At 39.7% G+C, this 60948-nt stretch overlaps 2 protein-coding genes across 2 annotated transcripts in view; both read left to right on the top strand.

Moving 5' to 3' along the window:
• Nucleotides 1-2869: 2869 nt before the first annotated feature.
• iffo1b (intermediate filament family orphan 1b) lies at nt 2870-33416 on the top strand. The gene is made up of 9 exons (XM_061948136.1): nt 2870-4104; nt 16653-16713; nt 28073-28168; nt 28250-28390; nt 28461-28663; nt 28738-28864; nt 30182-30271; nt 32532-32662; nt 32729-33416. Exons 1-9 carry the CDS (start codon nt 3182-3184, stop codon nt 32829-32831), a joined length of 1875 nt encoding a protein of 624 aa, XP_061804120.1. The 5' UTR covers nt 2870-3181; the 3' UTR covers nt 32832-33416.
• An 18403-nt stretch (nt 33417-51819) lies between these two features.
• The window catches only part of LOC133591954 (uncharacterized), a 19542-nt gene continuing 10413 nt past the window's right edge, over nt 51820-60948 (top strand). Inside the window, exons 1-4 of the mRNA XM_061944502.1 lie at nt 51820-52376; nt 52443-52515; nt 52684-52729; nt 58689-58799. Of these exons, the coding sequence (XP_061800486.1) occupies nt 52357-52376; nt 52443-52515; nt 52684-52729; nt 58689-58799 (250 nt within the window). The 5' untranslated portion in view covers nt 51820-52356. The remainder of the gene's footprint in view (nt 52377-52442; nt 52516-52683; nt 52730-58688; nt 58800-60948) is intronic.

The following is a 60948-nucleotide window of genomic DNA, read 5'->3' as shown; positions in this document are numbered from 1 at the left end:
CAGGAAGTCCCAAGTTAAAAGTGTTAATTTTTTTTTTTTTTTTTTAATTTTATCTTTCCTTTCTAATCCATTTTATACTGCTTGTTACTCGGTGTCTCCTAGCCGCTCAGGCAAATCATATTGTCTAAAAATGAATTTTCCCATCGATAACGTGACAATGTTAAATGTTGATGAACATCAATGTTAATTGATGTTAAATGACAAAACGGATTAACTCGCTGGAATATAAAGACTATATATATACACAGGTAAAAGCCAGTAAATTAGAATATTTTGAAAAACTTGATTTATTTCAGTAATTGCATTCAAAAGGTGTAACTTGTACATTATATTTATTCATTGCACACAGACTGATGCATTCAAATGTTTATTTCATTTAATTTTGATGATTTGAAGTGGCAACAAATGAAAATCCAAAATTCCGTGTGTCACAAAATTAGAATATTACTTAAGGCTAATACAAAAAAGGGATTTTTAGAAATGTTGGCCAACTGAAAAGTATGAAAATGAAAAATATGAGCATGTACAATACTCAATACTTGGTTGGAGCTCCTTTTGCCTCAATTACTGCGTTAATGCGGCGTGGCATGGAGTCGATGAGTTTCTGGCACTGCTCAGGTGTTATGAGAGCCCAGGTTGCTCTGATAGTGGCCTTCAACTCTTCTGCGTTTTTGGGTCTGGCATTCTGCATCTTCCTTTTCACAATACCCCACAGATTTTCTATGGGGCTAAGGTCAGGGGAGTTGGCGGGCCAATTTAGAACAGAAATACCATGGTCCGTAAACCAGGCACGGGTAGATTTTGCGCTGTGTGCAGGCGCCAAGTCCTGTTGGAACTTGAAATCTCCATCTCCATAGAGCAGGTCAGCAGCAGGAAGCATGAAGTGCTCTAAAACTTGCTGGTAGACGGCTGCGTTGACCCTGGATCTCAGGAAACAGAGTGGACCGACACCAGCAGATGACATGGCACCCCAAACCATCACCCAACCATGCAAATTTTGCATTTCCTTTGGAAATCGAGGTCCCAGAGTCTGGAGGAAGACAGGAGAGGCACAGGATCCACGTTGCCTGAAGTCTAGTGTAAAGTTTCCACCATCAGTGATGGTGGATATATATATATACAGCCCGGCCCCCGGACACATTTTTTTAACCCAATGAGGCCCCCGAGTCAAAAAGTTTGGGGACCCCTGCTCTAAATGATTTATTATAAAAATACAATCAACTTGTGAAAATAAAGCTTTTCATGAAATCCACTCCTTTCAGACACCTTTTCGGAAATATTTAACTTTCAGTTTTTATTAAATTTACTCTTTAATTTTTATATAAAGGCAGATTTTCATTTTAAAGTCAAATGTCCATTTAGCCAAACCTTTTTTGGTTTTAGAGATTTGTTAGCGACGTTCCAAAAATACCTGTATGATCAGTGCCAGAGCTTGGTCCGCATTGCCGGTAGTAAGTCAGACACGTTTCCAGTGAGGGTTGGACTCCGCCAAGGCTGCCCTTTGTCACCGATTCTGTTCATAACTTTTATGGACAGAATTTCTAGGCGCAGTCATGGCGTTGAGGGGATCTGGCTTGGTGGCTGCAGGATTAGGTCTCTGCTTTTTGCAGATGATGTGGTCCTGATGGCTTCATCTGGCCAGGATCTTCAGCTCTCACTGGATCGGTTCGCAGCTGAGTGTGAAGCGACTGGGATGAGAATCAGCACCTCCAAGTCCGAGTCCATGGTTCTCGCCCGGAAAAGGGTGGAGTGCCATCTCCGGGTTGGGGAGGAGATCTTGCCCCAAGTGGAGGAGTTCAAGTACCTCGGAGTCTTGTTCACGAGTGAGGGAAGAGTGGATCGTGAGATCGACAGGCGGATCGGTGCGGCGTCTTCAGTAATGCGGACGCTGTATCGATCCGTTGTGGTGAAGAAGGAGCTGAGCCGGAAGGCAAAGCTCTCAATTTACCGGTCGATCTACGTTCCCATCCTCACCTATGGTCATGAGCTTTGGGTTATGACCGAAAGGACAAGATCACGGGTACAAGCGGCAGAAATGAGTTTCCTCCGCCGGGTGGCGGGGCTCTCCCTTAGAGATAGGGTGAGAAGCTCTGCCATCCGGGGGGAGCTCAAAGTAAAGCCGCTGCTCCTCCACATCGAGAGGAGCCAGATGAGGTGGTTCGGGCATCTGGTCAGGATGCCACCCGAACGCCTCCCTAGGGAGGTGTTTAGGGCACGTCCGACCGGTAGGAGGCCGCGGGGAAGACCAAGGACACGTTGGGAAGACTATGTCTCCCGGCTGGCCTGGGAACGCCTCGGGGTCCCACAGGAAGAGCTGGACGAAGTGGCTGGGGAGAGGGAAGTCTGGGCTTCCCTGCTTAGGCTGCTGCCCCCGCGACCCGACCTCGGATAAGCGGAAGAAGATGGATGGATGGATGGACGTTCCAAAAATCCAATCATTGCAGCAAAAGTTGCATTGCAGTATTATGGTTAAATAAAAAATTTAATTTTGTTGCTGTATTTTTTGTATTAGTATCTATGTAGGAATGATGGCATTAGCGTCCTTGCAATATACTTTGAAGTCATTTCCGTTACCAAACAACCGCTAGAGGGCGTAGTTGCATAATATGTGGATATTGCCGTATTTGTTGATGCATTACCTTAATACCTGTTATAATTGTTCTCAGAATTAATTCCTTTGTCCTTTTTCCTCTTTGGTATCATTTAACAGTATTAAAATACATTATTTTTGTATTTAAAACGTCTAAAGAATATGTGATTTCCACTTGCTCTTCGTACTGTGCGTTAATCAAATAGTTAAACCACGGCTGCTCTTCTGCTGGCGTTATTACGGTAAACCTGGCAGCACTTGTTCTGCGGTCACCGTCTTGTTGCCAGCCCCAACTTCAGAGACGAGGAGACATGCAGTTGATCCTCCATTCATCTGCTTTCCTCCGCTTTGTTTGCCTGAAGCCTCCACCCAAACGCGGATGAAGCGTCGCTGCGTTCCGTCTCCGTCTCTCGGGGCTCTTTTCGTGGAATCATTTCGCTGCTCTTTTCTGTGGACCGTCATCACCTCCCGGGCTCATCCGGCAGCTAAGACCTTAACACTTTAAGTCCTCCCGCAGCTAGAGGTTACATAAGAAGGTGCACTTTTCATTCTTTTATTCTGCCTTAGAGAGACGTCCTAGAGTCCGGGTTCATGCCAGATCTGCAGCGATTTAGTTTTCCATACCATAGCATGAATCCATTGTTGGGGGCCAGCACGCATCTCCAACAACACCCGCAGCCCAGCCAAGCACCAGGACACCCCCTCGAGTCCCCGCCTGGCCTCTTCTCGGACGCCGTTTTCGGTGCTTCGGATCCGGCGTCTTTCCTGCTGGCTAACCTCCCGGGGCCAGGAGGGCCTGAGCACCCAGGGCCTGAGTTCCCCTCGCAGACCTCCCCTTACCTCCACCACTATCCCCACCATCATCAATACCACCACACGGTGCACCATCCTCCTGCAGCCATGGCTCTCAGAAACGACCTGGGCTCCAACATCAGCGTCCTCAAGACCCTGAACCTGAGATTTAGGTGCTTTTTGGCTAAAGTGCATGAGCTGGAGCGCAGGAATAAGCTTTTGGAGAAGCAGCTGCAGCAGGCGCTGGAGGCCAACAAAGGATGCGGCGAAGGCAGGCCTCACACCCAAGATGCTGGCGTGCAGACCGGTTTTGTCGGGGCCATCCCGCTCCGACCCGGATCCCTGCCTTTCCACAACACCAACAACTCAGCCAGGAGGCCCACCTCTTTATTCCCATCCTCCCTCCAAGCTCCGGACAACTCCACCCAAACAAACACCTCTAGTAACCCGACCATCACCATCAGCCAGGACCCAACCTCCCCTGGATCCAGAACCTCCGGACCAGGCCGCTCCACCACTGCCGCGCCACGCTTCCTCCCAGGCACCATCTGGTCCTGCAACCCCACCCGCAGGTACGGAGCGGAGCGCCCCACCAGCCCAGGGGTGTCTTGGGTCCACCCGGACGGAGTCGGGGTCCAGATTGACACCATCACCCCCGAGATCAGAGCGCTCTACAACGTCCTAGCCAAAGTGAAGCGAGAGCGTGACGAGTACAAACGCAGGTAAATGGAATCGTTACTCTTTGTTTCCGAGCTGAGTCAGCACAAATACCACCCAGCCTGACCCGGTCTTTAGCCGCAGAGGCAGGTGCTGCTGCTACAAATACACCCGCTAGATAAACGGCCTTCTAAATATATGAAGAAGAATGAAGGTCAATCATGTGGAGATTAGTCACGTTGGGTCATTGGGCCTGTTGGGTGGGTTCTACAGGAAATATCGGGGTTCCATAGTGAGATTTAGTGATGGGTTGATGAGGCGTCATGAAGCGTTTCGACACATTGCAAAACTGTATTGATACTGTGTTGACACTGTGTCACTAAATACTGACATCTGCTGGACATTAAAAATCCTTACAGGCAACCTATGAACCGACTCAACTGACACTGATTTTATGACGTAGTACAGTGGTTCTCAAATGGGGGTACGCGTACCCTTGGGGGTACTTGAAGGTATGCCATGGGGTACGTGAGATTTTTTTAAACTATTCTAAAAATAGCAACAATTCAAAAATCCTTTATAAATATATTTATTGAATAATACTTCAACAAAATATGAATGTAAGTTCATAAACTGAACATCAAATCAAGTAGGCTATTTCATTTATTACAATGCAACAATGCAACAATGCAATATTCAGTGTTGACAGCGAGATTTTTTGTGGACATGTTCCATAAATATTGATGTTAAAGATTTATTTTTTTGTGAAGAAATGTTTAGAATTAAGTTGATGAATCCAGATGGATCTCTATTACAATCCCCAAAGAGGGCACTTTAAGTTGATGATTACTTCTATGTGTAGAAATCTTTATTTATAATTGAATCGCTTGTTTATTTTTCAACAAGTTTTTAATTATTTTTATATATTTTTTTCCAAATAGTTCAAGAAAGACCACTACAAATGAGCAATATTTTGCACTGTTATACAATTTATTAAATCAGAAACTGATGACAAAGTGCTGTATTTTACTTCTTTATCTCTTTTTTTCAACCAAAAATGCTTTGCTCTGATAAGGGGGTACTTGAATTAAAAACATTTTCACAGGGGGTACATCACGGAAAAAAAGGTTGAGAACCACTGACCTAGTATATACAATAATATAAACCAAGTCATTGTATTTCATTTAGGATTTTTTCATATCTTCATTTAAATAAAAATATATTTTTATCTTTTTTAGATACAGTCAATAAATAATGTGAACATGTATCATAACATGGAAATCTAAGAGAAAAGTGTTGTGAATGAGGATGCTTGTGGACTGGGAATTTTTTTTACACATTTTTATTTAAAAATAACAGTTTTTCCAACGTATTAAATTTTAGACGATTTCTCTTCTTAGTTATTATTTCTCCGGCTGTAGAAAAGACCTGCTCACAGGGCACAGAGGAGGCGTCAGTGCGACACAGTTCGCGTATCGGTCACGTGACCAAAACAGCTCATAATCGGTCACGTGACTTTCTAAAAGCGGTACGCGCACCGACACAGGGTTTTGCTCTATGAGCTCGACGCATGCGCCGATGCATCGGTGTTGCCGGACCCATCACTAGTGAGATTATTTGTACATGAATTAAAAAAATGCTCACACAGGAACGTTTGTCAGCTCGCTTTACACCGACTTTGTAAACAAAGCAAAACAAAAACATTTAGTTACATCTAACCAACAGAAACTTCTTGTCATTAGGCTCTGTTGTTCAATTCTGATAAATCTGATGTCATTGTTTACACAAACTTGCAGTTTTATGTCATCCAAAACCCCGCCCCTGATTCGCCTCTGTCTTCCACATGGATGCTGATTGGTTATGTGCAACATTGCTGAAAACTAGCGCGTCCAAGTTTTCGAAACTCCCGACTCCGAAAAGTGCAATTGAACGCCCCAAATGATATCCACCCTAATTTCCTACCAATGTAATAGTGCAGTGCTTCTCAAATTTTTGTCACCAAGTAGCATCTCAGATAACACTTGGCTCTCCAAGTACCACCATAATGACCAACATTAGAAGACAGTAGCGTAGTAGGCCTAATTATTAATCAATAACAAGGCAGATGTTTTATTTAACAAGTGTGTTTAATCGTTTTGGCCACTGTAACTTAACACACAGTTTGAATAGTAACACGGTATTTGAGTTTGAGTTTGAGTTTGAGTTTATTTCGAACATGCAAGTATACAACATGATACATCACAATCTCCAGTTTCTCTTTTCAACATGTTCGAAAAGGAGTAGGAAGAAGCAGAGCTTATTTAATCCTACCCCTTTTCTTTTACATAACAGTTGCTAAAACTTTTATTCACTTCCTGTTCTCAATTTATTCACAATATACTCCATAAGTAATCACAATAAAATAAGTAAATAAATGATAATTGGTGAAGTAAGTTACATTTCATATGTTGAGATAAGTAAGATTATTTTGTGAGTGAAAGAATGAAAGAATGGATGAGTTAAATAAATTCAGAATGTTTATCATGGTTCTTCTTCTTTGTACTTTGTAAACACTTTAAGTTTGAAGAGTTTCTTGAAGTGGATCATATTAGTACATTGTTTGATTGCTTTGCTTAATCCATTCCATAATTTAATTCCACATACTGATATACTGAAGGTCTTAAGTGTTGTACGTGCATACAAATGTTTTCAATTACATTTCTCCCTAAGATTATATTTCTCCTCTTTTTTTGAGAAGAATTGTTGTATATTATTGGGTAGCAGGTTATAGTTTGCTTTGTGTATAATTTTAGCTGTTTGCAAATTCACTATGTCGTAGAATTTCAGAATCTTTGATTCAATAAATAAAGGATTTGTGTGTTCTCTATATCCAACATTATGTATTATTCTAACTGATCTTTTTTGTAACACCGTTAATGAATGAAGTGTACTTTTGTAATTATTTCCCCATATTTCTACACATTTAAATATAGGTGAAAAAACACGGTACCTTCATCATTTCTTCGGCGTACCACTAGATTGAGCCCGCTTGCTTGGATGACAACATATGTTGCTCCAAAGCCTGCTTTAATGGTGCCTTCACAGATGTGTAAGTTACCTGAGCCTTGGGCACGATTACACCCCCATATCGTCACAGATGCTGGCTTTTGAAATTTGCACTTATAACAATCCGGGTGGTTCTTTTCCTATTTGGTCCGGAGGACACGACGTCCACAGTTTCCAAAAACAATGTGGACTCGTCAGACCACAGAACACTTTTCCACTTTGAATCAGTCCATCTAAGATGAGGTCGGGCCTAGTTTCTGGGTGTTGTCGATAAATGGCTTTCACTTTGCGTAGTAGAGTTTTAACTTGCATTTACAGATGTAGCGACGGACTGTAGTTACTGACAGTGGTTTTCTGAAGTGTTCCTGGGCCCATCTGGTGATATCCTTTACACACCGATGTCACTTTTTGATGCCTGAGGGATCGAAGGTCACGGGCATTCAATGTTGTGTTTGAATATAGGGGAAAAAACACTGTACTTTAATCAAGCGATTCTTTGGCGTACCACTAGATTGAGCCCGCTTACAACCATAGTTTGAGAATCACTGCAGTAATGTGACTTTACTCAACGACCACGAGACCATTTAGTTTGCACACTTCCCCACTAAACTGGTCGATGTTTATACTTAGTTCCTCCAGGCTCACGTTTTGACACTTATTTGCTGTCCCAAACCCATTATGATGATGGCAGTATTTATTCTCTTTTTTTGAACTGTGAATTGCAACCACTAGTTAGTCCCTCCACTTCTGCTACCAAGCCAAAATGCCGATGATTGAGAGTGCTGCATTTTGCCGAGCTGGGAATTTAGAAATATCCCAGGTCCCACCTCAAAGTGTTCCAATCAAACACAAAAACATGGCTGACCACTGCTACAAGCTAGCAATTGTTTCCCGCCCCAAAAAAATCCTTTTTTGGTATCTTAGATATTTTCAAAGAATTTTTGTCATTTTTCCACACATGCAAGACATATTGCATTCAAGTTGACTTTAACAACATTTCGAAGCACTCTGAGGTAAAAAATAATAATAAAAAAAATAAAAAATAAATAAAATCTAAATAGCCTTTTTTCCATGATGTCTTCTTAATACATAATCGACTGTGGTCGTCGGCCATGTTTTTTGTTTACGTTTTTGTTTGCTGTCTCAGCGTTCCCGACAGCTTGATTTTTCTTATCAAATCCACACCCAGTAAATTTGTGGACATTTGTTCCATCCATCCATCCATCCATCCATCCATCTTCTTCCGCTTATCCGAGGTCGGGTCGCGGGGGCAGCAGCTTAAGCAGGGAAGCCCAGACTTCCCTCTCCCCAGCCACTTCGTCCAGCTCCTCCCGGGGGATCCCGAGGCGTTCCCAGGCCAGCCGGGAGAGATAGTCTTCCCAGCGTGTCCTGGGTCTTCCCCGTGGCCTCCTACCGGTCGGACGTGCCCGAAACACCTTCCTAGGGAGGCGTTCGGGTGGCATCCTGACCAGATGCCCGAACCACCTCATCTGGCTCCTCTCGATGTGGAGGAGCAGCGGCTTTACTTTGAGCTCCCCCCGAATGACAGAGCTTCTCACCCTATCTCTAAGGGAGAGCCCCGCCACTCGGCGGAGGAAACTCATTTCGGCCGCTTGTACCCGTGATCTTGTCCTTTCGGTCATGACCCAAAGCTCATGACCATAGGTGAGGATGGGAACGTAGATCGACCGGTAAATCGAGAGCTTTGCCTTCCGGCTCAGCTCCTTCTTCACCACAACGGATCGATACAGCGTCCGCATTACTGAAGATGCCGCACCGATCCGCCTGTCGATCTCACGATCCACTCTTCCCCCACTCGTGAACAAGACTCCGAGGTACTTGAACTCCTCCACTTGGGGCAAGATCTCCTCCCCAACCCGGAGATGGCACTCCACCCTTTTCCGGGAGAGAACCATGGACTCGGACTTGGAGGTGCTGATTCCCATCCCAGTCGCTTCACACTCGGCTGCGAACCGATCCAGCGAGAGCTGAAGATCTTGGCCAGAGGAAGCCATCAGGACCACATCATCTGCAAATAGCAGAGACCTAATCCTGCAGCCACCAAACCAGATCCCCTCAACGCCCTGACTGCGTCTAGAAATTCTGTCCATAAAGGTTATGAACAGAATCGATTTATCCAGACATTTGTTCCTGTCTGGATAAATGTCACAGGAAAAGTGTTTGTTGCAACTTGAGGGTTCCAGGTTCGATCCCCGCTCCTGCCATCCTAGGCACTGCTGTGGTGTCCTTGGGCAAGGCATTTGACCACCTGCTCCCAGTGCCACCCACACTGGTTTAAACGTGGCTTAAAGATGTAGATAATGGGTTTCCCCTATGTAAAGCGCTTTGAGTCACTAGAGAAATATAAATATAGTTCACTTAAAGTTAAAGTTAAAGTACCAATGATTGTCAAACACACACTAGGTGTGGCGAAATTATTCTCTGCATTTGACCCATCACCCTTGATCACCCCCTGGGAGGTGAGGGGAGCAGTGAGCAGCATAGGTGGCCGTGCCCGGGAATCATTTTTGGTGATTTAACCCCCAATTCCAACCCTTGGTGCTGAGTGCCAAGCAGGGAGGTAATGGGTCCCATTTTTATAGTCTTTGGTATGACTCGGCAGGGGTTTGAATACGCAACCTACCAATCTCAGGGCGGACACTCTAACCACTAGGCCACTGAGTAGGTCTAACTTCACATCACCTTCATGTGCTTTTTTTTCCTGGCAACACTTTAAACCAGTTATGACCTTTTTAAGGGTTGTGGGGTGGTATAGCTCTTTTGGTGAGTGGCCGTGCCAGCCACTTGAGGGTTCCGGGTTCAATCCCCACTTCCGCCATCCTAGTCACTGCCGTTGTGTCCTTGGGCAAGACACTTTACCCACCTGCCCCCAGTGCCACCCACACTGGCTTAAATGTAACTTAGAAATTGGATTTCACTATGTAAAAGAGCTATATAAATATACTTCACTTCACTTTCCCCATTAACACTTTTAGCTTATTTGACTATACACACAGTGAACACACTTTCCCCTCACCCTCCTCCTTCCCCACGTCACTCCTCTCCATATCTGCAATGCACCATGTACTGCTAGCTGTTTCAGTGTGTGTGTGTGTGTGTGTGTGTGTGGCTGAAGGTTGCAAAACTCCTCTGCATTCTGCAAGCGTTACAGCTCCCGTTTTCTGGACTGATTGAGATGCTCTTCCAGATCTTACTTAATGTGTCGCAGTATTTAAAAAAAAAAAAAAGTGCATCTTTAATGAGATGATGCAGCAGGCCTGCAGTGGGTGTGTGAATTACACTTTACAGAGGCAGAGGACGTCGGGGCTTTTAAATGTATTAAAAGTCCAGATTTATGGCATCGACACTGGTGCACTTTTTAGTCCAACAATTTATGAGCCTGGCTCCAACTCCTCAATCTGAATTTTGGGATTTTAGCAAGACTTTTTGGAGAATTTTAGGCTTCCAACTAGCTGGGAACAGATTGGGGAAGGCCTTATTTTGTCCGCACTGGAAAGAGATTTTATAATATCTATAAAGGCATGCTTGGGTATAGGCCTGGTCCGATTAATCAATGAGTAAATCAAGTTATTGAACGATAAATGAAAATGAGCTCGATTACGTTACCGGCATTGATAAATTGCCATGTCCATACGTGTTTTGTTTTCTTCGTCTCTGATTTTTAAACTGTATGGAAGAGAGTTCACTCTGTGCATTGCTCTCACGTTTATTCAATAGCAGAAATAAGTGAATGGAATGAACTAGGGGTGCACAAAAAAATCTATTGACATCTAAATTGCGATTATTTTTCATTCCGATTCTAAATTTTTTATAAGATTACAATTTTAAAAATAGGTTTTTAGGCCATGAAACCAGAATAAGCTTTTCTAACCTAGGCTGTTTTGAAAAAGTTTCTTTACAATTATTATACCAAATAATCTACTACTCAGTGGCCTAGTGGTTAGAGTGTCCGCCCTGAGATTGGTAGGTTGTGAGTTCAAATCCCGGCCGGGTCATACCAAAGACTATAAAAATGGGACCCATTACCTCCCTGCTTGGCACTCAGCATCAAGGGTTGGAATTGGGCGTTAAATCACCAAAAATGATTCCCGGGCGCGGCCACCGCTGCTGCTCACTGCTCCCCTCACCTCCCAGGGGGTGATCAAGGGTGATGGGTCAAATCAGAATCAGAATCAGAATCAGCTTTATTGTCATTACGCAAGGTAACGAGATTGAGGCCATTCCATACAGTGCGATGTGTGCATGCTAGAAAAACAATGTGCAAATATATAAAAATTTAAAAAATGTAGAAGTGCAATGAATATGGTGTGAAATGAATATATACATGAAAAAACAAAACAAAAACAGGGTGGTTGGTGGAATGGGTTATTGCACCGAAGAGAAGGCAGTTATGAGGGACAATGGGGCAGTCCGTTCAGGATGGTTATGGCCCTGGGGAAGAAGCTGTTCTTTAGCCTGTTTGTTTTGGTTTTAATGCACCTGTAGCGCTTCCCAGAGGGCAGCAGGTGGAACAGGTCAGAGCCAGGGTGGGTGCTGTCTTTGATGATGGCACTGGCTCTGTTGAGGCAGCGGGAGGTGTAGATGTCCGTCAGAGAGGGGAGAGGGCGGCCGATGATCTTCTGAGCCGTCTTGACCACTCTTTGCAGCCTCTCCCTGTCTGCTGCAGTGCAGCTGCCGTACCATACCGTAATACAGTAGGTCAGCAGGCTCTCGATGGACGAGCGGTAGAAGGTCAGCAGCAGGTCAGGCTTCAGGTTGTACTTCCCGAGGACTCTAAGGAAGTGTAGCCGCTGCTGAGCCTTCTTGATGATTGATGTGGTGTTGACTGTCCAGGAGAAGTCATTAGAGATGTGGACTCCAAGGTACCTGAAGGTGTGGACCCTCTCTACACGCTCGCCGTTGATGTAGAGAATAATTTCACCACACCTAGTGTGTTGTGACAATCATTGGTACTTTAACTTTAACTTTAACTTTAATACATTCCGAGAATCGGTTTGAATTGAGATTGGTGTTAAATCGAGAATTGATTCTGAATTGAATCGTCAACCAAAGATTCACACCCCTAGAGTGAACCTTGCTGTCTTTAATCCACAATCTTTGTCTCTGTGTGCTCGTTGCAACTCGCTAGTGAGGAGCACCGCAAAGTAACAAAAATTGAACCAAATGAGAAAAGTGAGCCCATCAAAGTGGACGAATGTGCCAGTCTGCCTAATTTGTTGAAAAATGATGGCAAAAAGAAGACTACATTACAAAACACCCAACACAAATTTTCTAACCGGGGAAAACAGCTCTTCCAGATGTTCAGTATTTATTGAAGGTAAATTATTCATTACTAATTCTATTTTTTGTATTTTTTTAAGATAGTTTAAAGTTCTTGACTTTCTAATTACAATGGTAAAAAATACTAATGAGAAATAAAAGTATTGCGTTTGAAATGTTTCCTTGCATTGTTAGTATTTCATTAGATTATGATTACATTAGTGCTTTATTTGGTCTCAAAATAATGCTGACAATATTATTGTTTATCTGCAATAATGTCCAGCAAAATGTGTTATTGGCCTAGGCCGGGGGTCAGCAACCCACGGCTCTGGAGCCTGGGAGAAAAATATTTTTTTAGTTTTAGTATGTTTTTTGTTTGAGGACAAACATGACACAAACCTTCCCAATTGTTAGAAAGCCCACTGAGTAATGTGTTTGTGTGTATGCTTCTCTGATGAGAGTATTTGGTGAACATCGTTTTGTCCTACTAATTTTGGCGGTTCTTGAACTCACCACCGTTTGTTTACATGTGAAATCGTCCACTCCTTCTTTGTCTCATTTTGTCCACCAAACATTTTATGCTGTGCGTGAACACACAAAGGTGCGCTTTGTTGATGTTATTGACTTGTTGGAGTGCTAATCAGGCATATTTGGTCAGTGCATGACTGCAAGCTAATCAATGCTAACATGATATTTAGGCAAATATGTACATAATGATGTGCATATTGCATCGTTATGCCTCATTTGTAGGTATATTTGAGCTTATTTAATATCCTTTACTTTTATGCTCTTTGTATATAATTTAGTTTTGCATGTCTCATGACACATTATCTGTATGTAATATTGGCTGCATTTCAGATAGTTGTGTGTGTGCCATGTTGTTCCAGACCACAGCAAACATTACCTAGCTTGGCAAAGATTGTAATACATCTATTAAAAGAAGACAGCCCGTTGTTAGCCTGTTGCATACCTGCCAACTACTCCGGTTTTCCCGTAATTAGTACGGTTTTCATCAACCTATTCCGGGTTACGGTTGCAGTGATAAACAATACGGTTTTTCATTAATTAATTTTTTAAAAATTTTTTTTAAGTTTTATTCACGAAATCGCGTAACAACAATGACAATCGACACTGCTTCCAGTAACTTCCTATCGAGCCATTCCGAATGCCATGCGCGAGGCTATTTATAGCACCGCTACCAAGCACAAGGCACCAGTTGCCATTGTTTCCAAACGAGCGAACGATCATGGAATCAGCCGGAGAAAAATCGCAAACGAGTCTTAAACCGAAAAGAATACTGCAGTCATTCCGTGAAGAATATTCAAAAGCCTATCCGGGAATAATTATCCGTTCCAAAAAGGGTGAAAACTACACGAATTGCACCTTGTGCAGACAAGATTTTTCGATCGGACACGGAGGAATTAGCGATGTAAAAGACCACGTTGGGACAAAAAAACACAAGTCTAATGCCGTTGCTAGCGATACAAGTGGAAAACTTTCAACGTTTTTCGTCGCCCAAACAGATTCTTTGGATGTGATAAATGCCGAAGTTTTATTTACGGAGGCAATACATTTTAATGAAGTAAACTTATAAAGTTACCATATCATTTTTGCAGTATGATCAATCTGATAGAATAAATTTGGATTTTAGCCACAAAAAGGTAATGACACCAATGTTATCTATTGGAATTGTTTAGTACTGTTATACTGTTAAAAGTGTTTATACTATTTATGCTTTCAAGTCCAAGTTGAAGAAATCTTGTTAAATGTTGACAGCATAACTACCAAAATACAGAAGTATGTCCTTAATATTTTTGCAGTGCTATTTCTGTTGAAAAGTTAAAATGATTACATTAGAGATGTGATGTGCCACTTTTCAAGTGTCTGATGGCTTAAATTAATTTTCATTAATTTTTCATATTTTGAATTCTTTTGAAAGGCTTACAAAAAAACTACATTTGAATTGTAATTCCATGCTATTGACAGGACTATTAATTTTAATGAAGTTAGCTTACCATGTTTACAGTATGATAATTGTGATAGAAATGTGAATTTTAGGCACAGAATATTTTTTACAATTGAACAAGGCAGTAGATTATACAAGCTTGGACAGAAAGTTAATAATGACACCAATTTTTTTTTTAATGGAATTGTTTAGTACTGTTTTACCATTTGTTTACTGTAAAAAGTGTTTATACTGTTTATACTTTCAATTAACAAATTGAAGTCTTGTGAAAGGTTGACAGGATAACCGGCATTAACTGTCAAAATAATTTCAAACTATTGAAGTTAGCTTACAGAATAAACATGTCAATCAACCCATATGATTTTTGCTGTAATATTTTTGTTTTGAAAAGTCACTGTGACTGATAGAAAAGTGATGGTTTCAGCAACATTTTAACCTGTCTGAATGCTAATAATCATTTTGCGTCGGGGGGCTTCGCCCGCCTGAACCCCCCACCAGGACTTTGTCCTGGACCTACCGGGGCCTGCGGCCCCTGGACCCTGGCTACTAGGTTTTTCTGATTTCAAAAGTTGGCAGGTATGCTGTTGTACACACACATGGCCTTTGGTCATTAAAAGCCAGTCATTTCCAGGAGTTATCTCACCTTCTGAGTAGACTCTGATTTAAAAATGGTTTCTAATGTTGTCAACATGTGTAGACTATGTGTCAGCCTGCGACACATTTTGATAGTAGGCTATTATAGCAAATATAGACACTTTTGTCATGTGTTGCCTTCATTATAAGACTTCTATACGGCTTTTCATTTTTTCCGACTCCAGACATATTTGTTTTTTGTATTTCTGGTCCAATATGACTCTTTCAACGTTTTGGGTTGCTGACCCCTGGCCTATGCCTATGCCAGGGTCTGTCTGGTGCGGAAGAAGTCCATTACACCTTTGCAGAGGTGGGTAGAGTAGCCAGAAATTGTACTCAAGTAAGAGTACTGTTACTTTAGAGATTTATTACTCAAGTAAAAGTAAGGAGTAGTCACCCAAATATTTACTTGAGTAAAAGTAAAAAGTATGTTGTGGAAAAACTACTCAAGTACTGAGTAACTGATGAGTAACATACACACTCATATCATATATATATATATATATATATATATATATATATATATATATATATATATATATATACACATACATATACATTGATATATACAGTATATAATTTATATGTATTTATTTTGCTGTTTTTGTTTACATGTTAAAGGTGTTTTAATGAATATACATGCATGTTTAACATATAGATTCCTTTCTTTCATGAAGACTAGAATATAAGTTGGTGTATTACCTGATTCTGATGACTTGCGTTGATTGTAATCAGACAGTCGTGATGATAACATCCACGTTTTCAAATGGAGGAGAAGAAAAGTTCCTCCTTTCTGTCTAATACCACATGAAAGTGGTGAGTTTTTGGCATCTTAGTTGTCCAGCTTCCATATTCGTTTTTATACACTTTACAAGAAATATATTGGCGTCAAACTCCGTAGCTTGCTAGCTTGTTTGCGCTGGCTTTCGGAGACTCTTATTTTGAAAGCGCAGGCGCGATGGAGTGGCACTTTTATTGTGAAGACAGGAACGTCCTCATGTGCGGTCAGTTTTTAGGCTTTTGACGGGATGTATGGTTGGAATGAAAATATCTTTTTTCCTTCACACTTTTGATTCATTGATTGGAACTTTTATTATTAGATTGCACAGTACAGTACACATTCCGTACAATTGACCACTAAATGGTAACACCCGAATAAGTTTTTCAACTTGTTTAAGTCAGGTCATGTGACCATCTGGCTCTGTTTGATTGGTCCAACGTCACCAGTGACTGCATCTGATTGGTGGAACGAAGTGAAACGTCACCAGTAAGGCAGGCACTTTGAAGGTCTGTCTGACAGACCAAAACAAACAAAGCGTGCATTAACAGATCGATAAAAATTAGTAGCGAGTAGCGAGCTGAATGTAGATAAAAGTAGCGGAGTAAAAGTAGCGTTCCTTCTCTATAAATATACTTAAGTAAAAGTAAAAGTATGTTGCATTAAAACTACTCTTAGAAGTACAATTTATCCCAAAAGTTACTCAAGTAGATGTAACGGAGTAAATGTAGCGCGTTACTACCCACCTCTGCACCTTTGGTCCAACATTTGACATTTAGAGAAACCACTTTTTATTCCACATCCTGCACTACAATCATAATAATCCAAGTAATTTTGCCATTTATCATTTGACACATGCTTATGTAAAGCCTTCCAGCCTCATTTTACCTTTGAATCTGTTTGACTCCTAGATGGGAAGAAGAATACACAATGAGATCGGACCTGCAGCAGAAGATTGCCGACTTGCAGGAGGTAACAATAACATCATTCTGTACTGGACGTATGTTTGTGTTCTCCACATATTCATTTGACATTTTGACCGACACTTTTTATCATTTTTTGGGGGAGAGATTTGATGTTCCCCCATACTTGCCAACCCTCCCGGATTTTCCGGGAGACTCCCGAAATTCAGCGCCTCTCCCGAAAACCTCCCGGGACAAATTTTCTCCCGAAAATCTCCCGAAATTCAGGCGGAGCTGGAAGCCACGCCCCCTCCAGCTCCATGCGGACCTGAGTGACGTGTCGACAGCCTGTATTCACGTCCGCTTTCCCACAATATAAACAGCATGCCTGCCCAAACACGTTATAACTGTAGAATAATCGAGGGCGAGTTCTTGGTTTCTTATGTGGGTTTATTGTTAGGCAGTTTCATTAACGTCCTCCCAGCGTGGCAACAACACACAACAACAGCAGTCATGTTTTATTCTACCGTAAAGCAGTTCGTCTGCCGTAAACAGCAATATTGTTGTAATATATTGAGTTGGAGGCAATAACCAGGCGAGGTGATGAAGTACGTCTCTTTACTGTAGACTTCGGAACAGACTCACACACTTGACGTCAGGTGCGCAACACCACGTAAATCGTTGGCCAACCAAAAAGTAACCCCAGTACGCTATAGCCAACATTCACCAGGAGATGGCAACAGACAAACATAGATCACTCTATTACATTACTCCCCTTTTAGAAATGTAGAAGTTACTGAAAATAAATAAACAACCCAACCAAAAAATGCAGCAGCTCAATTAAAAAACTGTACTTAAGCCACATTCTTTTTTTTTTTTTTTAGTACTGAACTCTTAACGCTCATTTGTAAACAATAACATACTTATTATACAAACGGTATTTGTACACCTTTAAGACAGATTTTTATACTGTCTTCAGAGATTCCGTTTTTTTGGTGGTACTCGAAACCTTTCTGGGTACCTGCAAAAGGGTGTTCAGCATGGTTAGAAAAATAGTGACAGAGAATAGAACAAGGATGGACAATTCAACCCTTAACTCAACAATGAGTAGATGAGTGTTATGTGTGTGTATATGTGTAAATAAATGAACACTGAAATTCAAGTATTTATTTTATATATATATATATATATATATATATATATATATATATATATATATATATATATATATATAATACAATAAATATATATATATATATATATATATATACATAGCTATAATTCACTGAAAGTCAAGTATTTCTTATATATATATATATATATATATATATATATATATATATATATATATATATATATATATGAAATACTTGACTTGGTGAATTCTAGCTGTAAATATACTCCTCCCCTCTTAGCCACGCCCCTAACCACGCCCCACCCCCCACCTCCCGAACTCGGAGGTCTCAAGGTTGGCAAGTATGTGTTCCCCCTTTCTCCCAAACACAGTATAATTAGACTCTGTGTAGTTTGTCGTTCCAACTCCGTACAGTAGATGGCATTGTAGCTGCTTCATAACACACCTCATACCACTGCTGACTCCAATCTCACCTGTTTCTCAATATAGGGACACATCAGACGTATTATGAGGTGTACATTATCTTAATAATGATAGCCTAGGAAACCTCACAAATGTTTTTTGTGGTGAATAAGGGTTAAAAATAGAAGATAATGTTGCACAGTGTTTAGTTGTTGTCCTCCCACAATCTAATGCCACATTTACATTGCAGTCCTGTGGGAGACACTGTATGTATGATGACGTGTGTGAGTGTGTGTGAGTGTGTGTGAGTGTGTGTGTGTGTGTGTGTGTGTGTGCAGCATGATATAATATTATGGTAGGATATCTTAGCTTTTCTCACACACAAGGGAATGCAATGCATACTTGGTCAACAGCCATACAGGTCACACTGAGGGTGGCCGTATAAACAACTTTAACACTGTTACAAATATGCGCCACACTGTGAACCCACACCAAACAAGAATGACAAACACATTTCGGGAGAACATCCGCACCGTAACACAACATAAACACAACAGAACAAATACCCAGAACCCCTTGCAGCACTAACTCTTTTGGGACGCTACATTATAGACCCTCCGATACCCCCTAACACCCCCCCCCCCCCCCCCCCACACACACACCTCAACCTCCTCATGCTCTCTCAGGGAGAGCATGTCCCAAATTCCAAGCTGCTGTTTTGAGGCATGTTAAAAAAAATAATGCACTTTGTGACTTCAATAATAAATATGGCAGTGCCATGTTGGCATTTTTTTTCCATAACTAGAGTTGATTTATTTTGGAAAACCTTGTTACATTGTTTAATGCATCCAGCGGGCCATCACAACAAAATTAGGCATAATAATGTGTTAATTCCATCCATCCATCCATCCATTTTCTACCGCTTATCCCTTTTGGGGTCGCGGGGGACGCTGGAGCCTATCTCAGTTACAATCGGGCGGAAGGCGGGGTACACCCTGGACAAGTCGCCGCCTCATCGCAGGGCCAACTCAGATAGACAGACAACATTCACACTCACATTCACACGCTAGGGCCAATTCCACGACTGTATATATCGGCATACCTGCCAACTACTCCGGTTTTCCCGTAATTAGTACGGTTTTCATCAACCTATTCCGGGTTACGGTTGCAGTGATAAAAAATACGGTTTTTCATTAATTAAAAAAAATAATTTTAAAAAAAGTTTTATTCACGAAATCGCGTAACAACAATGACAATCGACACTGCTTCCCGTAATTTCCTATCGAGCCATTCCGAATGCCATGCGCGAGGCTATTTATAGCACCGCTGCCAAGCACGAGGCTATTTATAGCACCGCTGCCAAGCACGAGGCCATTGTTTCCAAACGAGCGAACGATCATGGAATCAGCCGGAGAAAAATCGCAAACGAGTCTTAAACCGAAAAGAAAACTGCAGTCATTCCGTGAAGAATATTCAAAAGCCTATCCGGGAATAATTATCCGTTCCAAAAAGGGTGAAAACTACGCGAATTGCACCTTGTGCAGACAAGATTTTTCGATCGGACACGGAGGAATTAGCGATGTAAAAGACCATGTTGGGACAAAAAAACACAAGTCTAATGTCGTTGCTAAATTTGGATTTTAGCCACAAAAAGGTAATGACACCAATGTTATCTATTGGAATTGTTTAGTACTGTTATACTGTTAAAAGTGTTTATACTATTTATGCTTTCAAGTCCAAGTTGAAGAAATCTTGTTAAATGTTGACAGCATAACTACCAAAATACAGAAGTATGTCCTTAATATTTTTGCAGTGCTATTTCTGTTGAAAAGTTCAAATGATTACATTAGAGATGTGATGTGCCACTTTTCAAGTGTCTGATGGCTTAAATTAATTTTCATTATTTTTTCATATTTTGAATTCTTTTGAAAGGCTTACAAAAAAACTACATTTGAATTGTAATTCCATGCTATTGACAGGACTATTAATTTTAATGAAGTTAGCTTACCATGTTTACAGTATGATAATTGTGATAGAAATGTGAATTTTAGGCACAGAATATTTTTTACAATTGAACAAGGCAGTAGATTATACAAGCTTGGACAGAAAGTTAATAATGACACCAATTTTTTTTTAAATGGAATTGTTTAGTACTGTTTTACCATTTGTTTACTGTAAAAAGTGTTTATACTGTTTATACTTTCAATTAACAAATTGAAGTCTTTTGAAAGGTTGACAGGATAACTGGCATTAACTGTCAAAATAATTTCAAACTATTGAAGTTAGCTTACAGAATAAACATGTCAATCAACCCATATGATTTTTGCTGTAATATTTTTGTTTTGAAAAGTCACTGTGACTGATAGAAAAGTGATGGTTTTAGCAACATTTTAACCTGTCTGAATGCAATCAATCATTTTACGTCGGGGGGCGAAAGCTGAACCCCCCACCAGGACTTTGTCCTAAACCTACCGGGGCCTGCGGCCCCTGGACCCTGGCTACTAGGTTTTTCTGATTTCAAAAGTTGGCAGGTATGTATCGGTATCGATTGATATCGTAATCGGTAATTAAGAGTTGGACAATCTCGGAATATCGGATATCGGCAAAAAAGCCATTATCGGACATCTCTAACCACAATGATCAACATTAAAATACAGTCGCATAGTAGGCCTAAGTATTAATTAAAAACAAGGCAGATGTTTTATTTGACAAGTATATGTTTGTCCACTGTAACATTAAACACAGTTTGAACAGTAACACTGTTTGAATATGCACTACTCAAGTGACTCTTTGGCATACCACGAGATGGAGCCTGTGTACCACGAGTGGTACACTCATAGTTTGAGAATCACTGTTATAAAACATACAACAATGTAAGTTGAATACAATCCAATTTCCCATAGGAAACAATGTTAATATAAATAATCTATTCCAAGGTCAAACGGTGGCCATTATAAAAACTTTATTATGAACTGTACAGGTAATTGTTCGAGTAATGTCTCAATGTACCTAAATGCCATACAAGTGTAAAAACAAGTTACCTGCGGTTAAAGGCCTACTGAAATGCAATTTTCTTATTTAAACGGGGATAGCAGGTCCATTCTATGTGTCATACTTGATCATTTCGCGATATTGCCATATTTTTGCTGAAAGGATTTAGTAGAGAACATCGACGATAAAGTCCGCAACTTTTGGTCGCTGATAAAAAAGCCTTGCCTGTACCGGAAGTAGCAGACGATATGCGCATGATGTCACAGGTTATGGAGCTCCTTACATCTTCACATTGTTTACAATCATGGCCACCAGCAGCGAGAGCGATTCGGACCGAGAAAGCGACGATTTCCCCATTAATTTGAGCGAGGATGAAAGATTTGTGGATGAGGAAAGTGAGAGTGAAGGACTAGAGGGCAGTGGGAGCCATTCAGATAGGGAAGATGCTGTGAGAGGCGGGTGGGACCTGATATTCAGCTGGGAAAGACTAAAACAGTAAATAAACACAAGACATATATATACTCTATTAGCCACAACACAACCAGGCTTATATTTAATATTCCACAAATTAATCCCGCATAACAAACACCTCCCCCCTCCTGTCCATATAACCCGCCAATACAACTCAAACACCTGCACAACACACTCAATCCCACAGCCCAAAGTACCGTTCACCTCCCCAAAGTTCATACAACACATATATTTCCCCAAAGTCCCCAAAGTTAGGTACGTGACATGCACATAGCGGCACGCACGTACGGGCAAGCGATCAAATGTTTGGAAGCCGCAGCTGCATGCGTACTCACGGTACCGCGTCTGCGCATCCAACTCAAAGTCCTCCTGGTAAGAGTCTCTGTTGTCCCAGTTCTCCGCAGGCCAATGGTAAAGCTTGACTGTCATCTTCCGGGAATGTAAACAATGAAACACCGGCTGTGTTTGTGTTGCTGCAGTCGGCCGCAATACACCGCTTCCCACCCACAGCTTTCTTCTTTGCTGTCTCCATTGTTCATTGAACAAATTGCAAAAGATTCACCAACACAGATGTCCAGAATACTGTGGAATTTTGCGATGAAAACAGACGACTTAATAGCTGGCCACCATGCTGTCCCAAAATGTCCTCTACAATCCGTGACGTCACGCGCAGGCGTCATCATACCGAGACGTTTTCAGCAGGATATTTCGCGCGAAATTTAAAATTGCACTTTAGTAAGCTAACCCGGCCGTATTGGCATGTGTTGCAATGTTAAGATTTCATCATTGATATATAAACTATCAGACTGCGTGGTCGGTAGTAGTGGGTTTCAGTAGGCCTTTAATAATAATACACAAGATGTCCGACACGGCACTGTGCTCTCGAGTAGTTGTTGTGTTTTTCTTTGTTTCTTGCATTGAACATAGGGAGCACCGTCTACCGAGTTAAATGTTTTGTGTGTTAAACACACTTGGCCATTAAAGCTATTTCTAATTCTGTAAAAAAAAAAAATCCTCTTTGGTTAAGGCAGCGTTTCTCAAAGTGTGGGGCGCGCCCCACTGGTGGGGAATAGAGACATGACAGGTGGGGCGCGAGGAACGGGAGGAAGGTGGCACTTTTATTGTATTTATTATTGAACTTGATGCAAGTTATTTGATTTATTATTGAACTTGATGCAAGTTATAACACTTTTGTTTTATTTATTATTGAACTTGATGCAAGTTATAACACTTTTTTTTTATTATTATTGAACTTGATGCGAGTTATAACACTTTTGTTTTATTTATTATTGAACTTGATGCAAGTTATAACACTTTTATTTATTTATTATTGAACGTGATGCAAGTTATAACACTTTTTGATTTATTATTGAACGTGATGCAAGTTATAACACTTTTTGATTTATTATTGAACTTGATGCAAGTTATAACACTTTTTTGATTTATTATTGAACTTGATGCAAGTTATAACACTTTTTTGATTTATTATTGAACTTGATGCAAGTTATAACACTTTTATTTGATTTATTATTGAACTTGATGCAAGTTATAACACTTTTTTTGATTTATTATTGAACGTGATGCAAGTTATAACACTTTTTTTTATTTATTATTGAACTTGATGCAAGTTATAACAGTTTTTTTGATTTATTATTGAACGTGATGCAAGTTATAACACTTTTTTTAATTTATTATTGAACTTGATGGAAGTTATTTTATTTATTATTGAACTTGATGCAAGTTATACCACAGCTGCACAGTTATTTTATTTATTATTGAACTTAATGTTATTTTATGTTATTGAGTTCGAATGTATACAACTTGATGTTCAATAAATTTGAAAATGTTAAAGCTTGGCATTAGCGCTCTGTTGGGGCGATGGGGGCAGGTGGGGCTTGAAAACTCCCCCTTGTCCAAAGTGGGGGATGACAAAAAAAGTTTGAGAACCACTGGGTTAAGGGTTGATTTCACATTTTATAAAGTGGTTGTCACATTTTTGGGTGTAATAATAGATGATAAAATGAACTGGAAACATCATGTAAAAAATATACAACATGAAGTAGCAAGAAACACGTCATTAATGAATAAAGCAAAACATGTTCTAGATCAAAAATCACTCCATATATTCTACTGCTCACTAGAGGCTGAAAATGTGTGAAGTGACTCGTGCTGGTTAAAGCAACCAACAACAGAGCAGTTTTGGTCTTCGTGTCGTACCATGGGCATTGTGTCATTTGGACTACAAATGCTCAAACATTAGATAAAATGGCGGACTCACACAAAGACCTTTGGGTAAGCCTTGACCATATATAGAGATATCCGCAGACGTTACAGGTCTAAAAAACGTCACGGGACTGACACATTCCAAACAGACCGTTTGTAGGAAGTAGAAAGGAAGGCAAGAGGGTTTTATAAATATCTCTGCAATTCGTCCGCAGTTTGATTTCACATTTCCAGGACTAATGCAGATCGCAAATACACATAAGCAGGTACCGTCATGTGAAAAAAGTTGGTTTTAGGACCCCTTTTAAAGCAGCTCGTCAGCAGGAGGCACGCATGAGTAAGTCAACAGAAGACAATTATTGCTGTTCTGAAGTAGTAGATGATGCATTTAGGATTTACATGTGGTTTCTTGTACAGCTGAAAGCTTTTATTGCGTGCATGCCATCCTCTTGCATAATGCACACCTTCTAGCATGTGTTTGTGTGCATGTGGCTTCCTGTTTGTGTGTACAGTATATCTTATGTACTGTAAGTGCACAGTTATGATCAGACATTTGCACAAACCCATCGTGGGACTTTATATCATATTTCAATTTGGGCTCCTAAAGATTTGTTTGAACCAATTACACAAGGTCAACATTATGCAAGCAATAATGGTTCAAATGTACAGTATAGTGTACATAGTAGGGTCGGGGAAATGATCGATTCTTAGATGCATCACAATTAGGACGTGGGGCGATTCTGAATTAATGGACAAACGATTATTTAAGTTTGTTAGATAAAGTAATACATATGGTTCTGTAATTGGATCTAGCATAAAAACTCGATGTCCGATATCGGCCGATAAATGCTTTAAAATGTAATATCGGAAAGTATCGGTATCGGTATTGGTTTTAAAAAGTAAAATGTATGACTTTTTAAAACGCCGCTGTGTACACGAACGTAGGGAGAAGCACAGAGCGCCAATAATCCTTAAAGGCACTGCCTTTGCGTGCCGGCCCAATCACATAATATCTAAGGCTTTTCACACACACAAGTGAATGCAAGGCAAACTTGGTCAACAGCCATACAGGTCACACTGAGGGTGGCCGTATAAACAACTTGAACACTGTTACAAATATGCGCCGCACTGTGAACCCACACCGAACAAGAATGACAAACACATTTCGGGAGAACATCCGCACCGTAACACAACATAAGCACAACAGAACAAATACCCAGAATCTCTTGCAGCACTAACTCTTTCGGGACGCTACAATACACACCCTCCGATACCCCCTACACCCCCCCTCACACACACCTCAACCCCGCCCACCTCAACCTCCTCATGCTTTCTCAGAGAGAGCATGTCCCAAATTCTAAGCTGCTGTTTTGAGACATATTAAAAAAAATAATGCACTTTGTGATTTCAATAATAAATATGGCAGTGCCATGTTGGCATTTTTTTCCATAACTTGAGTTTATTTATTTTGGGAAACCTTATTACATTGTTTAATGCATCCAGCGGGGCATCACAACAAAATTAGGCATATAGATGAGGTGGCGACTTGTCCAGGGTGTACCCCACCTTCCGCCCGATTGTAGCTGAGATAGGCTCCAGCGCCCCCCGCGACCCCGAAGGGAATAAGCGGTAGAAAATGGATGGGGGGATGGATGTGTTAATTCCACGACTGTATATATCGGTATTGGCTGATATAGGAATCGGTAATTAAGAGTTGGACAATATAGGATATCGGCAAAAAAGCCTTTATCGGACATATCTAATAAAAACACATTAGAGCAAAAACACAGGAGAAGAGAAGCCATGCTAACCGCTAAGCTGACTTGAATATGAGGTAGTGAAACAAAAGAATAGGGGCCTAATCGATGAAGATCCAGATACCACACACTAAATTGCGTGTACTATTAGTGGCCGTGTTTTGTGTGATCTACTAAGACTGCGTGTACAATTGATAACTGGTGCAGACCAACCTATTTAAATGAGGTTTTTGCATGTGCTACTGCATGCTTTCACTCATTCAATGCACATTCATGTTATCATGCTCCGACCTGCAGCGTTTTGAAACTTTCAGCAGATGAGTACCAATTTTTTTCCTGGGCATTCTAGACGCAGTGCATCTGCAATGGACCCACTTTTTTTTTCAGCACACTGAAGGTGCGCTCATGGAAGATGCTGGCACTGCGAGCGTAAAAAAAGCACATTGCAAGAAGATTGTTCCATATACATTCAGGAGCTTATACATATTAGTCATAAATAGGGATGTAACAATATGAACATTTTATATCACGGTTCAATCAATCAATCAATCAATCAATGTTTATTTATATAGCCCTAAATCACAAGTGTCTCAAAGGGCTGCACAAGCCACAACGACATCCTCGGTACAAAGCCCACATAAGGGCAAGGAAAAACTCACCCCAGTGGGACGTCGATGTGAATGACTATGAGAAACCTTGGAGAGGACCGCATATGTGGGTAACCCCCCCCCCTCTAGGGGAGACCGAAAGCAATGGATGTCGAGTGGGTCTGACATAATATTGTGAGAGTCCAGTCCATAGTGGATCCAACATAATAGTAAGAGTCCAGTCCATAGTGGGGCCAGCAGGACACCATCCCGAGCGGAGACGGGTCAGCAGCGCAGAGATGTTCCCAGCCGATGCACAGGCGAGCGGTCCACCCCGGGTCCCGACTCTGGACAGCCAGCACTTCATCCATGGCCACCGGACCTGTGCCCCCCCACCCCTCAAGGAAAAGGGGAGCAGAGGAGAAAAGAAAAGAAACGGCAGATCAACTGGTCTAACAGGGGGGCTATTTAAAGGCTAGAGTATACAAATGAGTTTTAAGATGGGACTTAAATGCTTCTACTGAGGTAGCATCTCTAATTGTTACCGGGAGGGCATTCCATAGTACTGGAGCCCGAATAGAAAACGCTCTATAGCCCGCAGACTTTTTTTGGGCTCTGGGAATCACTAATAAGCCGGAGTTCTTTGAACGCAAATTTCTTGCCGGGACATATGGTACAATACAATCGACAAGATAGGACGGAGCTAAACCGTGTAGTATTTTATACGTAAGTAGTAAAACCTTAAAGTCACATCTTAAGTGCACAGGAAGCCAGTGCAGGTGAGCCAGTATAGGCGTAATATGATCAAACTTTCTTGTTCTTGTCAAAAGTCTAGCAGCCGCATTTTGTACCAATTGTAGTCTTTTAATGCTAGACATAGGGAGACCCGAAAATAATACGTTACAGTAATCGAGACGAGACGTAACGAACGCATGAATAATGATCTCAGCGTCGCTAGTGGATAAAATAGAACGAATTTTAGCGATATTGCGGAGATGAAAGAAGGCCGTTTTAGTAACACTCTTAATGTGTGATTCAAAGGAGAGAGTTGGGTCGAAAATAATACCCAGATTCTTTACTGATTCGCCTTGTGTAATTGTTTGGTTGTCAAATGTTAAGGTGGTATTATTAAATAAATGTCGGTGTTTAGCAGGACCGATAATCAGCATTTCCGTTTTCTTGGCGTTGAGTTGCAAGAAGTTAGCGGACATCCATTGTTTAATTTCATTAAGACACGCCTCCAGCTGACTACAATCCGGCGTGTTGGTCAGCTTTAGGGGCATGTAGAGTTGGGTGTCATTTTTTCATACAGCATGATTATAAAACATTATTACCTTAAAGTATGATTCACATTCAGAATTTTCCATCCTTCTATATATGGTAGTTGGAGTTGCAGACAACTTCATTGCTGCTAAATAGCAGTTTTCAGTAATGTCACAGAAGATGCAGGATTTGCTTTAACATTTAAGTGGGGAAACTTCCTATAAGAGGACAGCTGTAGTGCTGTATTCTGAGGATCATGTCATATTTAATTTGAACTTTTTTTTTTATTTTTTAATGGTCCTCAGTAGTCCCGTACAAATTTGTGTGAATTATGCAAAATTATTGAAATTTGGTCCCCATGAACCATATTAACTCTTTTTTCCCCAGGGTCCCCAGTAAGAATGATCAGCACATTACTTCATCAATCCAGAGATTTAAAGACGTGTATGAGCTAACTGGGCAGTGGACATTTTACCAATTTTTTTTTTATGCCTCCACAACCTGTAGAAAGGGTGGTCCCCACAAGTGATGATCAAAAACTTGGTCCCCATTCCAAATGATAACCAGTATGTGTGTGTGTGTGTGTGTGTGTGTGTGCAGGACCTGCAGGAGAGTGAAGGTTGTCAGGACGAGCTGGCCGTCAGAGTTCAGCAGCTGAAGGCCGAGCTGGTTCTGTTCAAGGGCCTCATGAGCAATGTCAGCGTCGTAGAAACTCTCAGCGTTGTTTGCTTGTGACGCCATCAAGAAAAGCTGACGCGTGTCTTTGGGTCCCTGTAGAACCTCTCAGACCTGGACACCAAGATCCAGGAGAAAGCCATGAAAGTGGACATGGACATCTGCCGCAGGATCGACATCACAGCTCGCCTCTGTGACGTTGCCCAGCAGAGGAACTGTGAAGACGTCATCCAGATGTACCAGGTGGAGTTCACAGTCTTCATGTTTGTCACATTGATTTATGAACGCCGAGTTAAAATCGGCTTTTCTGCAGGTCCCAAGCAATCAGTCGTCGTTGAGCCTGCGCCGCAAACAAACGCCTCAGTCGGTGAACGGCAGCGAAGGAGACGAAACGACGGTCAGCACCTCGGAGAGCGACGCAGGCGTGACCAAGGAGGAGGACCATCAGCAGCAGCAGCACGGCGGCTCGGCAGCCAATCAGATCAATGAGGAGATGCAAAGGATGCTGAACCAGCTGTGAGTGGTCATGTGACTCATTGGTGACCTATCATGGCGCACCTTTGAACCTTCTATCCCTTCATGTGTTGAAGACGCGAGTGTGAGTTTGAGGACGACTGTGACAGTCTGGCCTGGGAGGAAACGGAGGAGACATTGCTTCTGTGGGAGGATTTCCCAGGATGCACTCTGCCTCCAGATCCCGCCCACCCACCTGGAGAGGTAGGCTGCCTAGCTAGTTCACGAGATGCAGCAATATCTGTTTACCCATACAGTATATCAATGTGTCTATGTACTGTATCTTATCTATTTTCTATAATGACATTATTTTTTTGTGGGTGGGAAATTTATATTTTGCATTATAATTTCAGCAAAATGTCATGTAAATTAAGTGTTTTTTTAAGGGGAAAAATTTTGACTTTTTGGTTTAAAAGTTTAATACATTTTTGGGATAAAATATAGCTTTTAAAACAACATATATATATGACTTTTAGGGTAAAAATGTAATGTTTTAGTGAGGAAATATAACATGTATTGCATTCTGGCTATTAAAATACGTATGGAAATATGGATTTTACAGGAGTAAAATTTTGTGGTTGTCTCTTTTAAGTGTTTTGGGTAATGTTTTTTTTTTAGAAAAAAATAATATAATTTTTAAGAGGGAATAAATATTGTTTTGGGATAAACCAAGTGTTTTTTCGTCCAAATGTTGTTATTTTTGTCATGTCTGTATTATCATGTTTTGTTTTAAGTCATGTTTTGTTTAGTTTCTGTCTTTTCACTCCCTTGTCTGGTCACCATAGCAACCATTAGTTTTCACCTGTCACGTCACGCACCTGTTTCACGTTTTGAGTCACGCACCTGCTTTCACTAATCATGTCCATAGTATTTAAGTTCATTCATTTTCTGTTGTTCGGCCTGACGACCTCACACCCCATATATGCTTCTGCACACCCTTATGATCCTTGCTGCTCTTTTTTCATGCCGGTTCCAGGCCAAGTAAGTTTTTGTTTATCAAGCCACAGTTTATGTTTTGTTTAATTGTTCATAGTTTCCGCCACTGTGCGCGCTTTGGTTTGATCCTTTTTTGTAGTTCTAGTGTTTCAATAAATCATGTACCTTCATTCCCGTCTCGCCCGTGCCAACTTTCCGTTGCATTCCGGAAAAGCAAACTCCCAAGATCAAGTCGTGACAATTTTGTGTTAAAATTATATTTAAATTGAATAGAAATGCTTTAAGGTCAAAAAGTAATGCTTTTGTGAAAAATTGTAACATTCTGTGGGTTTGATGGAGACAGAATTGTGTTACGGGGCTACAAATTGATTGCGCTTTTATTTATTTAATTATTTCCCTTAAATTATTATTCTTTTAAAGGAAGTTTTTATTTTACTCTCAGTAAAACAGGAAATCAGCACAAGTTCTGTTTTCACAGCCAGGTGTGTGTATGTTGTTTGTTTGATTAGCATGTCGCCTTACATAAAAGAAGTGTACTACACAGTATCGATCATCTGGTCATGTTGTTTTTTTTCTGTCCACCAGGAAGACTGTCTGGAAAAAGTGATAAATGACACAGAATGTTTGTTCAAGTCCAGAGAGAAGGAATACCAAGAGACCATTGACCAGATTGAGGTTAGACACTTTTCCGCCATGAACCAGGAAGTAGGTTGTTAAAGGGGAACTTTAATTTTTGGGGGAATTTTTCCCATCATCCACAATCCGTATTTGATACAAGAGCACACGTATTTCTCGTCTCTGTGCGTTTTAAATAGTGGAAAAACTGCTAGCAAGAGGCAGCTACAAATGCGGGTAATGAGGACTCATCTATTCCGCCTGTAAAACCCTCTAAAAAAATGTCACAATTCTGAACTCTGAAAGCAAAATTCCCCTTTACCTAACATTTAGGCCTTGACTTTCTTTTAGTTTTTATAAATGCCCAAATTAAGGCCTCTATTTAGTCGCCGGGTTAGTTGCTGGACTACTAAAGCAAACAAGTACGGCAAAAAACATAAACATTAACATTGTGGCTAACATATTTTTTTTATTTCCAGCATTAAGGCACTTATCTACCTCTGCATGCACTTTAAAATGTTGCGACTCAGTTGTTGGTGTGAAAGTGATACGTACAGTTGTTTGCAAGAGTAGAGTCTCAACATTCCACACTCAGAGAACATAATTGTTACATTCTGTCGAGGAGCTGTGTACAATAAACGTGAGGAAACTTTTTAAGGTTAAGACAGTGGCCTAGTGGTTAGAGTGTCCGTCCTGAGATCGGTAGGTTGGGAGTTCAAATCCCGGCCGAGTCATACCAAAGACTATAAAAATGGGACCCATTACCTCCCTGCTTGGCACTCAGCATCAAGGGTTGGAATTGGGGGTTAAATCACCAAAAATGATTCCCGGGCGCAGCCACCGCTGCTGCCCACTGCTCCCCTCACCTCCCAGGGGGTGATCAAGGGTGATGGGTCAAATGCAGAGAATAATTTCGCCACACCTAGTGTGTGTGTGACAATCATTGGTACTTTAACTTTAACTTTAACTTTAACAAATGTTGCCTTAAAGGAGGGCTCATATTTTAGGGCACCAAGGCAAGTTAGAAGGGCACCAAAGCAAACATATATATATATATATATATATATATATATATATATATATATATATATATATATATATATATTTTTTTAATTTATTTATTTTTTTAATTTTTTTAATTTTATTTATTCATTATTAATATAAACTTGTTGGCTTTTTGATAGAGGGAGTTTTTTTAATTTTATTATTTATTAATTTTTTTAAGTTATGTACATTTATATGTACATGTAGATGATGTATCGAGACAGATCCATTAAAAGTTTGAGCAGAAATATGGCATAAAGGAATTAACTATACACCATAAAACATTAACAAAATGATGTGTCACATAAATGGTTTTTGAAGTAATACATTTGTGACATGAAAAAAACACAAGTAATGTAAAACAAACATGGTATTTACTTTTTGATATGAATATAAAACTCAAGTCATTTTGGCTAATGAAGATGAAGTCTAATAAACAAGCTTTGTTGTTCTCTTGGTTCAGTACAACAGTTTGGCCCCCCAAAAAAGAGGAGTGACACCTCTCACATCGAATACACAATCTTCACAGTCTTCGTTCAATTCGATGAGATGACAAAACATTTGAGCTAGTATTGATGTTATTTGAACACTGATACAGTTTGCAGTTAAATAAAGGACGAGTAAACATCCCAGTAAACAAACTAAAGACTTTATAAACAAGTTGTGACAACGTTCACGACACATCACCTGCTGCATGTTTCCTCACATCATTAACTCTCAGTCACAACTGATGGACGCTGTATTGAGAAAATAAAAGTTACATTAAATAGTTTTCTCCTTTGCTGTATACTTTTAGTGTGGGGACAAGTGCGTCCGTCTCCCAATATTGTCCACACCTGTCTCCATCTAAACACAGCAGTGCGCTCTTAAACACACGCCGGGTAGCGAGGGAAAATGACGTTGGCTCCGTTTACTCCGAGGGGAAATCTCCCGAGCAAAGTCTGTGTCGTTAGGCGTATTACTAACCGTTGGGAACTTTATCGCAAATTATCGTTATACTGTTTATTGTTGCATCCCTCGTCCATTAACAAGCAAAAAGTCAAGGGTGGTCACGGCATGTTCTTGCCGCAAATGTTGATACATTTTTTTTAGGGCATTACGGCAAATGATAGGGCGGTCGCGGCTTTTGCCGCAGTTGCCGTGGTTAAATTCGAGCCCTGGACTACCACCACAACTACGTCACACAAGTATCTAATCAACGCTATCAATGTGTTAGGGCGAGTATCGATTTGAGAACATACATGCTCAGCTGATCATTGAACTTTGCCTCCTCCAGCTGGAGTTGGCCACAGCAAAGAGCGACATGAATCGCCACCTGCACGAGTACATGGAGATGTGCTCCATGAAGAGAGGCCTGGACGTCCAGATGGAGACCTGCAGGAGACTCATCACGCAAAGCGGAGACAGGTACGCACTCGGCCCGTCATGTGACGACATCACCCGCCCCTCAACACGTCCCTCCTTCTCCCTCAGTAACACCACGGCTGCGCAGACATCCTCCGACGACAGCGATCAAAGAGAGAGCGACAGAAGCTCGGCGTCGCCTCCGTCTTCCGCCAGTGCCGGGAGGTCCTGACATATCGTTGCCGGGGTCACGTGATCCCCAAACAGTACACAACGCTACCCTGTAACGACATCATTCACATCCCTTGTAGTCAGTATGCATTCTCTCCATCATCATCTAGTCTGAGCTTGGCTTTCTTACATCAACATTTAGTAGGATTTGGTACAAAAAGTTAAGTAGTAAAAAAACGCTTAAAAATTATGAACAAGATCTTGGCTTATTTATATAGACTAGTGCCTATATAACTCAACCATTTATATATACACATCAATAGGCTAAATGAACCTCTTAAACATAAGATCTTGGCTTTTTTATGTAGTTTTTTTGGGGCAAAATGTTTCTGAATATGCCATATTTAGGATGCAAAATAGTATTGCTATGGATTAAATTTAACTTTTTCTGGGGGAGTAAAATATCATTTTTTGGGGGGAAGCGGCAAATATTTGCTATTACAAACAAAAATGTTTGTGAATGTTAGGAAAATGCAGGGTTGTCAGCGTGGAGTGTTAGTTTGGGGCCTAAATATTGGCGTAAAAAAAGCAAAAATATACCGTATTTTTCTGGCTATAACATACTTGCCAACCTTGAGACCTCTGATTTCGGGAGATGGGGGTGGGGCGGGGCGTGGTTAAGAGGGGAGGAGTATATTGACAGCTATAATTCACCAAGTCCAGTATCTCATATATATATACACTAGAGATGCGCGGATAGGCAATTTATTTCATCCGCAACCGCGTCAGAAAGTCGTCAACCATCCGCCATCCACCCGATGTAACGTTTGATCAGAACTGCACCCGCCCGCCATCCGCCCGTTGTTATATATCTAATATTAATAAAAATTAAAAAAAAGGGTGAAAACTACGCGAATTGCACCTTGTGCAGACAAGATTTTTCGATCGGACACGGAGGAATTAGCGATGTAAAAGACCACGTTGGGACAAAAAAACACAAGTCTAATGCCGTTGCTAGCGATACAAGTGGAAAACTTTCAACGTTTTTCGTCGCCCAAACAGATTCTTTGGATGTGATGAATGCCGAAGTTTTATTTACGGAGGCAATAATTGAGCATGGACTTCCAATCGCACTGGCTGATCACATGGGACAGTTAATAATGTAATGCAACCTTTAAAAATCATTACGCGGTGATCGCGATCCCAAAAATAAACTTTTCTTGCATGATAATGTCCAGAAAAATTCGCTTTATATTACTATAGAGTCCTTTTAACGAATGAGTTTGATGGTTTATCACAAACCTTAAATGAAAGAAGTCCTTTGTTCTCCTGCACCATGGCCTTGCTTCGTGTTTGGTGCGCGTGTCGGCTGTATTTCACAGCACGACATACTGTTAAAAATGTTTATACTATTTATACTTTCAATTAACAAATTGAAGTCTTGTGAAAGGTTGACAGGATAACTGGCATTAACTGTCAAAATAATTTCAAACTATTGAAGTTAGCTTACAGAATAAACATGTCAATCAACCCATATGATTTTTGCTGTAATATTTTTGTTTTGAAAAGTCACTGTGACTGATAGAAAAGTGATGGTTTTAGCAACATTTTAACCTGTCTGAATGCTAATAATCATTTTGCGTCGGGGGGCGAAGCCCTGAACCCTCCACCAGGACTTTGTCCTGGACCTACCGGGGCCTGCGGCCCTTGGACCCTGGCTACTAGGTTTTTCTGATTTAAAAGTTGGCAGGTATGGTGAGGTTATAAAGCTTTTGCCTGTTAAAGAAAGGAGACTGATCCAATGGAGCACAGACTTGCGCGTGCAACGCTGTCACGACCCAGACGCACACCAGTGCGCAATCATATGGGAGCCGCGCTGAGCGCACCTCCAAGCGCGTCTCGCTGCCGGCGACGGCCAGGTATGGGCCCACGCTCCAGCGCCATCCATTTTCAGGGCTAGTTGATTCGGCAGGTGGGTTGTTACACACTCCTTAGCGGGTTCCGACTTCCATGGCCACCGTCCTGCTCTCTATATCAACCAGGGTGAGCCCCACCCCTTTCGTGAGCGCACTGCGCGCGGAGTGACCCCTGTTACGCGCCCCCGGCAACAGGGGTGGCAAGCAGGTAAGCTGCGCGGGCGGAGCGCGCGGAGTGACCCATGTTACGAGCCCCCGGCCACGGGGGTGGCGGGCAGGTAAGCTGCCTACCTGCTGCGCGTGACGCCGGCCGCGGCGAAAGCGGACGAGGCGGGGTGTCGGTGCGGTGGGCGCGGTAGTGACCCTGGACGTGCGTCGGGCCCTTCTCGCGGATCGCCTCAGCTACGGCTCCCGGTGGGGCCCTCTCCGCGTCCCTTCTCCGCTCCGTAAAAGTGTCCATCTCTTTTCTTTTTTTTTCTTCTGTTGTGGCATATGCAGCAGGTGCCTGCTCGTTTTTCGTATGTGGGTAACAACATTTAACTATGTATATATATTTACGAATTGGTTTAACTGCCACCCGCAAAAAAAAAAATAAAAAAAAAATAAAATAAAAATATCTAATTAATCCGCCCGACCCGACCCGCGAGCGGATAAAATCTTATTTTTTTTAATTTCATCCGCCCGATCCGCGGATAATCCGCGGACTCCGCGGTTGTGTCCGCAAACCGCGCATCTCTAATATACACATATATATATATATATATATATATATATATATATATATATATATATATATATATATATATATATATATATATATATATATATATATCCTGAAAATATGCAAACAAAACTGTGTTTAGATAATTCATACTTCAAACTTGCATAAATAAATCTTAAGGAAAATAACATAACTTGGCTTCTGAGAGCTTCAAAATGTAATGAATAAAATGCTAAAGTTGTTGATAAACAAGCAATTATATTAATAATTAAATGTGGTCATTTTAAATTAATTATGATAATTTAAAATTAATTATTTCAAATATGTTTATTTTAATGTATAATTCTATGGCTGGATGTAATAAGGAGTCAGAAAAAATACAAATAAAAATACAATTAATTTTGATGTTTTTAGCAAAATATAGTAAACTTTTTTTTTTTAATTAATAAATATATTTATTTTTAGGTAAAATAAACATAATACAATGTATCCCTAGTCTGGATGATTTAGTCCTTGTCACCCTGTTGTCCTCCCGTCTTGAAAAAAGGCTGTCCTCACTCAGGTCCGCATGGAGCTGGAGGGGGCGTGGCCTCCAGCTCCGGCTGAAAATCGGGAGATTTTCGGGAGAATATTTGTCCCGGGAGGTTTTCGGGAGAGGCGCTGAATTTCGGGAGTCTCCCGGAAAATTCGGGAGGGTTGGCAAGTATGGGCTATAAGTCGCTCCGGAGTATAAGTCGCACCAGCCAAAAATGCATAATAAAGAAGGGAAAAAACATATATAAGTCGCACTGGAGTATAAGTCGCATTTTTTGGGGAAATTTATTTGATAAAAGCCAACACCAAGAATAGACATTTGAAAGGCAATTTAAAATAAATAAAGAATAGTGACCAACAGGCTGAATAAGTGTACGTTATATGAGGCATAAATAACCAACTGGTATGTTAACGTAACATATTATGGTAAGAGTCATTCAAATAACTATAACATATAGAACATGCTATACGTTTACCAAACAATCTGTCACTCCTAATCGCTAAATCCCATGAAATCTTATACGTCTAGTCTCTTACGTGAATGAGATAAATAATATTATTTGATATTTTACGGTAATGTGTTAATAATTTCACACATAAGTCGCTCCTGAGTATAAGTCGCACCCCCGGCCAAACTATGAAAAAAAACTGCGACTTATAGTCCGAAAAATACGGTAAATGCAATAAAGACAGATTTTGTTGTGGCCAAATGTGATTTTTCTTTACAAAAATATTGGCCGAATTTAACATTTGGACACAAAATGTAGTGCTATTCCAATAAGTAAATTTTGTGTTTTTTCCCGTGATAATTGCATTTTACAAGGCAAAGTATTTTCTTTTTGTGTTCAAATTAGTGCTAAAAAAGAAACATTTCTAAAATCAGATTAATCACACTTTTAAATTTTGATTAACCGCAATTAATTGCAGCATCCACTACTTGTTGTCGATGTACTTATAGCGTTCTTGCGAGCGGCTGCCTCAAAAAGGTGTTTTACTGTCAGACGGTATTTTGAAATGGTTGTACTTCTATGAAAAGAGAATATGCAAATGACCTTAATTTGATCTAAACTCCTGTAGTTTTGTAGCAAGATTTGCCAGTTAGTCTCCTCACTCATATTTGCACTGATGTATGCATGGGCCTGATCGCCGACCGTATAACAACCCACGCTGCCTTTACAAGTAACCTTCCGCGGAGCGCGTGCGCTCAATGTAAATGGATCAATCTGCGTTTACACATGATTATCGTGACCATTTTGTGTGAATAATCGCATGCGTTAACTTTGACAGCCCTTTTTAAAACCTAATATTTTTTTTGAGGAGACAAAATATATCATTTTGAAGTTTTGAGCATTCTGTAGGCTGTTGGAGGAATTGTTAAAGGGGAACATTATCACCAGACCTATGTAAGCGTCAATATATACCTTGATGTTGCAGAAAAAAGACCATATATTTTTTTAACCGATTTTCGAACCTAAATGGATGAATTTTGGCGAATTAAACGCGTTGTGACGTCACATCGGGAAGCAAACACATTACAAACACCGAGTCAAATCAGCTCTGTTATTTTCCGTTTTTTCGACTGTTTTCCGTACCTTGGAGACATCATGCCTCGTCGGTGTGTTGTCGGAGGGTGTAACAACACGAACAGGGACGGATTCAAGTTGCACCAGTGGCCCAAAGATGCGAAAGTGGCAAGAAATTGGACGTTTGTTCCGCACACTTTACCGACGAAAGCTATGCTACGACAGAGATGGCAAGAATGTGTGGATATCCTGCGACACTCAAAGCAGATGCATTTCCAACTGGACTGGACAGATCAGCTTTCAGGAAAAGAGAGCGGATGAGGGTATGTCTACAGAATATATTAATTGATGAAAACTGGGCTGAAAAAAGACCATATATTTTTTTAACCGATTTCCGAACTCTAAATGGGTGAATTTTGGAGAATTAAACGCCTTTCTAATATTCGCTCTCGGAGCGATGACGTCACAACGTGGCGTCACATCGGGAAGCAATCCGCCATTTTCTCAAACACCGAGTCAAATCAGCTCTGTTTTTTTCCGTTTTTTCGACTGTTTTCCGTACCTTGGAGACATCATGCCTCGTCGGTGTGTTGTCGGAGGGTGTAACAACACGAACAGGGGCGGATTCAAGTTGCACCAGTGGCCCAAAGATGCGAAAGTGGCAAGAAATTGGACGTTTGTTCCGCACACTTTACCGACGAAAGCTATGCTACGACAGAGATGGCAAGAATGTGTGGATATCCTGCGACACTCAAAGCAGATGCATTTCCAACGATAAAGTCAAAGAAATCTTCCGCCAGACCCCCATTGAATCTGCCGGAGTGTGTGAGCAATTCAGGGACAAAGGACCTCGGTAGCACGGCAAGCAATGGCGGCAGTTTGTTCCCGCAGACGAGCGAGCTAAACCCCCTATCGACCCTAGCTTCCCTGGCCTGCTGACATCAACTCCAAAACTGGACAGATCAGCTTTCAGGAAAAGAGCGCGGATGAGGGTATGTCTACAGAATATATTAATTGATGAAAACTGGGCTGTCTGCACTCTCAAAGTGCATGTTGTTGCCAAATGTATTTCATAAGCTGTAAACCTAGTTCATAGTTGTTAGTTTCCTTTAATGCCAAACAAACACATACCAATCGTTGGTTAGAAGGCGATCGCCGAATTCGTCCTCGCTTTCTCCCGTGTCGCTGGCTGTCGTGTCGTTTTCGTCGGTTTCGCTTGCATACGGTTCAAACCGATATGGCTCAATAGCTTCAGTTTCTTCTTCAATTTCGTTTTCGCTACCTGCCTCCACACTACAACCATCCGTTTCAATACATGCGTTATCTGTTGAATCGCTTAAGCCGCTGAAATCCGAGTTTGAATCCGAGCTAATGTCGCTATAGCTTGCTGTTCTATGCGCCATGTTTGTTTGTGTTGGCTTCACTATGTGACGTCACAGGAAAATGGACGGGTGTATATAACGATGGTTAAAATCAGGCACTTTGAAGCTTTTTTTAGGGATATTGCGTGATGGGTAAAATTTTGAAAAAAACTTCGAAAAATAAAATAAGCCACTGGGAACTGATTTTTAATGGTTTTAACCCTTCTGAAATTGTGATAATGTTCCTCTTTAAGCATATATTACAGCGTATATCAGCACAATAAATACGGCTTTTTATGGGGGGGAATATTTAGTTTTTGTGGGTTTTATAGGAATTTCAGGTAGAGTTACTGCAAGGAAGTTATATAATTTAAGTGGACCCCGACTTAAACAAGTTGAAAAACTTACTCGGGTGTTACCATTTAGTGGTCAATTGTACTGTGCAACCTACTAATAAAAGTCTCAATCAATCAATCAATCAAAGTTTGCAAAAATATGCTTTTTAGGGAGGAAATTAAATTGCAGATAGGCTTAGGTTTAGGCTTAGACTTAAACAAACTTTAATGATCCACAAGGGAAATTGTTCCAGACAGTAGCTCAGTTACAAAGGATGGAAAGGATAATGCACACAAGGGCACAAAAAGAGGGTGAAAACAAAAGGTATAAAGTAGACTAAAAATGTACCATAGTAGCAATTTAAAATATAACATATATGTAATATTTACATATTATATATACGGTATATGATATACAGTATATCCTGATATATTTGATTATTATATTATATTATATTATTATATACTGGAGAGGAGGCTACGCCGGATAGTCGAACCTCGGATTCAGGAGGAACAGTGTGGTTTTCGTCCTGGTCGTGGAACTGTGGACCAGCTCTATACTCTCGGCAGGGTCCTTGAGGGTGCATGGGAGTTTGCCCAACCAGTCTACATGTGCTTTGTGGACTTGGAGAAGGCATTCGACCGTGTCCCTCGGGAAGTCCTGTGGGGAGTGCTCAGAGAGTATGGGGTAACGGACTGTCTGATTGTGGCGGTCCGCTCCCTGTATGCTCGGTGCCAGAGCTTGGTCCGCATTGCCGGCAGTAAGTCGGACACTTTCCCAGTGAGGGTTGGACTCCGCCAAGGCTGCCCTTTGTCACCGATTCTGTTCATAACTTTTATGGACAGAATTTCTAGGCGCAGTCAAGGCGTTGAGGGGATCTGGTTTGGTGGCTACAGGATGAGGTCTCTGCTTTTTGCAGATGATGTGGTCCTGATGGCTTCATCTGGCCAGGATCTTCAGCTCTCACTGGATCGGTTCGCAGCCGAGTGTGAAGCGACTGGGATGAGAATCAGCACCTCCAAGTCCGAGTCCATGGTTCTCGCCCGGAAAAGGGTGGAGTGCCATCTCCGGGTTGGGGAGGAGATCTTGCCCCAAGTGGAGGAGTTCAAGTACCTCGGAGTCTTGTTCACGAGTGAGGGAAGAGTGGATCGTGAGATCGACAGGCGGATCGGTGCGGCGTCTTCAGTAATGCGGACGCTGTATCGATCCGTTGTGGTGAAGAAGGAGCTGAGCCGGAAGGCAAAGCTCTCAATTTACCGGTCGATCTACGTTCCCATCCTCACCTATGGTCATGAGCTTTGGGTTATGACCGAAAGGACAAGATCACGGGTACAAGCGGCCGAAATGAGTTTCCTCCGCCGGGTGGCGGGGCTCTCCCTTAGAGATAGGGTGAGAAGCTCTGCCATCCGGGGGGAGCTCAAAGTAAAGCCGCTGCTCCTCCACATCGAGAGGAGCCAGATGAGGTGGTTCGGGCATCTGGTCAGGATGCCACCCGAACGCCTCCCTAGGGAGGTGTTTAGGGCACGTCCGACCGGTAGGAGGCCGCGGGGAAGACCCAGGACACGTTGGGAAGACTATGTCTCCCGGCTGGCCTGGGAACGCCTCGGGGTCCCACAGGAAGAGCTGGACGAGGTGGCTGGGGAGAGGGAAGTCTGGGCTTCCCTGCTTAGGTTGCTGCCCCCGCGACCCGACCTCGGATAAGCGGAAGAAGATGGATGGATAGATGGATATATTATTATATACTATATACAATATATAAAAAGTCCCAATTACCATGTACAATATTACAGTATATGTAACAGCTGCAGCATAAAATAGAGAGTAGATCCAGCAGGAAATATACATTATAAACAAAAAGAGGAAGCTAATATAAAAGCGGTCAGGTAATAGACAAATATCATCTACTGCTGTATGGCGAGTGATTATACAGCTGGATGGAGTGCGAAGATCTAGAATTTAATGGCAATAAATAATAATAATAATAATAATAATACCTGGGATTTATATAGCGCTTTTCTAAGTACCCAAAGTCGCTTTACATGTAGAACCCATCATTCAGTCACACCTGGTGGTGGTAAGCTACTTTCATAGCCACAGCTGCCCTGGGGTAGACTGACGGAAGCGTGGCTGCAATTTGCGCCAACGGCCCCTCCGACCACCACCATTCATCAATCAATTCACCGGTGTGAGTAGCACCGGGGGAAAAGGGTGAAGTGTCCCGCCCAAGGACACAACGGCAGCGATTTTTGGATGGTAAGAGGCGGGGAGCGAACCTGCAACCCTCAGGTTTCTGGCACGGTTGCTCTACCCACTATGCCATGAACAACATTTTAAATACACAGCCATGCTGTCCAATCCTAAACTTAACATATAGTGCTTAACTTTTTTTGTACAATTTCCTACTAAATTCTCCTACAATTACAAGATAGTGGAAAATATTGCTTGTGTTTCTTGTGACGTGGTCCTCATGCTTTAGACGGACTGTAGCGTTTAAAACCAAGGTATGTTCATCACCATATTAATTGTCTATTGTTGTTGATATCATACAAGCTACGTGTACTGGCGCTCACGTCTACGGCCACGTTTGTAACACCATGTCACCAATCAGCGTTTTACTGCCTCGCAGCTGCAGTGTGTGTTTTCTTTTCTACCGTTATTAGGGTCGCAAATGTACACAAACTATGCTTTGTTTAATGAGCAAAACTTAAAAAGTCTGCTAATCTAAAAGGAATGCGTGGCATAGTCACCGGTGTTTCTTAGTGGTCAATTATGTGGGATGGGAAGACATGAGTTCTGGAAGTTATGATATTCAAGTAGACCAGGGGTCGGCAACCCAAAATGTTGAAAGAGCCATATTGGACCAAAAAAAAAAAAAAAATCTGTCTGGAGCCGCAAAAAACTAAAATCCATATTACATACAGATAGTGTGTCATGAGATATAAATTGAATTAAGAGAACTTAAAGGAAACTAAATGACCTCAAATATAGCTACAAATGAGGCATTATGATGCAATATGTACATATAGCTGTCACGTTCAAACACTGAGGACATCTGTTAAACAAGACAAAAGGCAAGGAATCAAACAGTGACAGAATTCAATTTGGACTCAATTGAGGAGAGACAATCCTGCACCATGCTCTGACGAAGAAGGTTTTCGTCACCTCCTTTATTCAGATGTTCAATGTTCACGCACCAACACATGTCACAGCAGGAATGGTAAGTGTGTAAAAGAGTCATTGTTTTCGGTCGCTTTGAAGTCCAAGAAGAGGATTTCTCGGGCTTGGGCTCTTCCTGGATCCAGCTGGGGCAGGTGTTGGAGGACAATGGATAACCCCTCCCGTCTCCTGACCACAGTGACTTCAAGAGGGCAGCGGGTCGTAAATAGCGTTGACCTCGGTTACCAAATAGTTGGAAGAGAGTTTGTGAAATACTTCAGAGAGAGTTCGTTTAACACTTCAAAGAGAGTTCCTCTGGGAGTTGAGCAGATCCTGCCATCTGTCCGTGTTGAAATCACAGTGGCGTTTCACGAGCCTTCTTCCTCTTGTTAGGCCTCGAAAGACAGCATTCATAATACAACGTTTCTTTTGTGATAACTTACAAACAATTATTCCAACATAGCTAGCCTAAATAGCATGTTAGCATTGATTAGCTTGCAGTCATGCAGTGACCAAATATGTCTGATTAGCACTCCAACAAGTCAATAACATCAACAAAACTCACCTTTCATGCACAACCTTAAAAGTTTGGTGGACAAAATGAGACAGAAAAAGAAGTGGCATAAAACACGTCCTAGAAAGTTATACATGTAAACAAACTACGGTGAGTTCAAGGACCACCAAAATTAGTAGGACAAAACGGCACTCGCCAAATACTCGAATCAGTGAAGCATGTTTAATATAAACAGTGTGCTTTATAACAATTAGGGAGGTTTGTGTCATGTTTGTCCTCCTACAGAAACCATATTAAAACAAAAAATAGATCGTTTTCCCCTCATCTTTTTCCATTTTTCATACATTTCTGAAAAAGCTCCAGAGAGCCACTAGGGCGGTGCTAAAGAGCCGCATGCGGCTCTAGAGCCGCGGGTTGCCGACCCCTGAAGTAGACCGACAGCATTAAGAGAGGCGAGTTTGAATGTTGAATGACAAGCGTGTGAATTGTGTGCCAGTCAACCCCCAAGGGTGCGTCCACACCTCTCATGTTTGGCTCGGTTAAAAAGAAAATCCGGTGCCTTTGCTCTGCTTGTGCTGTTCATTTGGTCAAGCGTGAACCCGTCACACAAATGGTAAAGCCCGCTCAAGTGAACTCCGATATGGTTCGGTTCACTTGAGCTCAAATGTGAACACTACACAAAGACAAAATGTTACAATGTCATTAAAAGTAGTGATGTGTGGATCGATACGAAAAAAAACGATACCGCTGATACCAGATCTTTATTCTCTAATATTGATTCTCAAATCAAAATATCGATACTTTTGATACTTTAGTTTAGGGGTGTCCAAACCTTTCCACCAAGGGCTGCATACTGCAAAAGTCAAGTGTGTGGTGGCCATTTAGATTTTTTTTATTTTTTTATTTTTTTATTTACAAAAATTGCTAAAAAGACATATTATATATGTTTAAAGACAAAACTCTGTGTTTAAAAAATTCATCTTTTTGTCATTAAATTCCAATTTTTTGCACTTTTTTTCTTACATTTTTACTGTTGTTTTTTTAAAGATAGATATGGTATTATTTGAAAATACTCAACTTTTTTAATTTAAGCAGACACGCTGCACTAAGTATCCGTATCGGATTGGTATCGCTGATACGAGCTGGAATTTTACTTGGTATCGGATCGGAAAGAAAACCAGTGGTATCGCACATCACTCGAAAAATGCACGCAGAAAGACGAAAATATGTAAGAGAAAATATGTTAAAAGTAGAGATGTCCGATAATATCTTGCTTTAAAATGTAATATCGGAAATTATCGGTATCAATTTTTTATTATCAGTATCGTTTAATTTTTTTTAATTTTATTTTATTTTTTAAAATTAAATTTAACATAAAAAACACAAGATACACTTACAATTAGTTTCTTTCTGTTATTAATATTCTGGTTCCTACATTATATATCAATATATATCAATACAGTCTGCAAGGGATACAGTCCTTAAGCACACATGATTGTGCGTGCTGCTGGTCCACTAATAGTACTAACCTTTAACAGTTAATTTGACTCATTTTCATTAATTACTAGTTTCTATGTAACTTTTTACATAATAAATGTTTTTCATTTATTTATCTTATTTTATTTTATTAATTTTTTTAACAAGGACCTTATCTTCACCATACCTGGTTGTCCAAATTAGGCATAATAATGTGTTAATTCCACAACTGTATATATCGGTATCGGTAATTAAGAGTTGGACAATATCGGAATATCGGATATCGGCAAAAAAGCCATTATCGGACATCCCTAGTTAAAAGTGTTGTCTTTGCGCTGCTCTCTCCCTCTGTGTGTGTGAGACGACCTTTAAAAGTTTATTTTACAAGCTTTTTGTCAAATCTGCACTGCTGATTATAGGAGAATATAACAATAATGTACAAATTCAACACTTTGGTTTGAAATAGATGACTTACTGTACATCACATACAGTGTTTCCTGTACATTTACTTGTATACATTTGGCGGTACCTGTTCGCCATCGCTCATTAACACATCATGATGGGACTATTTGTGAATATAGCTTGTCCGTACGTTAAATAGCATCGTCACCCGTCTACTTATCTCAAATTCGCACCTGGTCTGCTAGAGAATAAGAATACATAGTAGGAAAGAGTGTTTTTGGCTTTGTCGCTATATTCAGACGCTTCTAAATTGTCTATTTCACGAAAAAAAGCAACTAGCGAAACATTTAGCAACTTTTTCTGGTCTTATTGGACACGTTTAGAACAGCTGTGGAGTCCCCTCCATCTAAAAGTACTCACAGGCAACAAAAAAACAAAAAAAACATAAAAAGGCGACAGAAGAAAGTTTCATGTTTTTTGCCAACTTTTTGTCTCTCTAACAGCGTTTATAAAAAAAATGACATACACATGCTTCATGACTATTTATGCAAATTAAACGATGATGTAGTCTGTCTGGTAAAGTCCCTACTTTATTTATACTGTATGTATGTTATTCACCAGGAGTGTGGACGCAGACTTAGACACAACAATGACAATGACAGTACTACTACTACTACTATTAATAATAATAACAATAATAATAGTAATAATAATAACTTTAGGGTTAGGGTTAGGGTCATTTGCTTAATTAAGTTTGCTGCCAAGTGCCAAAGCGCAGAAAAAAAAATTATTGGCGTAAAAAGAGGCTTTTGTTTCACCTCACCGATGTGCTTGATATAACTGAACTTATTTTTGAAAACCTGTTAAAGGTTTGCACATAAAAAAAAGAAGGCGCAGTGTAAAAAAAAATTAAAAAAATTTAACAATCAACATTTTGGCTTATAAACATGTCATTGAGAAACACTGTAAATAGCAAACTGCCATAAAGCTGTTGTGTTTATCAGTCAATTGGACATACGAGTGAGCTAAACAAAGAAGTTGTTCATCTTTACACACTTTTGGAGCTTGCCTTACGTGGATGCATGGCGTTTAATTGACAATATATAAAGCGGGAAGTCAGAGAAGAATAATTCCTTCCTCTTTCTGAGGCAACATGTATGTATGCATGTGCCAGTGTGCAGGTGTATGAGCTTTATGACTGAACAGCAAACAATGTATCCATAAGAAAAGACACTGAGCCAATCGCACTCTATAAAAAGACAATACCACGAGCTTAATTGCTGTGACAGTGTGCAACAAAGCACTACGCACAATTTTGAAGAATTCTGTTCGTTACACGAGAGGTGTCCAGGCTGGTCCACTAATAATAAAGACCACTAAAAGTAGATGCTCCACGATGGCCATGGCAATAACAAATAATCTATGCTTCTCGTTTATAAGTCAGTGTGCCATTAATTGCATTGAAATGAAACGATTCACGTTGAAAATATTACATATGGTTGCTTTATATTGAATGGCTTTCTGTCCACAGGAGTGTATGCTGTTGCCAGGTCGATTGGATTATTGACCATACAGGAGTGTAAACAGAAAAAAAAAAAATATTGTTTGAGATTAATTTCAAGTTTTTCTTGGATTTCAAGCGTGCTCCTGTCAGTAAATAGTGTACATACTGTATGTAAAAGCTTGAAACGTCGACAAAGCGTCCTTGCAGAGCTGCAGGACGTTCTGTCAAACAAAAAGGGAAGAGAATAAAAAAAATGTATCTGAGCAAGAAGACGACTGTGCGTGTGATTATTTGTGAGAGAAACCTAAATACCGCCTCCAAAATGACCAAAAACATACACTTTAATGTACTACAACAGGAGCAAAAACATACATTATAAAGTACCACAACAGGGCGAAAACATACACTTTAAAGTACTACAACAGGGATAAAACATACACTTTAATGTACTACAACAGGGGCAAAAACATACACTTTAAAGGACTACAACAGGGGCAAAAACATACACTTTAAAGTACGACAACAGGGGGAAAAACATACACTTTAAAGTACTAGGGGCAAAAAAATTACACTTTAAAGTACTACAACATGTCCAAAAACATACACTTTAAAGTACTACAACAGGGGGAAAACATACACTTTAAAGTACTACAACAGGGGCAAAAACATACACTTTAATGTACTACAACAGGGGCAAAAACATACACTTTAAAGTACTACAACAGGGCAAAAACATACACTTTAATGTACTACAACAGGGGCAAAAAAATACACTTTAAAAGACTACAACAGGGGCAAAAACATACACTTTAAAGTACTAGGGGCAAAAAAAATACACTTTAAAGTACTACAACATGACCAAAAACATACACTTTAAAGTACTACAACAGGGGGGAAAACATACACTTTAAAGTACTACAACAGGGGCAAGACATACACTTTAAAGTACTACAACAGGGCAAAAACATACACTTTAATGTACGACAACAGGGGCAAAAACATACACTTTAATGTACTAGGGGCAAAAACATACACTTTAAAGTACTAGGGGCAAAAAAAATACACTTTAAAGTACTACAACAGGAGGGAAAACATACACTTTAAAGTACTACAACAGGGGCAAAAACATACAATTTAAAGTACTACAACATGACCAAAAACATACACTTTAAAGGACTACAACAGGGCAAAAACATACACTTTAAAGTACTACAACAGGGGCAAGACATACACTTTAAAGTACTACAACAGGGCAAAAACATACACTTTAATGTACTACAACAGGGGCAAAAACATACACTTTAAAGTACCACAACAGGGGCAAAAACATGCACTTTAAGGTACTACAACAGGGCAAAAACATACACTTTAAAGTACTACAACAGGGCAAAAACATGCACTTTAAAGTACTACAACAGGGCAAAAACATACACTTTAAAGTACTACAACAGGGCAAAAACATACACTTTAAAGTACTACAATAGGGGCAAAAACATGCACTTTAAGGTACTACAACAGGGCAAAAACATACACTTTAAAGGACTACAACAGGACAAAAACATACACTTTAATGTACTACAACAGGGGCAAAAACATACACTTTAAAGGACTACAACAGGACAAAAACATACAATTTAATGTACTACAACAGGACAAAAACATACATTTTAAAGGACTACAACAGAGGCAAAAACATACACTTTAATGTACTACAACAGGGGCAAAAACATACATTTTAAAGGACTACAACAGGACAAAAACATACACTTTAATGTACTACAACAGGGGCAAAAACATACACTTTAAAGGACTACAACAGGACAAAAACATACACTTTAATGTACTACAACAGGGGCAAAAACATACACTTTAAAGGACTACAACAGAGGCAAAAACATACACTTTAATGTACTACAACAGGGCAAAAACATACACTTTAATGTACTACAACAGGGGCAAAAAATACACTTTAAAGGACTACAACAGGGGCAAAAACATACACTTTAAAGTACTACAACAGGGGCAAAAACATACACTTTAAAGTACGACAACAGGGGCAAAAACATACACTTTAATGTACTAGGGGCAAAAACATACACTTTAAAGTACTAGGGGCAAAAAAAATACACTTTAAAGTACTACAACAGGAGGGAAAACATACACTTTAAAGTACTACAACAGGGGCAAAAACATACAATTTAAAGTACTACAACATGACCAAAAACATACACTTTAAAGGACTACAACAGGGCAAAAACATACACTTTAAAGTACTACAACAGGGGCAAAAACATACAATTTAAAGTACTACAACATGACCAAAAACATACACTTTAAAGGACTACAACAGGGCAAAAACATACACTTTAAAGTACTACAACAGGGGCAAGACATACACTTTAAAGTACTACAACAGGGCAAAAACATACACTTTAATGTACTACAACAGGGGCAAAAACATACACTTTAAAGTACCACAACAGGGGCAAAAACATGCACTTTAAGGTACTACAACAGGGCAAAAACATACACTTTAAAGTACTACAACAGGGCAAAAACATGCACTTTAAAGTACTACAACAGGGCAAAAACATACACTTTAAAGTACGACAACAGGGGCAAAAACATACACTTTAATGTACTAGGGGCAAAAACATACACTTTAAAGTACTAGGGGCAAAAAAAATACACTTTAAAGTACTACAACAGGAGGGAAAACATACACTTTAAAGTACTACAACAGGGGCAAAAACATACAATTTAAAGTACTACAACATGACCAAAAACATACACTTTAAAGGACTACAACAGGGGCAAAAACATACACTTTAAAGTACGACAACAGGGGCAAAAACATACACTTTAATGTACTAGGGGCAAAAACATACACTTTAAAGTACTAGGGGCAAAAAAAATACACTTTAAAGTACTACAACAGGAGGGAAAACATACACTTTAAAGTACTACAACAGGGGCAAAAACATACAATTTAAAGTACTACAACATGACCAAAAACATACACTTTAAAGGACTACAACAGGGCAAAAACATACACTTTAAAGTACTACAACAGGGGCAAGACATACACTTTAAAGTACTACAACAGGGCAAAAACATACACTTTAATGTACTACAACAGGGGCAAAAACATACACTTTAAAGTACTACAACAGGGGCAAGACATACACTTTAAAGTACTACAACAGGGCAAAAACATACACTTTAAAGGACTACAACAGGGCAAAAACATACACTTTAAAGTACTACAACAGGGGCAAGACATACACTTTAAAGTACTACAACAGGGCAAAAACATACACTTTAATGTACTACAACAGGGGCAAAAACATGCACTTTAAAGTACCACAACAGGGGAAAAAACATGCACTTTAAGGTACTACAACAGGGCAAAAACATACACTTTAAAGTACTACAACAGGGCAAAAACATGCACTTTAAAGTACTACAACAGGGGCAAAAACATACACTTTAAAGTACGACAACAGGGGCAAAAACATACACTTTAATGTACTAGGGGCAAAAACATACACTTTAAAGTACTAGGGGCAAAAAAAATACACTTTAAAGTACTACAACAGGAGGGAAAACATACAATTTAAAGTACTACAACATGACCAAAAACATACACTTTAAAGGACTACAACAGGGCAAAAACATACACTTTAAAGTACGACAACAGGGGCAAGACATACACTTTAAAGTACTACAACAGGGCAAAAACATACACTTTAATGTACTACAACAGGGGCAAAAACATACACTTTAAAGTACCACAACAGGGGCAAAAACATGCACTTTAAGGTACTACAACAGGGCAAAAACATACACTTTAAAGTACTACAACAGGGGCAAAAACATACACTTTAAAGGACTACAACAGGGCAAAAACATACACTTTAAAGGACTACAACAGGGCAAAAACATACACTTTAAAGTACTACAACAGGGGCAAGACATACACTTTAAAGTACTACAACAGGGCAAAAACATACACTTTAAAGTACCACAACAGGGGCACAAACATGCACTTTAAAGTACTACAACAGGGCAAAAACATACACTTTAAAGGACTACAACAGGGCAAAAACATACACTTTAATGTACTACAACAGGGGCAAAAACATACACTTTAAAGGACTACAACAGGACAAAAACATACACTTTAATGTACTACAACAGGGGCAAAAACATACACTTTAAAGGACTACAACAGGACAAAAACATACACTTTAATGTACTACAACAGGGACAAAAACATACACTTTAAAGGACTACAACAGGGCAAAAACATACACTTTAATGTACTACAACAGGGGCAAAAACATACACTTTAAAGGACTACAACAGAGGCAAAAACATACACTTTAATGTACTACAACAGGGCAAAAACATACACTTTAATGTACTACAACAGGGGCAAAAAATACACTTTAAAGGACTACAACAGGGGCAAAAACATACACTTTAAAGTACTACAACAGGGCAAAAACATACACTTTAATGTACTACAACAGGGGCAAAAACATACACTTTAAAGGACTACAACAGGGGCAAAAACATACACTTTAAAGGACTACAACAGGACAAAAACATACACTTTAATGTACTACAACAGGGGCAAAAACATACACTTTAAAGTACTACAACAGGGCAAAAACATACACTTTAATGTACTACAACAGGGGCAAAAACATACACTTTAAAGTACCACAACAGGGGCAAAAACATGCACTTTAAGGTACTACAACAGGGCAAAAACATACACTTTAAAGTACTACAACAGGGGCAAAAACATACACTTTAAAGGACTACAACAGGGCAAAAACATACACTTTAAAGGACTACAACAGGGCAAAAACATACACTTTAAAGTACTACAACAGGGGCAAGACATACACTTTAAAGTACTACAACAGGGCAAAAACATACACTTTAAAGTACCACAACAGGGGCACAAACATGCACTTTAAAGTACTACAACAGGGCAAAAACATACACTTTAAAGGACTACAACAGGGCAAAAACATACACTTTAATGTACTACAACAGGGGCAAAAACATACACTTTAAAGGACTACAACAGGACAAAAACATACACTTTAATGTACTACAACAGGGGCAAAAACATACACTTTAAAGGACTACAACAGGACAAAAACATACACTTTAATGTACTACAACAGGGACAAAAACATACACTTTAAAGGACTACAACAGGGCAAAAACATACACTTTAATGTACTACAACAGGGGCAAAAACATACACTTTAAAGGACTACAACAGAGGCAAAAACATACACTTTAATGTACTACAACAGGGCAAAAACATACACTTTAATGTACTACAACAGGGGCAAAAAATACACTTTAAAGGACTACAACAGGGGCAAAAACATACACTTTAAAGTACTACAACAGGGCAAAAACATACACTTTAATGTACTACAACAGGGGCAAAAACATACACTTTAAAGGACTACAACAGGGGCAAAAACATACACTTTAAAGGACTACAACAGGACAAAAACATACACTTTAATGTACTACAACAGGGGCAAAAACATACACTTTAAAGGACTACAACAGGACAAAAACATACACTTTAATGTACTACAACAGGGGCAGAAACATACACTTTAAAGGACTACAACAGGGGCAAAAACATCCCTCAAGTTTTCCCTATATTTTTGTATGATTATATAAATGTATTTTGGCAATTTTACACCACTTGGTAGAGCAACTCTGATTGTGTCGTCATCGATTTGTGCTTTGGAATAAATAAGAAAATGCAGAAGGTGTCTGGTGGGATTAAATGTTTTATTTTCTTACATTTCTGCCCTATTCCTTGCCTAGGTGGGACATCCAGCAAGTCCTGCCAAAAATACCACTGAACCAACATTTCTGTCCATTTTATTTCATTTAATTTCTTTTTGCCCCATTTCCTGTTAAAAAAAAACAAAAAAACGCTCACATCATGTTTTGCATGGTGAGCGCGCTTGACACGGAAAGAGGCCGAGGCTTTGCTGCAGAGGCCGCACCTGCTGGTACTCAGTGGGCGGAAGAGACGTGAGCTCCGGAGGAAAGAGTGACGCCAAGGTGACGGCAGCCACAACAGGGTATCAATGGAGCTTCCCAGCCTAAGGTAAAATAATAGTTTTTTATTTTTACATCATGATAACAACTTGTTAACTTGAAGGACTGTTCACAGGATGGGCTTGAAAGTGCATTATTTAGTGAGTGTGCTGTTGTCATCTGCACAGCTGCTGCAAACTTTACCCCTGGTGAGTACTTCCTCCTCTTTTTTTATCTGCAATATTGTTTAACTTCTACCATTCATCCATTTTTGTTTTATTTCTAAGTATTATTATAACTGTATTAGTTGACCTTATGGTACTTTCCACTCGTCATTAAAGTATCTAGCGATGATATGTGTACATTTGTGCTCACAGACCGAGGAGAACCACCAGCAAAAAATGTGCAGAATGTGTCCTCCAGGTGAGAAAAAAAACTCACATTGAGACTATATTTATTATTTATATTTATTATCTATAAAAATGTAAACAATGTAGCATTTTGGTTGTAAAATTTTAACACTTTCGATATATATATATACAGGTAAAAGCCAGTAAATTAGAATATTTAGAAAAACTTGATTTATTTCAGTAATTGCATTCAAAAGGTGTAACTTGTACATTATATTTATTCATTGCACACAGACTGATGCATTCAAATGTTTATTTCATTTAATTTTGATGATTTGAAGTGGCAACAAATGAAAATCCAAAATTCCGTGTGTCACAAAATTAGAATATTACTTAAGGCTAATACAAAAAAGGGATTTTTAGAAATGTTGGCCAACTGAAAAGTATGAAAATGAAAAATATGAGCATGTACAATACTCAATACTTGGTTGGAGCTCCTTTTGCCTCAATTACTGCGTTAATGCGGCGTGGCATGGAGTCGATGAGTTTCTGGCACTGCTCAGGTGTTATGAGAGCCCAGGTTGCTCTGATAGTGGCCTTCAACTCTTCTGCGTTTTTGGGTCTGGCATTCTGCATCTTCCTTTTCACAATACCCCACAGATTTTCTATGGGGCTAAGGTCAGGGGAGTTGGCGGGCCAATTTAGAACAGAAATAGCATGGTCCGTAAACCAGGCACGGGTAGATTTTGCGCTGTGTGCAGGCGCCAAGTCCTGTTGGAACTTGAAATCTCCATCTCCATAGAGCAGGTCAGCAGCAGGAAGCATGAAGTGCTCTAAAACTTGCTGGTAGACGGCTGCGTTGTCCCTGGATCTCAGGAAACAGAGTGGACCGACACCAGCAGATGACATGGCACCCCAAACCATCACTGATGGTGGAAACTTTACACTAGACTTCAGGCAACATGGATCCTGTGCCTCTCCTGTCTTCCTCCAGACTCTGGGACCTCGATTTCCAAAGGAAATGCAAAATTTGCATGGTTGGGTGATGGTTTGGGGTGCCATGTCATCTGCTGGTGTCGGCGCTAACCAGCACCCATCAGGAGCAAGGGTGAAGTGTCTTGCTCAGGACACAACGGACATGACGAGGTTGGTACTAGGTGGGGATTGAACCAGGGACCCTTGGGTTGCGCACGGCCACTCTTCCACTGCGCCACGCCGTCCCTATATATATATATATATATATATATATATATATATATATATATATATATATATATATATATATATATATATATATATATATATATATATATATATATATATATATATATATATATATATATATATATATCTCGAGGGGCAAACACATTCTGAAAATATTACAATAAAAGTATAGAAAAAAAAAAATATATATATATATATATATATATATATCGAAAGTGTTCAAATTTTACAACAATAATATAATTTTATATATATATATATATATATATATACCGTATTTTTCGGAGTATAAGTCGCTCCGGAGTATAAGTCGCACCTGCCGAAAATGCATAATAAAGAAGGAAGAAAACATATATAAGTCGCACTGGAGTATAAGTCGAATTTCTTGGGGAAATTTATTTGATCAAATCCACCACCAAGAATAGACATTTGAAAGGCAATTTAAAATAAATAAAGAATAGTGAACAACAGGCTGAATAAGTGTACGTTATATGAGGCATAAATAACCAACTGGTATGTTAACGTAACATATTATGGTAAGAGTCATTCAAATAACTATAACATATAGAACATGCTATACGTTTACCAAACAATCTGTCACTCCTAATCGCTAAATCCCATGAAATCTTATACGTCTAGTCTCTTACGTGAATGAGATAAATAATATTACTTGATATTTTACGGTAATGTGTTAATAATTTCACACATAAGTTGCTCCTGAGTATAAGTCGCACCCCCGGCCAAACTATGAAAAAAAGTGCGACTTATAGTCCGAAAAATGCGGTATATAAAATTATATTATATTATATTTACACTGTTTTCAGTGCATGTTGTCCATTTTTGTGGAATTTAATGTGACTCCACATGTTTAATGTTGTACGTCAGGGGTTCCCAGACTACGGCTCGCAGGCCGAATACAGCCCGCCGGCTTCCAAAATCTGGCCCGCGGGAAGGCTCAAATTTTTTAATTTTTTCCGACCGCTTCCATGTCGGTTACCTCTCTTTGTTTATAATGTCTATTTTTTGCTGGATCTACTCTCTATTTTATGCTGCCCTTTTTTTTTCTTCTACAGCTGTTACAAATACTGTAATATTGTACAGCAGAGGTGTCAAACTCATTTTAGCTCAGGGGTCGCATGGAGGGAAATCTGTGCACACGCGGGCCGGAATATTAAAATCATGGCATTAAAACTAAAAAATAAAGACAACTTCAGATTGTTTTCTTTATCTTACTTAGGCCAAAAATAGAACAAACACATCCTGAAAATATTACAATAAAAGATCAGGGGTCCCCAAACTACGGCCGGCAAGTTTTTTTTTCATTTGTCCTTTCTTATCAATTTTCTACCGCTTGTTACTATCGGGGTCTCCTAGCCGCTTAGGCAAATCACATTGTCTAAAAATTAATTTTCCCATCAATAATGTGACATCATCGCGCTCGCGCCGCAGTGTCGGGCGAGCGTGCAGCAAGTGCGCACTCTTTTAGTCAATTAGTGTGTGAGGAATATATGTATGTATATATATATATATATATATATATATATATATATATATATATATATATATATATATATATATATATATATATATGTATGTGTGGGAAAAAAAATCACAAGACTATTTCATCTCTACAAGCCTGTTTCATGAGGGGGGTTCCCTCAATCATCAGGAGATTTTAATGGGAGCATTCACATACCATGGTTTATATAGGGCACAGAGTGGGTGGGTACAGGCTGGCGTAGGGGTGTGGTGATTGGCTCATGTGTTACCTAGGAGGTGTTTCCGTCTGTGAAGAAACACCTACATATATTGCGCTCTACTACGGTATCGAGCACTATTTTTTGGATAACCTTATTAAGACATATATATATATATATATATATATACATACATACATATATATGTATATATATATGTATATATATATATATATATATATATATATATATATATATATATATATATATATATATATGTATATATATATATATATATATATAGGGCAGCACGGTGGAAGAGGGGTTAGTGCATCTGCCTCACAATACGAAGGTCCTGAGTAGTCTTGGGTTCAATCCCGGGCTCGGGATCTTTCTGTATGGAGTTTGCATGTTCTCCCCGTGACTGCGTGGGTTCCCTCCGGGTACTCCGGCTTCCTCCCACCTCCAAAGACATGCACCTGGGGATAAGTTGATTGGCAACACTAAATTGACCCTAGTGTGTGGATGTGAATGTGAATGTTGTCTGTCTATCTGTGTTGGCCCTGCGATGAGGTGGCGACTTGTCCAGGGTGTACCCCGCCTTCCGCCCGATTGTAGCTGAGATAGGCTCCCGCGCCCCCCGCGACCCCAAAGGGAATAAGCGGTAGAAAATGGATGGATGGATGGATATATACAGGTAAAAGCCAGTAAATTAGAATATTTTGAAAAACTTGATTTATTTCAGTAATTGCATTCAAAAGGTGTAACTTGTACATTATATTTATTCATTGCACACAGACTGATGCATTCAAATGTTTCTTTCATTTAATTTTGATGATTTGAAGTGGCAACAAATGAAAATCCAAAATTCCGTGTGTCACAAAATTAGAATATTACTTAAGGCTAATACAAAAAAGGGATTTTTAGAAATGTTGGCCAACTGAAAAGTATGAAAATGAAAAATATGAGCATGTACAATACTCAATACTTGGTTGGAGCTCCTTTTGCCTCAATTACTGCGTTAATGCGGCGTGGCATGGAGTCGATGAGTTTCTGGCACTGCTCAGGTGTTATGAGAGCCCAGGTTGCTCTGATAGTGGCCTTCAACTCTTCTGTATTTTTGGGTCTGGCATTCTGCATCTTCCTTTTTACAATACCCCACAGATTTTCTATGGGGCTAAGGTCAGGGGAGTTGGCGGGCCAATTTAGAACAGAAATACCATGGTCCGTAAACCAGGCATGGGTAGATTTTGCGCTGTGTGCAGGCGCCAAGTCCTGTTGGAACTTGAAATCTCCATCTCCATAGAGCAGGTCAGCAGCAGGAAGCATGAAGTGCTCTAAAACTTGCTGGTAGACGGCTGCGTTGACCCTGGATCTCAGGAAACAGAGTGGACCGACACCAGCAGATGACATGGCCCCAAACCATCACTGATGGTGGAAACTTTACACTAGACTTCAGGCAACGTGGATCCTGTGCCTCTCCTGTCTTCCTTCAGACTCTGGGACCTCGATTTCCAAAGGAAATGCAAAATTTGCTTTCGTCAGAAAACATGACTTTGGACCACTCAGCAGCAGTCCAGCTGGTGTCGGTCCACTCTGTTTCCTGAGATCCAAGGTCAACGCAGTAATTGAGGCAAAAGGAGCTCCAACCAAGTATTGAGTATTGTACATGCTCATATTTTTCATTTTCATACTTTTCAGTTGGCCAACATTTCTAAAAATCCCTTTTTTGTATTAGCCTTAAGTAATATTCTAATTTTGTGACACACGGAATTTTGGATTTTCATTTGTTGCCACTTCAAATCATCAAAATTAAATGAAATAAACATTTGAATGCATCAGTCTGTGTGCAATGAATAAATATAATGTACAAGTTACACCTTTTGAATGCAATTACTGAAATAAATCAAGTTTTTCAAAATATTCTAATTTACTGGCTTTTACCTGTATATAATATACACACACACACACACAGCCCGGGCCAATTTTTTTAACCCAATGCAGCCCCCGAGTCAAAAAGTTTGGGAACCCCTGGTGTACGTCTTCACTGGAGTTCTTTTTTGCATTTCTGTGGCCGCTTCAAAACTGTTGCGCGATGCAACGCTTGATGGAGGTTCGTCCTAAAACTTATGAGCAACTTTCCAGACTACATTTTCCGTCAATGGGGTTGAATTTTAAATTTGACGGAATTTGTGGTTGTTGTGGCAAACTCGAGTGTTTTTTTTTTGTCAAATAAAAATAATGACAAAGCATTTGCAGCATGTCAGCCATTTTAATGGAGTATATTGTGTGACTGGACACATCGTTAACGGTTTGCGCCCACAGTCACGTATTATTGTACACTTTAGAACTTCTGAGACATATTTTCCCAAAGAAAAGTTGTTTGAATTCTGAATCATACGCTCTCAACTTTTCAAGTGCATCTGACTTCAAAGTTTCCACTGGTTTTTGGGGGCTTACTTAAAAAAAACATCACATTTTATTTTGCTTATTATCCATATATATGTTTTTTTGGTGAAAACAATTTTGCGTTATAATGGAATAAAAACATTTTCATTGGCCATTTTTGTGGGATGTACTCTAGCTGCGGTCAGCATTTTTTGCGCTGCATTTTCTTGTTTACAAAATGACTGTCTTAAACTTAGCAGCTTGGAAAATGATATAAATGCTGTAGCAATAGCAGTATTTTTTCTAAACAAATGTGTTTCCCCCCAACATACAGATAGCATTGTCAGTGCAAGATGTCGGCCTTTTTGGTGGAATATCAGCAAGAAACTTAAAAAAATATTTTTTGCAGAAATTGCAGTTTTTGTGTATTGCATGTCGACCATTTTGGTGGACTTTATTCATTTTCTGTAATGAAGATTTCAACTAAAAGGAAAAACAATGTGAATGCACACTAATCTGGGGGGAAAACAAACCTTTGTCTCTCTTTTCCAATCAATGACTCAAGTGGAAATGACAGTGAAACTATTTGTGCAGCTTTAATCTCCTTTTCATGTGTTTGTCTTAATGCTGACAAAAGAATCGGTAGCTTTTAGCTCCGTGACCACATCCTGTCTCACTTTACGTGTCATCTTGTTGTCATGTGTGTCTCTCTTCTTGTGACAGGTAAGTTCCAGAAGTCTTGCAACCAGTGCGAGCCGTGCCCTCGATTGAGCTACACCGCCGACTGGAACCGCGAGGACGACTGCCATCGTTGCTATGGCGACTGCAGGCCCGGTAGAGAATCACTTATTGTTAATAATGCGCATGGCGCAACATTTATTGCGACATTATGTACACCTGCACAGCACACAAAGCCAATACAAGAGTTGGATCTAAAATGCAGTTTCTTCAGTTTTGGTCAAGAATTCCATATAAAAAAACAGGAAAATGTAAAATTGCACCCTTTTTCAAAAAAATAATCAATTAACAACTTATGATACAAGTATAAAACTTGAAATTTTTTGAAAATATCACATATTTTTGCATTATTTGATAATAGTATTTTAATCATGTTCTTTTGTTGTACAACAAAAAACATTTTAAATAAAATAATTTAAAAAATGCGCAAGTGTACAGCAAATCTTAACTGTGAATGCAGAAAATCTTTAAACCAAGAGAATATATATAAAATAATAATTTTAAAAAAGTGTGCAAGTGTACAGCAAATCTTAACTGTGAATGCAAAAAAACTTTAAACCAAGAGAATATATATAAAATAATAATTTAAAAAAAAGTGTGCAAGTGTACAGCAAATCTTAACTGTGAATGCAGAAAAACTTTAAACCAAGAGAATATATATAAAATAATAATTTTAAAAAAGTGTGCATGTGTACAGCAAATCTTAACTGTGAATGCAGAAAATCTTTAAACCAAGAGAATATATATAAAATAATAATAAAAAAAAAAAGTGTGCAAGTGTACAGCAAATCTTAACTGTGAATGCAGAAAATCTTTAAACCAAGAGAATATATATAAAATAATAATTTAAAAAAAGTGTGCAAGTGTACAGCAAATCTTAACTGTGAATGCAGAAAAACTTTAAACCAAGAGAATATATATAAAATAATAATTAAAAAAAAAGTGCGCAAGTGTACAGCAAATCTTAACTGTGAATGCAGAAAATCTTTAAACCAAGAGAATATATATAAAATAATAATAAAAAAAAAAGTGTGCAAGTGTACAGCAAATCTTAACTGTGAATGCAAAAAAACTTTAAACCAAGAGAATATATATAAAATAATAATTTTAAAAAGTGTGCATGTGTACAGCAAATCTCAACTGTGAATGCAGAAAATCTTTAAACCAAGAGAATATATATAAAATAATAATTAAAAAAAAAAGTGTGCAAGTGTACAGCAAATCTTAACTGTGAATGCAGAAAATCTTTAAACCAAGAGAATATATATAAAATAATAATTTAAAAAAAAAGTGTGCAAGTGTACAGCAAATCTCAACTGTGAATGCAGAAAATCTTTAAACCAAGAGAATATATATAAAATAATAATTTAAAAAAAAAGTGTGCAAGTGTACAGCAAATCTCAACTGTGAATGCAGAAAATCTTTAAACCAAGAGAATATATATAAAATAATAATTTTAAAAAAAAGTGTGCAAGTGTACAGCAAATCTTAACTGTGAATGCAGAAAATCTTTAAACCAAGAGAATATATATAAAATAATAATTAAAAAAAAAGTGTGCATGTGTACAGCAAATCTTAACTGTGAATGCAGAAAATCTTTAAACCAAGAGAATATATATAAAATAATAATTTAAAAAAAAGTGTGCAAGTGTACAGCAAATCGTAACTGTGAATGCGGAAAATCTTTGAACCAAGAGATTATATATAAAATAATTTCTAAAAAGTGTGCAAGTGTACAGCAAATCTCAACTGTGAATGCAGAAAATCTTTAAACCAAGAGATTATGTTCTGTAAAAGTTTTTTTTTATATATATATATATAAATAAAGTTATAGTCTTACATGCTATTTTAATTCTCATCAATTCCAAAAAGCCTTGTTTTATTTAGAGGTACTGACTTAACATTCCCTGTGATGAGGTGGCGACTTGTCCAGGGTGTACCCCGCCTTCCGCCCGAATGCAGCTGAGATTGGCTCCAGCGCCCCCCGCGACCCCAAAGGGAATAAGCGGTAGAAAATGGATGGATGGATGGATGGAAGTTATAGTCTTACGTGCTATTTTAATTCTCATCAATTCCAAAAAGCCTTGTTTTATTTAGAGGTACTAACTTAACATTCCCTGTGATGAGGTGGCGACTTGTCCAGGGTGTACTCCGCCTTCCGCCCGAATGCAGCTGAGATAGGCTCCCGAAAGGGACTAGCGGTAGAAAATGGATGGATGGATGGACGGACTTAACATTCTGTTTA

The sequence above is a fragment of the Nerophis lumbriciformis genome, linkage group LG04 (genome assembly GCF_033978685.3).
Source record: "Nerophis lumbriciformis linkage group LG04, RoL_Nlum_v2.1, whole genome shotgun sequence".
NCBI classification, from domain to species: domain Eukaryota; kingdom Metazoa; phylum Chordata; class Actinopteri; order Syngnathiformes; family Syngnathidae; genus Nerophis; species Nerophis lumbriciformis.
This window is presented reverse-complemented; position numbering and strand designations above follow the sequence as displayed.

What these genes read in the sequence shown, in the direction of transcription:
- iffo1b (XM_061948136.1), top strand. Translation starts at nt 3,182, where the DNA reads ATGCCAGATCTGCAGCGATTTAGTTTTCCATACCATAGCATGAATCCA. An exon ending in CCGCCCACCCACCTGGAGAG is followed by an intron (nt 28,865 to 30,181) that starts GTAGGCTGCCTA and finishes TCTGTCCACCAG; the next exon opens with GAAGACTGTCTGGAAAAAGT. An exon ending in ATCACGCAAAGCGGAGACAG is followed by an intron (nt 32,663 to 32,728) that starts GTACGCACTCGG and finishes CTTCTCCCTCAG; the next exon opens with TAACACCACGGCTGCGCAGA.